Genomic DNA, 72,089 nt, shown 5'->3' on the forward strand with positions numbered 1-72,089 from the left:
TCTGAGTTGTTTCTTGGGTTCTGTTCAGCACTTCCTTCCCGTAATTGCACTGGTAATTAAGTTATTAAAAGGCAACATAATTAGCTGTAATAATATATTCTCTATCCCATTTACCCTTTTGCTTTGATTTTCATGGAAACTGGTAGTGATGAAAGTGCATGAAGGAAGTGATGATAGCAGATACAGAAAATTTTAGAACTTGAGGATGTATTAAGCAGTCCATAATTCATCAAATATAATCAGTTGGTCTAGCTGTGGTGATTGCTTTCTAGTTCTTTGTTGTCGTTCAACCACTCACTCATGTCTGACTCCTTGCTACACCATGGGCTGCAGCATGCCAGGCTTCCCTTTCCTTTGCTATCTCTGGGAGTTTGCTCAAACTCGTGTCTATTGAATCAATCTAACCATCTCATCCTCTGTTGTCCTCTTTGCCTCCTGCCTTCAATATTTCCCAGCATTAGGGTCTTTTCCAATGAGTCAGCTCTTTGCATCAGGTGGCCAAAGTATTGGAGCTTCAGCTTCAGCATCAGTCCTTGCAATGAATACTCAGGGTTGATTTCCTTTAGAAATGACAGGTTTGATCTCCTTGCTGTCCAATGAACTCTAATATATTGTTCACCTACTTACCTAAAGGCTCTCAACTTATTACTAGAGTACATTATCTACAACCTTTCTTGACCTGGGAAGCTCAATCCACATTTACATTATGAGTCTACATGTCACTTATTCAGGAAGAATGCAATGATACTACCATCTTCCTACCATTGTATTGGTTAATTCATTCATACATTTATAAGGAAAATACAATTATATCTGTATACATTTCTCATTGATGCTTTTGCAGATTACCACAAACAGTCGCTTCAAATAGCACTAATTTCACATTTCCGTGTCAGAAGTCTGATACAGCTATCAACCCAGGGCTAAAATCAAGGTGTGTGCAGGACTATGCTTCCCTCTGGAGGCTCTAGAGTGAGAACGGTTCCCTTGCCCTTTCAAGTGTGGGACAGAATTCGGCTTCTTGTGGTCACAGAACTTAAACCCTTGTGTTCTTGATGGCTGTCAGGTGATGACAGTTTCCAGCTTCCAGAGATGACCTGCTCCCTGGCTTTTGTCTTCCTTCCTCCACAATCCATTGTGAAAGTCAGCAACACTAAGGCCGGTTTCTCTTATGCTTCAAATATCTCCTTTTTTCTCCCTTCTACTTTAATTTCTCACCCCCCAGAAAAGAGTCTTAGTTTTAGAGACACAAGCGATTAGAATAGGCCAACCTAGACAATCCAGGATTCCCTCTTCTTCATGATGCCCATAACCTAAATTATATCTGCAAAGTCTCTTTTATTATAAAGTAATATTCTCACAGGTTCTTAGGACCTGTGATGTCTCACAGAACATAACAGGACATGCATTAATCTGGTTACTATGGTTAAAAATAAAGATTAATATCTTTTCAATAGAATGCTGTATAATTTGGGGACTTTCTAAACCTATAGGTATATGTTATTTCCACCAACATTATAATTTATAACAATCTAGTTCAGATTAATCAAAGAAGGCAATGGCACCCCACTCCAGTACTTTTGCCTAGAAAATCCCATGGACAGAGGAGCCTGGTAGGCTGCAGTCCATGGGGTCGCTAAGAGTTGGACACGACTGAGTGACTTCACTTTCACTTTTCACTTTCATGCATTGGAGAAGGAAATGGCAACCCACTCCAGTGTTCTTGCCTGGAGAATCCCAGGGTGGGAAGCCTGGTGGGCTGCCGTCTATGGGGTCGCACAGAGTCGGACACGAGTGAAGCGACTTAGCAGCAATTCAGATTAATAGCAATATAATTTTAATACTACTTAAAATATTAAAAGGAAAGAACATTTGGGTTAAAATTCAATACCCAACCAGCCAATCAAACATAAGATGTTAAGTGAACACAACCTAAAAGTTATTACCACTCATATAGTCTTTCTCAAAATACTAACATGAAAGCAACCAGTTAAGGAAGGCATGGGATAAAGGAAAAAGGAAATAGAACACTCTATTCTGGTGGGAGGTTACTAAAAGAATGAAATTACCGAAATGAAAGTAATTAACAAGACCTAGGTAGCCACATTTCCAGATTAGAGTTGATAAAATTGTTTGTTCATGTACTAAAAATTGATAGAAGGACTTCCCTAGCAGTTCTGTGGTTAAGACACTATGCTTCCACTTCAGGTGCATGGGTTTGATCCCTGATTGGGGAACTAAGACTCCTGAATGCTCTGCAGCATGGTAAAAAAAAAAAAAAAAAAAGTTATTTCATACAAACTAGCTTTACAAAAGTTGATGCTATTGGTATGTAAATTGAAAGCCTTTGTCTCCGAGAAGGGAGAAATGGATGAATTAAGGAAAAGGAGCCACTGTTTTTGTAACAAACATATTGAAGAATTTGACTCTTTAAATAATATGCATATATATTATGAAAAAATAAAATTAAACAAACAAAAAAAAAACCCAGCATAAAGTCCTAAAATAAAAAAGTGTTAGTATGTCCTTTTTTAGTTGAATAAATTAAATTTATAATTGCTAAGTAAGCATATTAATATTGCAAAAAAAACCTGAAGTACTTAAGCAAACTGTTCTTATGGTTAAGTAAAATGTTGGACTGACAATGCATCTAAAATTTAAGTACATTACGGATAGAGAGATCTTCTTAACTGCATGTACAGTATTTTATATTTTTGAGATGAAATATTAATACATGATCCTTATGTCAACTTGACATAGAAAACTGAACTGAATGTTGTCAGGTTCATTATACTACAATTCCATAAAAATTACCAAAAAATATATATTCAGACAATATTTGGGTAATAATTTTTAGACATTGGGGTAAAATAGGCAGGCTCATTTTTCTTTGAATTTGGAAAAGTGAACTACTAGATGTCTTGTAATCAGAAGAATGGGCTGAAATAACATGTGCTTTGTTTAGCTGTTCAAATTTTGATTTATGCATAGTACTAGCAACCTGAAAAAATATGCACAACTTCAAGGTTGAGAGTTATGTTTTATTTGGTAGAAATTTTTAGGACTTCAAGCCCAGGAGGCGGCATCTCAAGAAACCCTGAGAGAACTGCTCAGAGGAGGTGTGGCAGGGAGGCAGGTTATATAGAAGTTTTGCAAAAGAGTAAGTAATCCAAGTGTCAAAATGTTATTATTGATAAAGGAAAACCAGATATCTTGTTAAGGAATTTAGAGCTTTTCTATGTATGGGAAAATACAAGAATCTGAGCTCACTGAAATCATTCCTTTATTATGCACCTCAGCTGTGTGGGGCCAGTATCCAGTGTTTTCACATCCCGAACTTCCTCAGGGCTCACCATGGGAAGTGGTTGCAGGCTGATAGCTGCTAGATGGCAGGCATTCTTCCTGAGTTCTCTCACCAGTGGGAGCTACAATTGCTGATGACTCTGACTTATTTTCTTTACTGATATGACATGTAATATTCCATTTATCAGTAAGTATACTTCAGTAAGTATACTATTTACTTTCTAAAATTTTTTTCATCTAAAAATATCCCCTTAACTAGCTTATGGAATCTTAAATCATATTAATTATTTGGTAAATATTGAAAACAATTTTCTTACATCAAGATGTTATTTCTTTTCTGTATAGTGTTATATCTCTCTGTTAGCTTAAAGACATCCTTGGAAAAATATTTCTAGAAACCTCTGTTAATTTTCTATTAAAGAGTTAAACAGTAAAATGCTAGCTTTCATTGCAGCTAAACTTCTCCTGTTGCCCAATGAAGTTTCCACATTTTCCCTTTCGTAGCTGTTGATCCACAATGAATCTGTTTTAACCATCTACTTCTGGAGAATAATGCATAAGACTATCTTATCAAAACTAGTATTTTGGGGCATTTTCTATCTGCAAGTAGAAAATTTTTAGAGTTTATCACAAGTTTTAATACTATCTGCTAAAATATCAGTGTGGTTAGTTGCTGTTTTTAATTCTATTTGTTGTTCAGTTGCTAAGTGTGTCCAACTCTTTGTGACCCCATGAACTGCAGCATGCCCAGTTCCCTGTCCTTCACAATCTCCCAGAGTATGCTCAAAATTATGTCTATTGAATTAGTGATGCCATCCAACCATCTAACCCTTTGTCGTCCCATTCTCTTTTTGCCCCCAATCTTTTCCAGCATCAGGATCTTTTCCAGTGAGTCAGGTCTTTGTATCAGGTAGCCAAAGTATTGGAGATTCAGCATCAGCATCAGTCCTTCCAATGAATATTCAGGGTTGATATCCTTTAGGATTGACTGGCTTGATCTCCTCGCTCTCCAAGGGATGCTCGATAGTCTATTTGCCCATATTATTTATGCTATGAATTTTAATTTAATTGAAAAAATTAATCAGCTCTATGAATCTTTTATTATCATCAATAAATAAGTACATTTATATATTTTCTCATATAAAATAAACTAATATACAGCATTACCCTTCGGTTGTTTTTGGCAGTAAAACATGCTCAAAAAGCAGTTTTTAAGGAACCCATTAAAATTTTTGGATCACATTAAATTTCTTTGAAATTTATGAAACAAATTAATGTAGACATTGACCAAGCTTTTGGAGATTTGGGGGAAATGAGTTCTTCAGACTATTATATGCTATGCTTTCCATTCCAAGAAATTAATAACCAGCTTCCCAATTTTTCACTATTTGAAATATTTTAAGCTCAACTATTACTATGCATTTAGTTTTGAAATTACAGTGAGTTTCCAAAATGTTTCTCAATTTATATACTTATTTGTTATTGTCACAACAGTTGTCTATCTATATACTGGGGAATGTGCTTCTCACTTGACATAAATCTCAATTTTGATAGGCAGATTGCTCTGGTATCATCCAAAAAAATTATTTTATTGATTTCTCTATATGAGATGTTGGCAAATATTTTCTTAAAGAGCCAGATAGTAAATATTTTAGACTGTGGTGTTGGAGAAGACTCTTGAGAGTCCCTTGGACTGCAAGGAGATCCAACCAGTCCATTCTGAAGGAGATCAGCCCTGGGATTTCTTTGGAAGGAATGATGCTAAAGCTGAAACTCCAGTACTTTGGCCACCTTGTGCAAAGAGTTGACTCATTGGAAAAGACTCTGATGCTGGGAGGGATTGGGGGCAGGAGGAGAAGGGGACGCCAGAGGATGAGATGGCTAGATGGCATCACTGACTCGATGGACGTGAGTCTGAGTGAACTCTGGGAGTTGGTGATGGACAGAGAGGCCTGGCATGCTGCAATTCATGGGGTCACAAAGAGTTGGACATGACTGAGAGACTGATCTGATCTGATACAAGAGAAAATTTTTAAAATATGATCTAGGAATGTATATGATAATTTATAATTAATTTTAAAATTATTTTAAAGGCATTCTTATTTGTTCAAGGCTGTACAAAAAAAAGTATTAGGTCAGATTTGGCCATAAGGTCATCACTTGTTGAACCTCATTTAGATGAGGGACTTCCCAGGAGATGCTAGTGGTAAAGAACCCACCTGCCAATGCAGGTGAAATAAGACATGTGGGTTCCATCCCTGGGTTGAGAAGATTCTGTGGAGTAGGACATGGCAATCCACTCTGATATTCTTGCTGGATTAGAATTCTGGAGTGAAAAGAGGAGCCAGGCAGGCTACAGTCCATAGGGTCACATAGAGTCAAACACGACTGAAGTACTTAGGACTAGATTCATTTGTTCGATGAGAATGAGTCACTTATGGTTACCCAGTCTGCATAAGCTCAGAATCCATTCTGAAGGGAAGAAATTTTGCAAATCAGAAAATGCTAAATGTTATAAATACAGTCTGTGCCTCTGAATTATTTTCTTCTCCTTTTACTTTATTCTCCAATTATATTATTTCAGTCAATTATCAAATCTCTAGGATTGGTCTTGTGGAAATTTATGGGAAATGTAAAGTGAAGAGGAACTAAAAAGCCTCTCGATGAAAGTAAAAGTGGAGAGTGAAAAAGTTGGCTTAAAGCTCAACATTCAGAAAACGAAGATCATGGCATCCGGTCCCATCACTTCATGGGAAATAGATGGGGAAACAGTGTCAGACATTATTTTTCTGGTCTCCAAAATCACTGCAGATGGTGACTGCAGCCATGGAATTAAAAGACACTTACTCCTTGGAAGGAAAATTATGACCAACCTAGATAGCATATTCAAAAGCAGAGACATTACTTTGCCAACAAAGGTCCATCTAGTCAAGGCTATGGTTTTTCCTGTGGTCATGTATGGATGTGAGAGTTGGACTGTGAAGAAGGCTGAGCACTGAAGAATTGATGCTTTTGAACTGTGGTGTTGGAGAAGACTCTTGAGGGTCCCTTGGACTGCAAGGAGATCCAAGCAGTCCATTGTGAAGGAGATCAACCCTGGGATTTCTTTGGAAGGAATGATGCTAAAGCTGAAACTCCAGTGCTTTGGCCACCTCATGCGAAGAGTTGACTCATTGGAAAAGACTCTGATGCTGGGAGGGATTGGGGGCAGGAGGAGAAGGATGACAGAAGATGAGACGGCTGGATGGCATCACTGACTCGATGGACGTAAGTCTGTATGAGCTACGGGAGTTGGTGATGGACAGGGAGGCCTGGTGTGCTTCAATTCATGGGGTCGCAAAGAGTAGGACATGACTGAGCGACTGTACTGAACTGAATTGACATTTTCCAAAAGCATATGTTGATTTTTTACTGTATTTAAAAAAAATTGTTTTGAAATAATTATAGATTAATGTGGAGTTAAAAATAAAAGATATAGAGATGTTTCATGAAATTTTGACTTAGCTCCTCCCAAAGGTAACATCTTGCATAACATTGTACACTATCAAAACCAGTTAACTGTCTATGTGCAATACACAGAATTTATATTCAGATTTCAACAGTTTTACAATCACTGTGTGTGTGCTTATAGTTCTATGCAATTCTATACTCCTATGTAATTTTATAGAATGTGTGTCTTTGTGTAACCACTATCATATTCAAGATGCAGAACTGGTCCATCACTGCAGGTTTCTGCTGCCATTTTATAACCACAGTCAATACCACTGTCCCATCATCAACTCCTGACAGACACTAACATGTCTCCATTGTGTAATATTATTTCATAAATGCTGTGTAAAAGTGTTCACATTATATGTAAACTTTTGAAATGCTTTTTTTTTTTTTTTCTTCACTTAGCATAATTAGCTTGATATTATCCAAGTTGTTGGAGATGGGATAATGGGTCTGCAGTGGACTGCTGCAGGGTTAGGGCACTGAGTGTAGCAGTGCATTCATAGGACCTTTTGAAGGAAGTCACTGTTATCTTCATTACTTCCACCATAGTTTGGCATCAGGTCAAATAACAGAGAGGGAACACAAGCCTGTCCCTCAACAAAAAATTGGATTAAAGATTTACTGAGCATGGCCCTGCCCAACAGAAAAAGACCCAGTTTCTCCTTCAGTAAGTCTCTCCCATCAGGAAGCTTCCATAAGCTTCTAGTCCTTCTCCATCAGAGAGCAGACAGACTGAAAATCATAATCACAGAATACTAACCAATCTGATCACATGGACCACAGCCTTCTTTAACTCAATGAAACTATGAGAGCTATGTAGGGCCACTCAAGACGAACAGATCATGGTGGAGAGTTCTGACAAAATATGGTCCACTGGAGAAGGAAATGGCAAACCACTTCAGTATTCTTGCCTTGAGAACCCCACGAACAGTATGAAAAGGCAAAAAGACAGGACACTGAAAGATGAACTCCCCAGGTCGGTAAGTGCCTGATATACTACTGGAGATCAGTGGAGACATAACTCCAGAAAGAATGAAGAAACAGAGTCAAAGCAAAAACAACTACCAGTCATGGATGTGACTGGTGATGGAAGTGAAGTCCAATGCTGTAAAGAACAATATTGCATAGGAACCTGGAATGTTAGGTCCATGAATCAAGGCAAATTGAAAGTGGTCAAAAGAGATGGCAAGAGTGAATGCCAACATTCTAGGAATCAGCAAACTAAAATGGACTGGAATGGGTGAGTTTAATTCTGATGACCATTATATACACTACTGTGGCCAGGAATCCCTCAAAAGAAATGGAGTAGCCATCATAGTGAACAAGAGAATCCAAAATGCAGTACTTGTGTGCAATCTCAAAAATGACAGAATGATCTGTCTTCATTTCCAAGGCAAACCATTCAATTTCATTGTAATCCAAGTCTATGCCCAACCAATAATGCTGAAGAAGCTGAAGCTGAACTGTTCTAAGACCTACAAGACCTTCTAGAACTAACACCCAAAAAATACGTACTTTTCATTATAGGGGACTGGAATGCAAAAGTAGAAAGTCAAAAAATACCTGGAGGAATAGGCACATTTGGACTTAGAGTACAAAATGAAGGAGGTCAAAGGCTCATAGAGTTTTGCTGAGAAAACACACTGGTCATAGCAAACACCTTCTTCCAAGTACACAAGAGAAGACTTTAGACATGGACATCACCAGCTGGTCAACACCAAAATCAGTTTGATTATATTCTTTGCAGCCAAAAATGGAGAAGTTGTATACAGTCAGCAAAAGCAAGACCAGGAGCTGACTGGGCTCAGATCATGAACTCCTTATTGCCAAATACAGACTGAAATTTAAGAAAGTGGGGGAAACCACTAGACCATTCAGGTATGACCTAAATCAAATCCCTTATGATTATACAGTGGAAGTGAGAAATAGATTTAAGGGACTAGATCTGATAGACAGATTGTCTGATGAATTATGGATGGAGGTTTGTGACATTGTTCAGAAGGCAGTCATCAAGACCATCCCAAGAAAAAGAAATGCAAAAAGGTAAAATAGTTGTCTGAGGAGGCCTTACAGACAGCTTTGAAAAGAAGAAAAGTGAAAAGCAAAGGAGAAAAGAAAAGATATTTCCATTTGAATGCAGAGTTCCAAAGAATAGCAAGGAGAGATAAGAAAGCCTTCCTTAGTGATCAATGCAAAGCAATAGAGGAAAACAATAGAATGGGAAATACTAGAGATCCCTTCAAGAAAATTAGTGATACCATGGGAACATTTCATGTGAAGATGGGCACAATAATGGACAGAGATGGTATGGACTTAACAGAAGCAGAACATATTAAGAAGAGGTGGCAAGAATACACAGAAGAACTATGCAAAAAATATCTTCATGACCCAGATAATCACAATGGTGTGATCACTCACCTAGTGCTGGGAATCCTGGAATGTGAAATTAAGTGGGCCTTAGGAAGCATCACTACAAACAATGCTAGAGGAGATGATGGAATTCCAGTTGAGCTATTTCAAATCCTAAAAGATGATGCTGTGAAAGTGCTGCACTCAATATGCCAGCAAATTTGAAAAACTCAGCAGTGGCCACAGGACTGGAAAAGGTCAGTTTTCATTCCAATCCCAAAGAAAGGCAATGCCAAAGAATGCTCAAACTACTGCACAATTGCACTCATCTCACAAGGTAGCAAAGTAATGCTGAAAATTCTCCCACCCAAGCTTCAACAGTACATGAACCATGAACTTGCAGATGTTCAACCTGGATTTAGAAAAAGTGGAAAAACCAGAGATCAGATTGCCAATATCTTCTGGGTCATCAAAAATCCAAGAGAGGTCCAGAAAAGCATCCACTTCTGCTTTATTGACTATGCCAAAGCCTTTGACTGTGTGCATCACAACATTGGGAAATTATGAAAGAGATGGGAATACCAGACCACCTGACCTTCTTCCTGAGAAATCTGTATACAGGTCAAGAAGCAACAATTAGAACTGGACATGGAACAGCAGACTGGTTCCAAATCAGGAGAGGCGTACATCAGGTTCTATATTGTGACCCTGCTTATTTAACTTATATGCAGAGTACATCAAGAGAAATGCCTAACTGGATGAAGCACAAGCTGGAATCAAGATTGCTGGCAGAAATATCAATAACCTCAAATATGCAAATTACACCACCTTTATGGCAGAAAGCTAAGAACTAAAAAGTCTCTTGATTTAAGTGAAAGAGGAGAGTGAAAAAGTTGGCTTAAAACTCAACATTCATAAAACTAAGATCATGGCATCTGATCCCAACACTTCATGGCAAATAGATGGGAAAACAGTGGAAACAGTGACAGACTATTTTGGGGGGCTTCAAAATCACTGCAGATGGTGAATGCAGCCATGAAATTAAAAGATGTTTTCTCCTTGTAAGAAAAGCTATGAACAACCTAGACAGCTTATTAAAAAGCATAGACATAACTTGGCTAACAAAGGTCTGTCTAATCAAAGCTATGGTTTTTCCAGTCATTATGAATGGATTTGAGAGTTAGACTATAAGGAAAACTAAGTGTCGAAGAATTAATGCTTTTGAACTGCGGTGTTGGAGAAGACTCTTGAGAGCCCCTTGGACAGAATGGATATCCAGCCAGTCCTTCCTAAAGGAAATCAGTCCTGAGTATTCATTAGAAGCACCGATGCTGAAGCTGAAACTCCAATACTCTGGCTACCTTATGTGAAGAATTGACTCATTTGAAAAGACCCTGATGCTGGGAATGATTGAAGGCAAGAAGAGAAGGGGACGACAGAGTATGAGATGGTTGCATGGCATCACTGATGCCATGGACATGAGTTTGAGTAAACTCCGGGAGTTGGTGTTGGACAGGGAGGCCTATTGTGATGCAGTCCATTGGGCTGCAAAGAGCTGGACACAACCAAATGACTGAACTGACTGAACTATCCAGATTGTTATGTGTATTAGTAGATTATTCCTTTTTTTGTGGGTGGGTAGCACACCAAGGCTTGGATACTTAGCTAGTTGTTTTACCTCTCTCCTTCTGAAAGACTCTGGGTCTGTTCCAGAGGTTAGCTATAATGTACAGTGTTACTATGAACAACTCTACATACATTTTTGTTCTAACATAAGTTTTATTTGTCTAAAATAAATGCCCAGAAGTGGTGGACTATCATATTTATGATATCAAAGAATTTCCTTTGTTTTCTTATTGTGTCCATTTTCCAGCCTTTTTTTTTTTTTTTTTTCACTTATACTTCTTTTTTTACTTTTTTCTTCTTAGGACATAGATAATATAATTTTAAGAGTCATTTTCTACTACAACTTCTTTTCAAGTTGCTTTTATCCATTCACTTGTTTGACCTCTATCTTTCATGATTGCAGTTTTCCAACGATATCTGCTGATTCTTGTTTTCTGTTAGTATTCATAACTGGTTTTCTGAAAAAGTTAATAGAATTCTCTGAACCCATAATTTTGGCATTCTCAGTTATTTACTGTAATTCATCCTCAGTGACATTTCACTGGGGGATACCAGATGTTAATAGCTTGAGTTATTTCCTGTTAAACTTGAGATTCCCAAGAGTATTTTCTTCTAATTATTTGTATATAGAACTTATAGAACTGACTGTTAACAGGTATGGACATTAAGTATGCAAAGACAGCTAGATGACTCATTGTTCAGTTCAGTTCAGTTGCTCAGTCATGTCTGACTGTTTGTGAACCCATGGACTGCAGCAGGCCAGGCCTCCCTGTCCATCACCAACTGCAGGAGTTTACTCACACTCGTGTCCATTGAGTCAGTGATGCCATCCAACCATCTCATCCTCTCTCGTCCCCTTCTCCAGCCTTCAATCTTTCCCAGCCTCAGGGTCTTTTCAAATGAGCTCTTCACATCAGGTGGCCAAAGTATTGGAGCTTCAGCTTCAACATCAGTACTTCCAATGAACATTCAGGACAGATTTCCTTTAGGATGGACTGGTTTGATCTCCTTGCAGTCCAAGGGACTCTCAAGAGTCTTCTCCAACACTACAGTTCAAAAAGATCAATTCTTCAGTGCTCAGCTTTCTTTATAATCCAACTCTCACATCCATACATGACTACTGGAAAAACCATAGCCTTGACTAGATGGACCTTTGTTGCCAAAGTAACGTCTTTGCTTTTTAATATGCTGTCTAGGTTGGTCATAACATTTCTTCCAAGGAGTAAGCATCTTTTTATTTCATGGCTGCAGTCACCCTCTGCAGTGATTTTGGATTTTGGAGACTCATCATTAAGTATGTAAATATTTACTACATTCAATTTTTTTCAGTTTATTTTTTTAACTCAAAATATGCAAAATTTTCTCAGTTCAGAGAATGCTCTTATTTGGCATGATGTTGCCAGAGGTTTGCCATTTTATTGGTTTTTATAAAGCTTTAATTTTAGCTTTGCTTTGTTAATTTTCATTGTTTTACTTTGACTCTGTATTTTTGACACAAAAAGCGTACAATGATCTCTGTTCTGTAATGCAGTTATACTGTACTGTTTTGATGCAGCCATCTATAGAGTAGCAGAAACCTGAAATATTACTTTTCAGTATTTAGCAATTATCATCAAAGAAAAGGCTGCGTAGCAAACCAAAATATATATTCAAGTTTGTGTGTAAATAATGATTGTGCTACTCATTGGGTCCAGGGCTTCATATTACTTCTTTTTTATAAGACAAAGATAAATAAGACATGTAATTTGAGTGGCTAATATGAACATTAATGAATGAATATTCAGTGAATTCATTAGAATGTTATGTCATGCAGGTGTCAACTAATAATTAAAAAAATAAATGTATTAGTACTCTAATTATATTACTTTAATGTCTCTATATTAATCACAGCTCCTAAAAATAAATTATTTTCTATTAAGCTTAAAAATCTTAATTTTTAGATATATCTTGAAAATAATCTCAAGTTTTGTGTTAGATACTCTCTAAAAGGTAAAAATGCAAAATGGTTCTTCATAGATAATAAATTTAATCCATAGAAATTCAACCCAAAAGGATATCATTGTTATTACTAAAAAAATAATTATTTATATATTAGATACGAACTGCCATGACATATCATTAGATTGAATACATATCAGAAAAAGTTGGCTTAATTCACTAAATTAACAGTACCATTTTCAGATTTTAAAAATTTATTTTAACAGTATATATTAAATTCTTAACATATATTCAAGAATGCAACCACATGGCAAGTTAGTGTTTTGAGCTTTAAAAATCAAAGCATATTAAAAAAAGAAACATTTGATGATATAAAAAAAAAAGTAGCCACGTTTATGGTCAGAGATTTTGTCAAAAGTAGACCCCGAAGGCGATGGCACCCCACTCCAGTACTTTTGCCTGGAAAATCCTGTGGACAGAGGAGCCTGGTATGCTGCAGTCCATGGGGTCGCTAGAGTCGGACACGAGTGAGTGACTTCACTTTCACTTTTCACTTTCATGCATTGGAGAAGGAAATGGCAACCCACTCCAGTGTTCTTGCCTGGAGAATCCCAGGGACGGGGAAGCCTGGTGGGCTGCCATCTATGGGGTCGCACAGAGTCGGACACGACTGAAGCGACTTAGCAGCAGTGTTAAATGCTATTTTGTTGGCTTAAATATTCACTTTTATGAAATACAGAAGTCAATATGTTCAGAATTAATACAGGCTCTGTCTGAGAATATTAATTAGTTTCTTAGAGCATTTCAGTGCAACTTTGCTGAATATAATCAAACTGCCTAGAGACTGAATAATAAAAGAGTAGAATTGAAATTGTTAGTATAACCAAGTAGCTCATTTCTTATTGTGTTTATGAGGCAATGTTTTCATATAATAAGATTTTAGCATAGCTATTTAGATAACCTTTTTATAAATCAGTTAGCTCTTGACTTTTAAATTACTGAAATGCACATAGAAGTCACTTGTTTGTCTTAAAATCATGATAATCACATGTCCAGATTTTATATCTAAAAAAGTTGATTTTGAAAATGTTAATTTTTTAGCTTTATGCTTTTCAAGTCAAGATGGATTGTTTTTACATATAAATTATAATAGCATAACAAGTTATAAAATATACTTGTGACTATTTGATAATATTTGGATTAGAAACCATTTCTGGTGTAATCCTTGTACTTCCTTCCACTGCTTTTATTCCTATCTGTCTTTAAGAACTAGGGTGCCAGAGATCTTGAATGCTTTACTGATGTCCGTATAAGCTCAGTTTGTGGGTCTTACATAGCACCTGAAAATAATAGACACAAACATTTGTTAAATAAACAAATAATCCCCAATACACATATGTTCTCTCTCTTCCTCAACTGAGAGGTCAAATATTCAAATGTAGATGGTGATAATTTTTTTCTCACCTGGGCAACTAAGCCTTAGGACCTTTAATAAAAATACTATAAAAGCATTAGTATACTGTACTGGTCTTTTCTTTCTGGCTTACTTTACTCTGTATAATAGGCTCCAGTTTCATCCACCTCATTAGAATGAGGAGGGAGGAGGGAGAGGGGTTTGGGATGGGGAACACATGTATACCTGTGGCAGATTCATGTTGATGTATGGCAAAACTAATACAATATTGTAAAGTAATTAAGTTCCAATTAAAATAAATAAATTTATATTAAAAATACTATAAAATATAAAATAAAAAAACTATAAAATATAAAAAAATACTATAAAAGCAGAAATAAAGGACAAGTCTTTCTCCATGATTTTGTCTCTATAACTCAACAATTTTATTATTTGTTTATCTATTTAATTAGTAAAGGGAATCATACTATGGTTCTTAAGCAACTCACAAAATTCAATGACTTTATTCAGTTTATCTATATTTACAAATGCATACTTAGTGTGTATCATTGGCATAATGTCCAATTGCATTTCTGTGATTAGACAGAAAAATACTAGGGCAAAAGCTGTTAAAACATTGCACCTAGTAAGAAAGATAAAAAAGGTTTGTCAGCAAAAGCTTCAGAGAAGTGTCCATCTTTTCATATGATGTATTGTTTTAAGTTCTATTCCTAGCTTAATGATTTTTTTTTCCCTATATACATTTGGACAGAATTAATTCTATTACATCAAAGAGAACCCACTTATAGCATTTCAACAAGCACTTAGAGAATATATGAAATAATAGTCCTATTTTTCAGATAGTAACATGTAATGAAGGGCACCTGGTAAAGAATTGTGTTTTGTTTTTTTTTTGTTGTTTTTTTTTTAGCAATTTTTATTTGTTTTGAACTTTGTATTTCCATCAGGAATAATAAAATAATAAATTAAAAAGGAATGTGTATATGTGAAGCATATAATTTTAATATTGTTGATGAGCCCAATGATACAGTGAAGTATAGATTTTGGGGGGACATTAAAAAAAAAAAGATATCAATTGTGTCTGACTCTTTGTGACCCCATGGACTGTCACCCACCAGGCTCCTCTGTTCATGGAATTCTCCAAGCAAGAATACTGAAGTGGATTGCCATTTCCTTCTCCAGGGGATCTTCCCCACCCAGGGATCAAACTTAGGCCTCTCACATTACCAACTGAACCATCAGGGAAGCCCTGATATGATATATACTGGAATCACATCCCAGTTTCCAGTGTGGTCTTGGAATAAAGTTCCAGGTTATTAATTGCTCATTACATGTAATAAACTTAATAATAACAACATTATATGATTGATATACTTAGTATAACTTGAATATCAGATGAGCTCTTAATGTCTAAATACTTATGAGGGTTAAGGATGTCCCTCACAAAGTTTTAAATCACATATTACCTACTGATGCTTCTTTTTTCCTCCTTGGTTTCTATCAGGATATGTGGTTAATTTTGATTAAATTAAATTTTTACATTCATCCCCTTCACTAATTCCATAAGGGGTTTACTTCCATAAAATATAGTGTGATGGTTGTGAAAACATGTTCAAATGTAAGGACAAATTCCAGTTTCATTTCATTTATGAGATCTGATGTATCCCATATTACTGTGTGGTAAAAAATATGACAAAGTTTAATCACAAAATTGGAAAACAAAGTTAGCAGTAGAAAATGGGTGATAAACTACATAAATTTAAGTAAAGCAAAAGCAGAATCAGAAAAGGGAAGGAAAGGGGAAGAAAAAAGGAAGAAAAATAAACATCATCTTCCAATGCCAGAAATCAATGACATGTATTGGTCTCTGGTCTCTGAGGGAAAAAAAAAAAAAAAAAAAAAAAGCCAAAACAACAACATTTGGGTACTATGTAGTATTTATATATTTATAAAATATTTTTTGAACCAATCAATGAGTTCAGACAATCAATTTAATAAATTATCTGTCTTTTAAAAGATTCCACCAGTTACACAAATCAAAATGATAGAACCATTTTGGCATAAAAATATCAAGGAACAAGGAGATCATCATTGTATAATGACTAACTAAATGTATGCCGAAGGCTTTGACTGTGTAGATCACAATAAACTGTGGAAAATTCTGAAAGAGATGGGAATACCAGACCACCTGATCTGCCTCTTGAGAAACTTGTATGCAGGTCAGGAAGCAACAGTTAGAACTGGACATGGAACAACAGACTGGTTCCAAATAGAAAAAGGAGTACATCAAGGCTGTATATTGTCACCCTGCTTATTTAAATTATATGCAGAATACATCATGAGAAACACTGGCCTGGATGAAGCACAAGTTGGAATCAAGATTGCCAGGAGAAATATCAATAACCTCAGATATGCAGATGACACCACCCTTAAGGCAGAAAGTGAAGAACTAAAGAGCCTCTCGATAAAATTGAAAGAGGAGAGTGAAAAAGTTGGCTTAAAGCTCAACATTCAGAAAACTAAGATCATGGCATCCAGTCCCATCACTTCAAGGGAAATAGATGGAGAAACAATGGACACAGTGTCTGACTTTATTTTTCTGGGCTCCAAAATCACTGCAGATGGCGATTGCAGCCATGAAATTAAAAGACACTTACGGATCATGGCATCTGGTCCCATCACTTCAAGGGAAATAGATGGGGAAACAGTGAAAACAGTGTCAGACTTTATTTTCTGGGGCTCCAAAATCACTGCAGATGGTGATTGCAGCCATGAAATTAAAAGACGCTTACTCCTTGAAAGGAAAGTTATGACCAACCTAGACAGCATATTGAAAAGCAGAGACATTAATTTGACAACAAAGGTTCGTCTAGTCAAGGCTATGGTTTTTCCAGTGGTCATGTATGGATGTGAGAGTTGAACTGTAAAGAAGGCTGAGAACCGAAGAATTGATGCTTTTGAACTGTGGTGTTGGAGAAGACTCTTGAGAGTCCCTTGGACTGCAAGGAGATCCAACCAGTCCATTCTGAAGGAGATCAGCCCTGGGATTTCTTTGGAGGGAATGATGCTAAAGCTGAAACTCCAGTACTTTGGCCACATCATGCGAAGAGTTGACTTATTGGAAAAGACTCTGATGCTGGGAGGGATTGGGGGCAGGAGGAGAAGGGGATGACAGAGGATGAGATGGCTGGATGGCATCACTGACTTGATGGATGTGAGTCTGAGGGAACTCCGGGAGTTGGTGATGGACAGGGAGGCCTGGCGTGCTGCGATTCATGGGGTCGCCAAGAGTCGGACACGACTGAGCAACTGAACTGAGCTGTTGGAAGGAAAGTTATGTATAATCTAGACGGTATATTAAAACACAGACATTACATTGTCAACAAAGGCCCATCTAGTCAAGGCTACAGTTTTTCCAGTGGCCATGCATGGATGTGAGAGTTGGACTGTAAAGAAAACTGAGCGCCAAAGAATTGATTTTTTGAACTGTGGTGTCGGAGAAGACTCTTCACCAACATGAAGGAGATCATGCAAGGAGATCCAACCAATTCATCCTAAAGGAGAGCTATCCTGGTTGTTCATTGGAAGGACTGATGCTGAAGCTGAAACTCCAATACTTTGGTATCCTGATGCGAAGAGCTGACTCATCTGAAAAGACCCTGATGCTGGGAAAGATTGAGGGCAGGAGGAAAAGGGGATGACAGAGGATGAGATGGTTGGATGGCATCACCGCCTAAATGGACATGGGTTTGGGTGTACTCCGGGAGTTTGTGATGGAGCGGGAGGCCTGGAGTGCTGCGATTCATTGAGTCACAAAGAGCTGGGCAGGACTGAGCGACTGAGCTGAACTGAAATGTCTGCAATTATTTATATTCAGTGTTATTCATTTCGCTTGAGTATTTTTATTCATTTTTGTAAATCTGTTTATCATGTTAAAAGATATTTTCCTGTTTAGCCTTTGTCTGGTTTCAGTTGAAATTAGAAAGTCTAGAGGACTACTTTTTAGTAGAGACATGGGGTAGATAATTCTTTAGACTGAGGGTAATTCATTTTTGTTTTATCTTTATGACTTTTTTTGTAATCAAGGATCTCATTAGTATAAAAGTTTCATCTGATAAAGTCCTTTTTTTGTAGCAGCAGTAGTAGTTTCTTGTTCTTTTTTGTCTTCTCAAAAAATGTGAGAAGACAATGTGTAACCTTAAGAACGACACCAAATTTTGTAGGCAATTTATTTAATGAATTAATGTTGAAACTGTAAGTGAATAATATTTCACATATTACTATCAGAGATGTCCAAATTATTCTAATTAACTATGGATTGTTAATATGTTGCTGATGTAATTAATGCCTCCTGGAAATGTGGTCACTGGATATTTCTTCCAGCTATTAAGATAGCTGACAGGAGAATGTTTAATCACTTCTTCCGTGGCATAGCTAACTTTCATGCTGTGGTTCCTTGTTCATATTTGTATAAAACTTCCAGTCCCAATTATATTTCTTAGATGATCACAAATCTAAACCATAATCCCTGATGGAAAGCTATCCTGGCCATGAAAAAAAAATAATAATAATAATAACAAGGGAATATACAGTTGACCTTTAAACAACATGGGTTTGGACTTAACAATACACTTGTGTGTGGATCTTTTGCAATGAATGCTATTATAGTACTACATGATCTGTGGTTGGCTGAGTCTTTGAATGTGGAGCAATAGACCCATCAGACAAACTACAAAGTTACAGTAGGAATTTCGACAGGATGAGGGCAGGCAGAGCCAGTGTCCTTAACCCCTGTGTTGTTCAAGGATCAACTGTAATTATCTCAGTACTGCAGAGAGGGTATTATTCAGTTAAGTCCAACAAATGTTTCAAAAGGAAGCAACATTATTTTGTATAACACTATATATTTTTACCTAAACCTTTTGAAAGAAGCTCTGCTGGTGATGAACTGTGTACTTTCAGAATAAACTTGAACAGAGATTTATTTCAAAACATTTAAGCTTATGTAGTTTTGCACTTTAATATTACTCCTCTTTATGGAGTTAGAAGATTTCTAAGAAGATAGGAAAAAATTATGGAAAAGATTCATTCCTACTAACTACAGTATACACAAGTCTTAATTTATTTGAAGCATTAGAGAGATAGCACTTCATAGATTGAAAGAGTTAAAAATATTTTCCCTTGTATGGTGTTTCTACTTACTTCCTAGACTATACCCAGTATAATAGTCATAGGTAAAGAAAAAATTACATTCACAAAATAAGGATATCATCTCCTTAATTAGAGATGTGTCCTTAACATTGTAGTCATTTAAAATTAAAACAGACATTAGCAATTCCCACAGATGAACTAAACACAGAAGGAATCCCTTGGTCTTAAAGCAGTAACAAAGTAGATGTCTATACTGCTCAAGTTTCCATAAGATTCAGTACCTCCCATAATTATGCTTGCCCTTAATGAAATAATTATCAAACACTTAATAGTGAATATTGATTATGGTTTAAGTCAGTAGACAGAGTGTATTAAGTGATGAATAACGAAGAAAAAAGTCACTGAAAGTTTAATGGGAACTATTTGAATATAGAATGTTCAATGTATTTAAAACTTCAACTGTAGGTACATATCGTTTTCCAATAGATTTTTCATATGTAAAATATGTGCATTGTACAGTATATAAGTTATACATCCATAAAGCTAATTTTAAAAAACTTGAATCACATTGAACATACTACTTTTTCACTTGACAGGAATCTAAAAAGATAGCAATAAATATTTTCTGTTTCAATATTTATATATCCATGACATAGTTTATAATGGTTTCAAAATATTCCATATAGTGCCTATGCCAATTAATTTTTATTTTTATAAGAAATGTTTAATTTGTATTATACTTAATGTATTATATAAGTTACAAATGTAAAATATAGTGAGTCACAATTTTTAAAAGTTTTACTCCCTTTATAGTTATTATAAAATATTTGCTATATTTCCCATTTTGTACAACATATCCTTGTAGTTTATTTTCTACCTAACAGTATATAGTTCTTAATCCCATACTCTTTTATTGTCCCTTCCTCCTCCCTCTTCCCACTGGTAACCACTAGTTTGCTCTCTATATCTGTGTCGGCTTCTTTCTTGATATATTTGCTAGTTTGTTGTATTTTCTTCATTCCACATATAAAAGATACCATACAGTATTTGTCTTTCAATGTCTAACATACTTCAGTTAGCATAATGCCTTTCCATACATATGTGTTGCTGCAAATGGCAAAATTTCATTATTTGTATGGCTGAGTAATATTTCATTGTGTGCATGTGTGTATATATATATATATATATATATATATATATCTTTAAAATCCATTCATCTGTTGATGGATACTTAGGTTAATTCCATAGCAGCAATTATAAAAATGCTGCCATGAAAATTGAGGTGGATGTATCTTTTCAACTTAGTGTTTTTCTTTATTTTAAATATAAATTCAGGAGTTTCTAGGGCATTTGATAGTTTTATTTCTAGTTTTTTCAGAAACGTCCATACTGTTTTCCACAGTGGCTGTAGCAGTTCACATTCCCAGTGGTGAAAGCAGGTTCTCTTTTCCTCGCAATCTTACCAGCATTTGTTATTTTGTCTTGTGTGTGTTTGTTTTGATGATAGCCATTCTGACAGGTATGAGATGGTATCTCACTGTGGTTTGATTAGCATTTACCTGATCATTAACAACGCTGAGCACCTTTTCATGACTGTTGGCTATCTTCATTTCCTCTTTGGAAATATGTTTATTCAGTTCTTCTGTCCATTTTTTATATGAGTTGTTTGGTTTGGGATTTTTTTATGTTGAGCTTTGTGAGCTGTTTATATATATTCAATCCATACCATTTTAAAATATTTTATCCCATTTAGTAGATTGTCTTCTTATTTTGTCAATGGTTTCCTTTGCTGTGCAAAAGTCTTTGCTTAAATTAGGTTACATTTGTTCATTTTTGCTTTTATTTACTCTGTTTTAGGTGACAGGTCCAGAAAACATAGCTCCAGTGTATGTCAAAGAGTGCTTTGCCTATACTTTCTTCTGGGAGTTTTATGGTACATTTTAGGTCTTTAATCCTTTAGAGATAACTTTTACAGACAGTATTAGAGAATGTTCTAATTTCATTATTTTACATGTAGCAGTCTAGTTTTCCCAGCACAATTTATTGAAGAGACTGTCCTTTTTCCATTTTATCTTCTTGCCTCACTTGCCTTAGATTGACCATAACGTGTGTGGGTTTATTTCTGGGCTCTCTACTCTGCTTCATTGACCCATGTGTTTCTTTCACTGCAGTGCCATACTATTTTGATTACAATTGCTTTGCGTTGATAGTATAGTCTGAAGTTAAAGAGTTTGATTACTGTTTTTCTTTATCAAGATTGTTTGGTTTTGGGGGCATTTGTATCTTCCTACACATTTTAAATTTATTTGTTCTAGTTCTGTGAAAACTGCCATTGGTATATTAATAGGAATTGCATTGAATCTGTAGATTGCCTTGGGTAGTTTTGCGATATTAACAATATGGATGCTTCAAACTCAAGAACCCAGTATATCTTTCCATCTGTTTATATTGTCTTAAAACTTTTTTTTAGTGTCTTACAGTTGATATTCAATACATTGTCCAATATCTGAAGCCAGGTAACTTTCAGTGGAGCCATTACTGTATTTCAACAAAAAACACAATGGACAATATTCTGGAGTCATAGATTTAGTGATACAATGTTTTCAAGTTTTCTATTATTTATTTGTTAAATGATAAAATAGAATGCTTGGGATTGTGTCAATTTGATATTGGCTAAATGTGGACTCTTCTTTTTTTTTTTTTAATATTATTTACTCTGAAGAATAGAAATTAGTTGTATCAGTTGAGTGGGATTTTGATAGGATGTTGCAGTGGTATGCCCCAAACTGCTAATACCCCATGTATCCATATTCTTAGTTATACCCACACTGACCAGGCTGGAATACACTTGCCTAGTCCATTGGTACAGTAGCAAACATGGCACCATTAGAAACTAGAGAAAAGTGATAGGACATTGGAGTTATCTTCCTCTTGCTGTTTTAGGGACCTCTAGCATTATTTCCCAGAGAAGGCAATGGCACCCCACTCCAGTGTTCTTGCCTGGAGAATCCCATGGATGGAGAAGCCTGGTGGGTTGCAGTCCATGGGGTCGCACAGTCAAACACGACTGAAGCGACTTGGCAGGCAGCAAACATGTCTTCATAATATTTCCTGAGTATTATTGGGCTTTCCAGGTGGTGCCAGTGGTAGAGAATCTTCCTACCAATGCAGGGGACATAAAAGAAGCATATTTGATCCCTGGGTTGGGAAGGTCCCCTAGAGGAGGGCACAGCAACCCCCTCCAGTATACTTGCCTGTAGAATCCCATGGGCAGAGGAGCCTGGTGGGCTACAGTCCATGGGATCACAAAGAGTCAGACAAAACTGAAGTGACTTAACATACACACATAAATAAATTTGTAATATTTTTTAAAGATATACTTCTGTAATGTATAGTTATCTTAAAACATTTTTTTATAATATCAACTTAAAATGATAAAATACTTTAAAGAAATTTAAAAGAGTATGTGTTATTGGAAAAATGTTACTAACTCAAATATATTGAAGAGCCCAAAAGACATGTATTTTATATTACCTTGGCACTAAGCGCAGCGGCGGTGGCCACTGCGGCTGTGACCAGCGCACTAAGCACGGCCAAGAGGAGCTACGCCACGTCCGAGGTCAGGGGCAGCAGCCGGAAGGACCCCATACCCAAAGGGTGGCGTCCAAGAGAAGTTACCCCACGTCCGAGGTCAGGGGCAGCAGCCGACAGTGCCAGGCTGTGATGGCGCAAGAACAGCCAAGAAGAGCTACCCAACGTCTGAGGTCAAGGGTGGCAGACGAGAGGAGCTACTCTGCATCCGAGGTCAGGGGTGGCGGCTGAGAGGAGATACCCCGTGAACGAGGTCAGGGGCGGTGGCAGGGAGGAGCTACCCCACAGCCCCACGCCCGAGGCCAGGGGCAGCGGCCAGGAGGACCAACCCCATGTCCAAGGAGCAGTGGCTGCGTGGGCACAGGAGGGTCTAAACAAGCTATCCCATGTTAGAGATCAGGGAGGGCGGTGGTGAGGAGATACCCCTCGTCCAAAGTAAGGAACAGCAGCTACGCTTTGCTGGAGCAGCTGTGAAGAGATACCCCATGCCCAAGGTATGAGAAACCCAAGTAAGATGGTAGGTGTTGCAAGAGGGCATCAGAGGGCAGACACACTGAAACCATACTCACAGAAAGCTAGTCAATCTAATTACACTAGGAGCACAGCCTTGTCTAACTCAATGAAACTAAGCCATGCCTGTGGGGCAACCCAAGACGGGCGGATCATGGTGGAGAGATCTGACAGAATGTGGTCCACTGGAGAAGGGAATGGCAAACCACTTCAGTATTCTTGCCTTGAGAACCCCATGAACAGTATGAAAAGGCAAAATGATATGATGCTGAAAGGGAGTAGGGGCCCAATATGCTACTGGAGATCAGTGGAGAAATAACTCCAGAAAGAATAAAGAGATGGAGCCAAAGCAAAAACAATACCCAGCTGTGGATGTGACTGGTGATAGAAGCAAGGTCCGATGCTGTAAAGAGCAATATTGCATAGGAACCTGGAATGTAAGTTCCATGAATCAAGACAAATTGGAAGTGGTCAAACAAGAGATGGCAAGAGTGAATGTCGACATTCTAGGAATCAGAGAACTAAAATGGACTGGAATGGGTGAATTTAACTCAGAAGACCATTATATCTACTACTGTGGGCAGGAATCCCTCAGAAGAAATGGAGTAGCCATCGTGGTCAACAAAAGAGTCCGAAATGCAGTACTTGGATGCAATCTCAAAAATGACAGAATGATTTCTGTTCATTTCCAAGGCAAACCATTCAATATCACAGTAATCCAAGTCTATGCCCCAACCAGTAATGCTGAAGAAGCTGAAGTTGAATGGTTCTATGAAGACCTACAAGACCTTTTAGAACTAACACCCCAAAAAGAGGTCCTTTTCATTATAGGGGACTGGAATGCAAAAGTAGGAAGTCAAGAAACACCTAGAGTAACAGGCAAATTTGGCCTTGGAATATGGAATGAAGCAGGACAAAGACTAATAGATTTCAGCCAAGAAAATGCACTGGTCATAGCAAACACCCTCTTCCCACAACACAACAGAAGACTCTACACATGGATATCACTAGATGGTCAACACCGAATTCAGATTGATTATATTCTTTGCAGCCAAAGATGGAGAAGCTCTATACAGTCAACAGAAACCAGACCAGGAGCAGACTGTGGCTCAGATCATGAACTCCTTATTCCCAATTCAGACTTAAATTGAAAAAAGTAGGGAAAACCACTAGACCATTCAGGTATGACCTAAATCAAATCCCTTATGATTATACAGTGGAAGTGAGAAATAGATTTAAGGGACTAGATGTGATAGATAGAGTGCCTGATGAACTATGGACTGAGGTTCGTGACACTGTACAGTAGACAGGGATCAAGACCATCCCCATGGAAAGAAATGCAAAAAAGCAAAATGGCTGTTTGGGGAGGCCTTACAAATAGCTGTGAAAAGAAGAGAAGCAAAAAGCAAAGGAGAAAAGGAAAGATATAAGCATCTGAATACAGAGTTCCAAACAATAGCAAGAAGAGATAAGAAAGCCTTCCTCAGTGATAAATGCAAAAAAATAGAGGAAAACAACAGAATGGGAAAGACAAGAGATCTCTTCAAGAAAATTAGAGCTACCAAGGGGACATTTCAAGCAAAGGTTGGCTCGATAAAGGACAGAAATGATTTGGACCTAACAGAAGCAGAAGATATTAAGAAAAGGTGGCAAGAATACACAGAAGAACTGTACAAAAAATATTTTCATGACCCTGATAATCACGATGGTGTGATCACTGACCTAGAGCCAGACATCCTGAAATGTGAAGTCAAGTGGGCCTTAGAAAGCATCACTACGAACAAAGCCAGTGGAGGTGATGGAATTCCAGTTGAGCTATTTCAAATCCTGAAAGAGGATGTTGTGAAAGTGCTGCACTCAATATGCTAGCACATTTGGAAAACTCAGCAGTGGCCTCAGGACTGGAAAAGGTCAGTTTTCATTCCAATCCCAAAGAAAGGCAATGCCAAAGAATGCTCAAACTACTGCACCATTGCACTCATCTCACTTGCTAGTAAAGTAATGCTCAAAATTCTCCAAGCCAGGCTTCAGCAATACGTGAACTGGGAACTTCCAGATGTTCAAACTGGTTTTAGAAAAGGCAGGGGGACCAGAGATCAAATTGCCAATATCTGCTGGATCATGGAAAAAGCAAGAGAGTTCCAGAAAAGCATCTATTTCTGCTTTATGGACTATGCCAAAGCCTTTGACTGTGTGGATCACCAGAAACTGTGGAAAATTCTGAAAGAGATGGGAATACCAGACCACCTGACCTGCCTCTTGAGAAATTTGTATGCAGGTCAGGAAGCAACAGTTAGAACTGGACATGGAACAAGAGACTGGTTCCAAATAGGAAAAGGAGTACGTCAAGGCTGTATATTATCACCCTGCTTATTTAACTTATATGCAGAGTACATTATGAGAAACGCTGGACTGGAAGAAACACAAGCTGGAATCAAGATTGCCGGGAGAAATATCAATAACCTCAGATATGCAGATGACACCACCCTTATGGCAGAAAGTGAAGAGGAACTAAAAAGCCTCTTGATGAAAGTAAAAGTGGAGAGTGAAAAAGTTGGCTTAAAGCTCAACATTCAGAAAACAGAATCATGGCATCCAGTCCCATCACTTCATGGGAAATAGATGGGGAAACAGTGGAAACAGTGTCAGACTATATTTTTTTGGCCTCCCAAATCTCTGCAATGGTGATTGCAGCCATGAAATTAAAAGACACTTACTCCTTGGAAGGAATGTTATGACCAACCTAGGTAGCATATTCAAAAGCAGAGACATTACTTTGCCAACATAGGTCCGTCTAGTCAAGGCTATGTTTTTTCCAGTGGTCATATATGGATGTGAGAGTTGGACTGTGAAGAAGGCTGAGCACTGAAGAATTGATGCTTTTTGAACTGTGGTGTTGGAGAAGACTCTTGAGAGTCCTTTGGACTGCAAGGAGATCCAACCAGTCCATTCTGAAGGATATCAGCCCTGGGATTTCTTTGGAGGGAATGATGCTGAAGCTGAAACTCCAGTACTTTGGCCACCTCAGGCGAAGAGTTGACTCATTGGAAAAGACTCTGATGCTGGGAGGGATTGGGGGCAGGAGGAGAAGGGGACGACAGAGGATGAGATGGCTGGATGGCATCACTGACTCGATGAAGGTGAGTTTGCGTGAACTCCGGGAGTTGGTGATGGACAGGCAGGCCTGGCGTGCTGTGATTCATGGGGTCGCAAAGAGTCGGACACGACTGAGCGACTGAACTGAACTGAACTTAACTTGCATTTAGAATTCCTTTATTTCTTTGTTCATCTTAAAATGTCAGATGGTGGAAGTTGATTTTCAGTGTGTACTTAAACATCTAAAATTTAATGACTTTAAATAGCTTTAAGGTATTTGCATTTAGTCATATGATAAATAAAATATACCATTGAAAACTAAGACACTTATAATGGTTTTCCCAACAAAATCCATTAAAATTGCATGACTGTTGTTAATGTTCTTATTTTTTTCTTTCTAGATATGAAAGGATTCATAACTGATAATGTATTACTTCTTTTATATATAATCAATTCTAATATGACAGAAAAATCTATTCTTCAGGGCACTAAAATTAATTCTACTTTCTTAGCATTATATTTCTTATATTTTTATGAGACAGCTTATGATTATCTTAAGCATGTTAGAATATTTAAAATGAAATATTGTAAGTAAATACATATATATAGTTTATGGAAAACAAGTACATTCAAACAACTGCCAAACATTATTTTATGGTTGGTAAATAACTTTGTAAAGCAAATTAACAGAAAAATAATATAAAGGGAGAGATAATTATTTTCAATTATGTCATTTTTAATTAACCATGATAATATGAGAGCTATTTACCTTCATCACTGTAGTACCCTCCCACCCATATACTCCTACATAGACACACATACACATAAAGCCAAGTTGAGCAATAAGAATAATTAGCAAATTCTAAAATAGTTTAATTAACTTGCAGATGTCTCAGCACCGTTCTGAAAGTTAATCAGTAGATGCATCCATGGTGTAATTTGTTACTCCATGTTTTCTTTACAGGAGCAAAGCCACAGAAGTCAGCTTACCTTCTTTTCTACTCTATAGAGTAGAAAATAAAATATATCTTATTAATTTGGCTGTGCAACAAGTGTATCCCCATCTTCTCTGCAGAAATATGCTTTTAAATGATCTATATTTAGTTAACCTGAATATTTCCTGTCCCTGTTCACTTAAAAAGTCCAAGTGGAAATAAATCCTAGACAATCCTACACTCTGTATTAATTTATTTCTATTTTATAGACAAGAACCTATGATCCTAGAGAAGGTCACCCTGCTTAGATAAGATCCATGGTTTTCTAGCTTAGAATTGACAGGATTTGATCTGTTTATGACTTTCTGAATCAGTCTGTGTTGCCCCTTTACTCTGTGTGATGGAAAATATATATATATAGGACATTGGCCTACTGAGGTAAACAAGCAGAATTTTCAAGCTAGAAACATGCATATGTAATAGTGCATCAGTTTGAAGTATTTCCTGCTTTTCTTATCTGTAGTGAGTTTATCTAGTACTACCTTTTATTTCACACTCAAACACAAGTGTTTCATTTGTAGAAAACTTAACTTATAAAATAATTTCCACAACTCATTTCTTCATTCACTATAGAATAACTGGCACTTGTGATGTGCTAACACAAAGATGTAATCACTGATAGTGCTAATTGTAAAAGGGCAGTTCAGTTCAGTTCAGCCACTCAGTCGTGTCTGACTCTTTGTGTCCCCATGGACTGCAGCACGCCAGGCCTCCCAGACCAACACCAACTCCCAGAGCCTACCCAAACTTATGTCCATTGAGTCAGTGATGCCATCCAACCTCTGTCATGCCCTTCTCCTCCTGCCCTCCATCTTTCCCAGCATCAGGGTCTTTTCAAATGAGTCAGCTCTTCGCATCAGGTGGCCAAAGTATTGGAGTTTCATCTTCAGCATCAGTTCTTCCAACGAATATTCAGGACTGATTTCCTTTAGAACTGACTGGTTGGATCTGCTTGCAGTCCAAGGGACTAGAGTCAAGAATCTTCTCCAACACCATAGTTCAAAAGCATCAATTCTTTGGCACTCAGCTTTCTTTACAATCCAACTCTCACATCCATACATGACCACTGGAAAAACCATAGCCTTGACTAGACAGACCTTTGTTGACAAAGTAATATCTCTGTTTTTTAATATGTTTTTAATATGTTTTTTAATATGTTTAATATGTTGATCATAACTTTCCTTCTAAGAAGTAAGTGTCTTTTAACTTCATGGCTGCAATCACCATCTGCAGTGATTTTGGAGCCCCAAAAAATAAAGTCTGACACTGTTTCCACTGTTTCCCCATCTATTTGCCATGAAGTGATGGGACCAGATGCCAGGATCTTAGTTTTCTGAATGTTGAGCTTTGAAGCCAACTTTTTCATTCTCCTCTTTCACTTTCATCAAGAAGCTCTTTAGTTCCTACTCACTTTCTGCCATAAGGGTGGTGTCATCTGCATATCTGAGGTTATTGATATTTCTCCCAGTCATGAATTTTATGAAACTTTTCAAATTATACTACAGAGTACTACTATTTATTTAGGGCATATGTGAAGATTTACTTTTCATAATTTCCAATTTAAAGTACTTTAAACAATTCCAAGGAAAACAAATATAACCATTCCCAGTGATTTTTGTGAAAAATTTTTGACTGCTGATTTTATTTGTTTGACCAAAATGTCATTCAGGTTTTTCTGTATGATGTATGGGAAATCCTAATTAACTTTTTTGGCCAATCCAATAAATTTCAAATAAATTTCTCTATAAAAGACTCCATAACCAGATCTCTATCCATGTAATAACAGTTATCATTAATTTATAACTTACTGTGTCCCTGGCATTAAATAAAATAGTGATGAGACATTACCTACTGCCTTCCAAATATCCATTCTCTCCTTCCTCTTTTTCTAATTTGTTTTAGACTCATCTAAAATTATTCACATGCCTGGCCCCATTGTAGGTAATGGTGCATTTGCTATATGCAGAGATCTGATCAAGGAGTGCTGCATGGTCTCTGAGACCGCTTTTGCCTTCCTGATATAGGCAATTTTTTCTTGTTCTTCATTCTTTCAGAAACATGTAGATGCTATAGACATCCTAAAATCATGAGTTAATGATCAAGAGTATGAAACTTAACATATAAAGATGAAAAATGAAACTAAAGAGCAATTTGATAGTTTATATGACTTCACTGTTTCTATAAAGTTTTCTGTTATTGTGGCTAAATAATAGAGCTGGAGATTTTTTATCACATTTGTCCTCACAAAAACAGCATGATCTTGAAATTTTAGCAGTTGTTTGCATATTAAAGAAGGAATAAAGCCAAAAAAAAGTTATTAATCATTCAACTTGCCCCTGAAAGTGAAGTAGAATTTATATATAAATATAAAACATTTACATATAAAATTATATAGATTTTTGCACACACGTGTGTATGCATGTTCAGTTCTTTCAGTAGTGCCTGACTCTTTGCAACCCAATGGACTGTAACCTTCCAGGCTCCCCTGTCCATGGAATTCTCCAGACAAGAATACTGGAGTGAGAAGCCATCCCTCCTCCAGGGAATCTTTCTTACCCAAGGATTGAACACTCATCTCCTGCATTGCAGACGGATTCTTTATGGCTGAAACACTGGAGAAGCCCATGTATAGACAAAAACAAATATATAACATTATGATTCTTAGAAAAAGTTGACTGACTTCTCTATAGTTTTTCTCCATTCATCTTTCAAGTGGGGGGAAAGAGTTTTGTGGTTTTTAATGAAAAGAGTATCTGAAAGCAAATGTTAGGATTATAGAAATATATAACTATGTAACTGGCAAATACAAACGTTAACAGGGTCAAATAATATATACTAAAAAGATCAAACAAACATCCAAAAAGTCTGCCATGAGAAGGTTCAAGTGTCACTGCACTTACTCAACCAACCCACAAGCTGGAAACTGTGCAGTGTAGTTTGGACCATGGGCCCAGAAGTTAGACTGGTTTTGTTTTAATTCCATCTCTTTAGTGTACCCTCCCTGAATCAACTTTTAGGTTAACAGTACTTAATGACATTTGCTCTCAGATTCCTCGTATGCAAAATGAAGTTAATTAGGATATCCATCACATGGCTATTGGGAAAAGTAAAATGAACTCACATGTGTAAAAAGGACTTATTAAAACCTGTGAAATTATTGTGTATTGAAAATTTTCACTTATTTATATATTTCACAATACAGTCTATAAAAACCTAGCATTTAGTTCAGTTCAGTTGCTCAATCATATCTGACTCTTTGTGACACCACAGACTGCAGCACGCCAGGCTTCACTGTCTATCACCAACTCCCAGAGCTTACTCAAACTCATGTCCATCAGGTCGGTGATGTCATACAACCATCTCATCCTCTGTCATCCCCTTTTCCTCTTGCCTTCAATCTTTCCCAGCATCAGGGTCTTTTCCAATGAGTCAGTTCCTCACAACAGGTGGCTGAAATATTGGAGCTTCAGCTTCAGCATCAGTCCTTCCAATGTATATTCAGGACTGATTTCCTTTAGAATTGACTGGTTGGATCTCCTTGCAGTCCAAGGGACACTCAAGAGTCTTCTCCAACACCACAGATCAAAAGCACCAATTCTTTGATGCTCAGCTCTTTATAGTCCAACTCTCACATTCATACTTGACTACTAGAAAAAACATACCTTGGACTACTATGTAGAATATTAACTAATGCTTTAACAGAAACTAAAAAGGTTCTGGGGCAAAATGACCATGAGAAATGCAAGGTTAAACAATGTTAAATATATGTAGTTTATGGGCATTACCCCAAGTTTGAGTGCACATTGGTTTTTATCCTGTAACAGACATACCCGTGTTTCTTCAAGAGATAAAGTTTCATTCAATAAGAGAATATGGTAAAAAGCACACTAAGGAATATTCCCAACTATGCCACAGCTTATATGTTGATTAAATTATTATTTCCAAGATCCCCTTTCTAAGGAAGATATAGTACTTTTCTACAATGCTCCTAAAAATACTTAAGAATGGAACTTTCTGCTTTGTAAGAACTGGAATTTGTGTTAATAGTGTAGGAAATATTTGATTTATCTTCATATAACTTGCTTTAAGTCCTTTTTAAACACTAGTTGTGAAATCATGTTTTAATTGATTGGATAGCAATTTCAAAATGAATGCTTCAGTTACCAAAATAAACCATTCAGGCATGTTATTTTAATAAACATAGCTTTAAAAACAACCAAGTTGAGGGCAAGAGGATTATTTTAATCATTTTATCAAGTCAGGTATTGTCTCAGAGGAGGAGTCAAATGCGCTGATCTTGACACACATAAAATTAAGTTTATGAATGTATTCTGCATCACTTATGAGACAAAATAAGTATATATTCAGGTTATACTCATTTACTAGTTGTGTAAGAATGGAAATTATAATTGTCATAAGCAACAAAAGGTGATAACAGCTACATAAACTCATAGAATGTAAGGATTCCATAATCTCAATACCTAAAATGGGTATTCAGAATCTTAAAGATCCATAAATATAGCAACATTTCATACTAATTTTAATATTTCTGCCTTAAAATAATAGAATGAAGGTATTTATTAAATGGAACTTCTGAGTAGTTTGTGATTATTGGTGCAATTATACAAAAATTTAAACCAAAAGCACATAAAAACACACTTACAGTTTCACTGTCCCAATCCACTGGAAAATAATAAGTGCATCTTTTTTTTTTTTATTTAAAAATAAAATGTGTGTTTATTTCATGTCTTAAAGGATGGGTTGAGCATTTAGTGTCCATCACTATTATGAGATTTTATAAATTCAGAAAATAACTATATTTAAAAATTGCTTTTTGGGAAAAGAGGTAATTCTATTGTTTTCCCTAAGAGGACAGGCTATGTATTAGCAATATCTAAAAGCTTAAATTTCAACAGTTACAAAAAAAAAAAAAACAAAAAACCTTACCTGTGACATTTTCTGTGAGTCAGGGTTTTTTTTTAGCTGTAAAACAATTATCTGTCAGTATTGTGACAGTGAAAATGGTTTTTACCCTAGGGGAAAGAGTCAAGAAATTGTTATCTTTCTGAAAGCCTTAAGACTAACCTTAAAGATATTCTTGTTACCTCAGAACACACCATTGAGTGAAATCTAAATAATATGAAAGTCACATTTGATTGGTGTGGCTTCCTTTTAATAAAAAAGTTAGTATGAAATATTAATTCTATATGTCAATACCATCCCAGTTGACCGTGAGTTAAACTTTTGGGTTTACTTGATTATCATATAAAAGCCAAATACCATCAGAAATACACTTGTAATGAAAAGTAATTACATTATTGAGCTTGGTAGGGCAAAAGAATGCTCTGTGGAAGAACTCTGGGCAATTCTAAGGGGTTTAGTAGGAGTAGATTCATTATCTTTAAACTAGAGAAGTTTGCTGTAAGGCCATATTGATAGTGGTTTTATTTGAAACACATGGGTTTGAAAGAGCTGATGCGGGAGGGGTTGTTAATTCTTTGTATTTTGTTTTTTTATTGTTTCTATTGAAGTATGTGTGCATGTGTTCATGCTCAGTCATGTCTTGACTCTTTGCGACCCTATAAACTGTAGCCTGCCAGACTTCTCTGTTCATGGGATTTCCCAGGCAAGAATACTAGAGTAAGTTTCAATTTTCTTCTCTAGAGGATCTTCCTGACCCAGTTTCTATCCTGCATCTCTTCCAGGGACTTCCCTGGTGGATCAGATGGTAAAGTGTCTGCCTACAATGTGGGAGACCCAGGTTCAATCCCTGGGTCAGGAAGATCTCCTGGAGAAGGAAATGGCAACCCACTCCAGTATTCTTGCCTGGAAAATCCCATGGACTGAAGAGCCTGGTAGGCTACAGTCCATGGGGTCACAAACAGTCCAGACTCGACTGAGTGACTTCACTTTCTTTCACTTTCTCTTCCATGGACAGGCAAATTCTTTACCCCTGAGCCCCCTAGAAATTATGGAAGTATGAAAGTGAAAATGAAGCAACTCAGTCGTGTCCAACTCTTTGCGACTCCATGGACTGTAGCCCACCAGGTTCCTCCATTCATGGAATTTTCCAGGAAAGAGTACTGGAGTCGGTTGCCATTTCCTTCTCCAGAGGATCTTCCCCACCCAGGTATCGAACACAGGTCTCCCACATTGCAAGCAGATGCTATTACCATCTGAGCCACCAGGGAAGGTCATATGGAAGTATGCTGCTGCTGCTGCTAAGTCACTTCAGTCGTGTCTGACTCTGTGCGACCCCATAGATGGCAGCCCACCAGGCTCCCCTGTCCCTGGGATTCTCCAGGCAAGAATACTGGAGTGGGTTGCCATTTCCTTCTCCAATGTGTGAAAGTGAAAAGTGAAAGTGAAGTCACTCAGTCCTGTCTGACTCTTAGCGACCCCATGGATCGCAACCTACGAGGCTCCTCAGTCCATGGGATTTTCCAGGCAAGAGTACTGGAGTGAGGTGCCATTGCCTTCTCCGTGTTGGGTGCATAGATATTTACAATTACTATGTCTTCCTCTTGGATTGATCCTTGGTCATCATGTAGTGCTGGCTTCTAGTGTACATCTTAGTGAATCAGTAATTTTACAAATCATATTCCATTATAGGTTATTACAAGATCTGATTTTAAGAGTTCAGTCTTAGTATATAATCAATATCATGAATTCATTTGTTATGGTTTATCTGTTTTGAGAGTCACAATGTGCAAACTGTGTTTTTTTTCATTCAATCTTCACCTGCTTTGCAACAGTCCTGTTGCCAGTAGATCCACTTATTACTTTTTCCTTCTGTTGTCTTTTATAATACTTTAACCTAAGCATGTGAAGCCAAGTGGGCCTAAGAAAGCATCACTATGAAGAAAGCTAGTGGAGGTGATGGAATTCCAGTTGAGCTATTTCAAATCCTGAAAGATGATGCTATGAAAGTGCTGCACTCAATATGCCAGCTAATTTGGAAAACTCAGCAGTGGCCACAGGATTGGAAAAGGTCAGTTTTATTCCAATCCCAAAGAAAAGCAATGCCAAAGAATGCTCAAACTACCACACAATTGCACTGATCTCACATGCTAGTAAAGTAATGCTCAAAATTCTCCAAGCCAGGCTTCAGCAATATGTGAACTCTGAACTTCCAGATGTTCAAGCTGGTTTTAGAAAAGGCAGGGAAACCAGAGACCAAATTGCCAACATCTGCTGGATCATGGAAAAAGCAAGACAGTTCAAAAAAAAACATCTATTTCTGCTTTATTGACTATGCCAAAGCCTTTGACTGTGTGGATCACCAGAAACTGTGGAAAATTCTGAAAGAGATGGGAATACCAGACCACCTGACCTGCCTCTTGAAAAATTTGTATGCAGGTCAGGAAGCAACAGTTAGAACTGGACATGGAACAAAAGACTGGTTCCTAATAGGAAAAAGAGTACGTCAAGGCTGTATATTGTCACCCTGCTTATTTAACTTATATGCAGGGTACATCATGAGAAATGCTGCTCTGGAAGAAGCACAAGCTGGAATCAAGATTGCCGGGAGAAATATCAATAACCTCAGATATGCAGATGACACCACCCTTACGGCAGAAAGTGAAGAGGAACTAAAAAGCCTCTTGATGAAAGTGAAAGTGGAGAGTTAAAAAGTTGGCTTAAAACTCAACATTCAGAAAACGAAGATCATGGCATCTGGTCACATCACTTCATGGGAAATAGATGGGGAAACTGTGGAAACAGTGGCTGACTTTATTTTTTGGGGCTGAAAATCACTGCAGATGGTGACTGCAGCCATGAAATTAAAAGTCGCTTACTCCTTAGAAGGCAAGTTATGACCAACCTAGATAGCATATTGAAAAGCAAAGACATTACTTTGCCAACAAATGTTCGTCTAGTCAAGGCTATGGTTTTTCCAGTGGTCATGTATGGATGTGAGAGTTGGACTGTGAAGAAGGCTGAGCACCGAAGAATTGATGCTTTTGAACTGTGGTGTTGGAAAAGACTCTTGAGAGTCCCTTGGACTGCCAGGAGATCCAACCAGTCCATTCTGAAGGAGATCAGCCCTGGGATTTCTTTGGAAGGAATGATGCTAAAGCTGAAACTCTAGTACTTTGGCCACCTCAGGCGAAGAGTTGACTCATTGGAAAAGACTCTGATGCTGGGAGGGATTGAGGGCAGGAGGAGAAGGGGACGACAGAGGATGAGATGGCTGCATGGCAACACTGACTCAAAGGACCTGAGTCCGAGTGAACTCCGGGAGTTGGTGATGGACAGGGAGACCTGGCATGCTGCAATTCATGGGGTCGCAAAGAGTTGGACATGACTGAGCAAATAAACTGAACTGAACTGAAGCTAGCCTTTCTCTTCTCCAGGGGATCTTCCCAACCCATGGATGGAACCCAGGTCTCCCACATTGCAGGCAGATTCTTTACCAGCTGAGCCACAGGGATAAAGCTCAGGAATCATTTTATTTTGAACAATTAAAAAATCCAGATCTATGCTACAGTTCAAAGCTCTTAATCATGTTTCATGTTATTAATAGGTTTTGTTTTGATATTTATCAGTGCCTGGACTTATTTTTATTTGTGTTAGAGGATCATATTTTGAATCATCTGGTTTGATAGCATTTGCTTGTGACTAAAGCAAGGATCATTATTTATGTTTCAAAAAATGGCCAATATGGTCTATAAAGTCCCAGTCTACTGAATATCAACTATGTATGAATATTTTGGAAGTCCTATCAATAAAGGACAGGGTGTTGACTATTAATAATACTGCAGAACATTGACCTTTAATCAAGGGAAATGGTGTAGAGGTCAAAAAAAGAAAAAGAGAATGATACCATCAGAGGAATCTTTTCACAGTGAACTTGGGTAAAGCAGTCTACCTCTTGCACTTTCCCCCCCACTAAAGACCTAGGGTTATTGGGCCCTAATATAGGGTACAGTATTCATAATATTTCCAATTTTATTTGGAGAATGGATATTATCTTAATATAGAGACATATATCAGAGAAGTCAATGGCACCCCACTCTAGTACACTTGCCTGGAAAATGCCATGGGCGGAGGAGCCTGGTAGGCTGCTGTCCATGGGGTTGCCAAGAGTCGGACACGACTGAGCGATTTCACTTTCACTTTTCACTTTCCATGCATTGGAGAAGGAAATGGCAACCCACTCAGTGTTCTTGCCTGGAAAATCCCAGGGATGGGAGCCTGGTGGGCTGCCATCTCTGGGAACACACAGAGTCGGACAAGACTGAAGCGACTTAGCATCAGCAGCAGGAGCAGAGGCATATATATTCAAGGATCAGTTCCTTAGAGCTTTACTATTCAACTGTTAGCATCACCTGATAATTTTCTCTCCACTGAATTTCAGGTTAATTTTGTCTTTAAAGTTATTTGCAAATTACCCAATAGCCAAGCCTAATATCATAAATGAGTTGATTAGGCTTATGAGGGAAGGTGATCCATTTCTCTTGATAAGTAGTAAGTATGAGCAGCTTTAGGTGTTTTATAGTTTTGTCAGAATGGAGGAGATTAGAGTCCTCTATTGAATTATTAGGCAATTTATAAGATTAAATTGGTAGATATTTAATCTATGAAATAAACTAGATTATGCATTTTCCATAAGTACAAGCATGTTCAATAGCAAGCAGTTTTTAGATAGCATTGAACCTGTCTTTGCATATAAAATTTCACTTACATTTCATTTAGTCAAAGGATGCATTTTAACTAAAGGACATAATCATTTCAACACAGTTATTTTAATATATCTTACATATATAATATAATTAATTTAGAATTTATTTCAGTGTGTCCAGGTTTATTCCTCTCTTTTTATCATAATTCAGTAAACAAAGAAACCCTCAAAATACTTGGAGTTTTTTAGATAATTAAAATTTGAAGAAAGCTCAGTATATTTAACTATTCTTAACGCAATTCCTTTTATGAATTGAAGTAACAGAACTTTGTTTTGCCTAATATCTATTCAGGAAACCCAAAGATTTTTAGGTGTGAAAAATGTGCTGACACTTTTATTATATAATTGTGCATTCAGGGCTTTAATTTGGGCAAAGACAAAATGAAGATAAAAAAGACAAATTGTGGTCAGAGGAGACAGATGCTCTTAAGGCAATGTTATATTTTTAAAACACAGCAGTGAAGGACAATGATTATTAGAAAATGAAACTTTAAAGAATGAACTTTTATATGCAATTATTTTAAAATATTTAAAAAACAGAAATTTTTTTTTTTGGCAATTAAAAGTACAGCAGCTCTAGGTGTACAGTAGACTTGTTCATTTTTACCAGAAAAAAAAATCCTTAGTTTTACATATTTTCATTATCATCCATGTTAGCAATTTGTAATCATTATAAAGCTTTTTTCTTACTCATAATAATTAATTATTTTAAATTTAACTCACTCCTGTAGTTGTTTCTCACAAACTCACCATATGTAAGCATAACAAAGCTAAGCAGCATTTGTAAACATAACAAAGCTAAGCAAGTTAGACACTTCCATTCAGATATTATACCTTAATACCATACTTTCCAATATATCTTTTAAAGTCTTCTTTCATAGTCTAGAACAATGAAGACATTTTTTACTTCAAGAAATCATTTTTCACTTTATTAATAAAAAAAACTAATAAATTTTCAGAATTCTCTTACCATAATGTTTATTTTTACATTATTTTAAATAAGAACATATGTATTAATATACCCTAAATTTATATATATATATATATATATATACATCTATTTGATATAATGTATTAAATAAGAGTGTAGGTTTATAGAAGCTATCAAGAAATCTAAAAGGAAACTGTCAATTAACATTAATATCATTTAATATTTAAGATTTTAGAGTTAATTATCATGAAATTGCTATTTAAAGTGATATACTTGTTTGTAGTAAAATAAGAATTTCTTCTTTTAAAATTTTTTATTTTTTTATTTTTTTTTTACTTTACAATATTGCATTAGCAGATGAATGGATAAGAAAGCTGTGGTACATATACACAAAAGAGTATTACTCAGCCATTAAAAAGAATACATTTGAATCAGTTCTAATGAGGTGGATGAAACTGGAGCCTATTATACAGAGTGAAGTAAGCCAGAAAGAAAAACACCAAAACAGTATATCAACACATATATATGGAATTTAGAAAGATGGTAACGACAATCCTGTATGTGAGACAGCAAAAGAGAATTTCTTTTTAAAAATGTTGCTATTCTAAGTCATTTGGGTTTCCTTGTGGCTCAGTCAGTAAAGAATCTGCCTACAATGCAGAGACCACCTGCAACAAAGGAGACCTGGGTATGATCCCTGGGTTGGGAAGATCCCCTGGCAAAGGAAATGGCAGCCCACTCTATTATTCATGCCTGGGAAATCCCATGGACAGAGGAGCCTCACAGGTTACAATCCATGGGGTTGCAAGAGTTGGAAATGACTTAGATACTAAACCATGACATACTTTTAGCAACCACCTTGCCAAGTTCCAGAACTTCTACTGGAATTTTAATTGAGATGCATTAAATATTTTGGTCTATTTGGAAGCATATGACAAAGGATATGAGTCTTCTAATCTTAAAGCTAAATTGCTTCAGTCATGCCCAACTCTTGTTAAGCCGGGCATATCCCTACATATTTGCTATTCTATAATTTCTTTAGCATTGCTTTGCAATTTTTAGTGTACAGGTCTTACATCTATTTTACTAAATTCATCTGAAGATAGTTCATGCTTTTGGAGATTCTATTTTAAATGTAGTTGAATTATGTTTTTAAATTGCTTATTGCTACTATATATAAATACAATCAATTTATATATATGTGTGTATTCAGTCACTTGCTTAATTCATTCATTAGTTCTGGTATCTTATCTAATTAGATTTTTTAGGATTTTATATAAGCAATAGTATTCTTTGGAGATAAAAGCAGTTTTGCTTAAACCTTTCTAGCAGTTTTGCCTTTTTTGCACCGGTAAAACAGTCCAAGGGGTCACAGAGTTGGACTTGACTGAGTGACTTAGCACAGCGCAACACTGTCTGCTTTTAATATAATGTGTACACTGTTTATGTGTCTATGCTTAGTCTCTAAGTCATGCCTGGCTCTTTGCAACTCCATGGACTGTAGTCTGTCAGGCTCTTCTGTCCATGGGATTTTCCAGGCAAGAATATTGGAGTGGGTTGCTATGTCCTCCTCCAGGAGACATTCCCGACCCAGGGATCAAACCCACATCTCCTGCATTGTCTGGGGGATTCTTTACCACTTGAGCAACCTGGGAAACCCTATACCATGTACATTTATTGAAATTAGTGATGTGGTATTTTTATCATGTGACTATTTGCTTTCATTTTATTTATTTTTTGTTTGATGGCTCATGTGCTTATTTCTACTGTCCCCTTTATTGCTTGAATATTTTATTAGTATTCTAGTTGGCTTTATCCCTTGGCTTTATTTTAACTCATTGTTTAGTTGTTCTAAAGTTATAGATTTAATCCTAATGTGAAGAAATAGTTAGTATAATATTTAATGATATACATACTATACTTTTGAAAAGACCCTGATGCTTGGAAAGATCGAGGGCAGGAGGAGAAAGGGACGACAGAGGATGAAATGGTTGGATGGCATCACCGACTAGATGGACTTGGGTTTGGGTGGACTCCAGGAGTTGGTGATGGACAGTGAGGCCTGGAGAACTGTGGTTCATGGAGTCGCAAAGAGTCAGACACGACTGAGCAACTGAACTGAACTGAACTGAACTATACTTTTATGTCCTGTTTAAAATGAGAAATTTGATAATTAATAATTCCATTTATAAACTACCTGTGTCTTTATGTATACTTATTCCACAAATGTTATAAACCCCACAACAAGCTGTCATAGATTTTGTGTTAGAGTTATATGACTTTTAAAGAATTTTTGAAAAGCAGATACTTTTTTGTAAATATGCATACTCTTATATTACCCACTTATTTACTGCTACATTTGCTCTTCAGTCTTTCATTCTTATAGATTTGTGGTGCCAACCAGTGTCATTTCCCTTACGTCTGAATAATTTTTATCATTTCTTATAGGCCAGAAATGTTTGCTTCAGAATCTTTCAACTTTGGTTTACCTGAAAATTCCAAAATTTTTTTTTTTTGTTTCTTATGGATACTTTTACTGGGTACAGATTTCTTGGTTCAGCTTGCTTTTCTGACCTCTCTTGTTACTTTTTTCTCTGCCATTTCCAAACTGCTGTTGAGATAATCTAGTGTTGTTTTTTTTTTCCCCAATACTATTAGTATATATTTTAACTAGAGTGATTCTATTATTTATGTTTTATTTTTCTTTGTTCACATTGCTTATTGTAACTTATTAAGACTAGTTTCCTTCCATTCTTTTAATACATATTCCTTCATTTTGTGAAAATGTTTTAATAACTGCTTTGGTGTTTTATCTATGAAATCAAACATCTGGTTCTGCTCAGATGCAGTTTCCACTGTTAACATTTTTTTTCCCTGAATCAGTTCAATTCAGTTCAGTCGCTCAGTCATGTCTGACTCTTTGTTATCCCTTGGACTGCAGCAGGCCAGGCCTCCCTGTCCATTACCAACTTCCAGAGCTTACTCAAACTCATGCCCATCGAGTCAGTGATGCCATCCAACCATCCTATTTTCTGTTGTCCCCTTCTCCTCCTGCCTTCAATCTTTCCTAGCATCAAGGTCTTTTCCAATTAGTCAGTTCTTTGCATCAGGTGGCCAAAATGTTGGAGTTTCAGATTTAGCATTTCAGTCCTTCCAATGAATATTCAGGAATGATTTCCTTTAGGATTGTCTGGTTTGATCTCCTTGCAGTCCAAGCAACTCTTAAGAGTTTTCTCCAACAACACAGTTCATGTTTCCTTGTTGCCTAGTAATATTTCATTGAAAATTGGCCTTTGTGATTAATATATTGCTGAAGGTCTGGTTTACATATGTTCTTACAACTTCCAGAGGCAAATATACCTTTTTAGACTGCATCCTTTTTTCTCTATATATGTGTATAGTTTGGCTATCGGTAAAGGATTTGGGAAAAGTATGTTTTCAGTAAATTCCTCACTACTTTCTTAGTAACTCCCTTACTTCTGGAGAGTGCACCAAGAATTCTCAGGTGCTTTCACATTATCAGAATCTGTCTTCTGGTACACTAGCTGAGCCAGGTCTCTGCTTTGGGTCACCTGAGGTTAACACTGATTGGGAAATTTGTTGTTGCTGTTGTTGATCAGTTGCCAAGTTGTGTCTGACTCTGCAACCCCATGGACTGCAGTACTCCAGGACTCCCTCTCCTTCACCATCTCCAAGAGTTTGCCCAAGTTCATGTCCATTGAATTGTTAATGCTGTTCAACCATCTCTTCCTCTGTCACCCTCTTCTCCTTCTGTCTTTAATCTTCCCCAGTATCAGGGTCTTTCAGCTGTTTACATCAGGTAGCCAAAATATTGGAGCTTCAGATTCAGCATCAGTCCTTTCAATGAGTATTCAGGGTTTATTCCCTTTAGAATTGATTAGTTTGATCTCCTTGTTGCCCAAGGGACTGTCAACAGTCTTCACCAGCATCACAATTTGAAAGCATCAATTCTTTGGTGCTCTGCCTTCTTTATGGTCCAACTCACATCTGTACATGACCACCAAGAAGATTATAGCCTTGACTATATGGATCTTTATCAGAAAACTGATATCTTTGCTTTTTAATACACTGTCCAGTTTTCTCATAACTTTCCTTCCAAGAAGCAACTGTCTTCTAATTTTATGGCTGGAATCACCAGGGGAATCTACTCAGCTACAAATCAAAAGAGAGTCTCACAAATATTACCTGGTACTACTGTGCCTGTCAGTGGCAATTTCTTGTTTGGTCCTTTCCTGTTTTTTGGCCTGAGCTTCTGGCAAGCGCTCTATGAATGCATCCTTTAATGGACACATCTGTATCTAGGCAAAGTTTAGATTCTAATTGTGGATATCATGGCTTTTGAAGGTGTCTCATTTTTAAGATGCTTATATCATTTTACATTGTTGAGCTATGTTCTCTGGAAACTTTAGCCAGTCAGGTCATAGTTTTTTGTTTGTTTATTTTTTTGTTTTTTAATTTCTAACTCATCACTGTGGACTGGAAGTTCCTTAAATCAAGGAAACCACAGACAGACTATTTCTGCTGTGGTTTTTCAAGAGAAACTCTTATGTTTTGTCTGCTTTGGGATATTTATTTATTAACACTTTCAAATTTTTATATTTTCAGATTTAATAAATATTAGCTGCAGTTGGTAAATGTAACAACTTAATTCTGTTATATTTCACTCTGACATTGACTCTACCTAATATTTGAAATTAGGAAACTTTTATTAAATTAGCTCAACATTTCTCTAGTATGAACTCTTCTTATTTTAATAAGTCAAACAAAAACTAAGAAGCAATATTCGGCTTATGTCTTATGTAAAAATATAGTGATTCTTTATAAATCGGCCTTTTCTAATTCTCTGTTTTTCCCCCTCAGTACCTTATTTTAATTTAAAGTAATAGTAGATTAGTAATATTATATTGACGACTCAGTTAGTTCAGTCACTCAGTCGTGTCCTACTTTTTGTGACTGCATGGACTACAGCATGCCAGGCTTCCCTGTCCATCACCAACTCCCAGAGCTTGCTCAAACTCATGTCCATCAGGTCGGTGATCCCATCCAACCATCTCATCCTCTGTCGTCCCCTTCTCCTCCCACCTTAAGTCTTTCTCAGCATCAGGGTCTTTTCTAAGGAGTCAGTTCTTCACATCAGTTGGCCAAAATATTGAAGCTTCGGCTTCAGCACCAGTCCTTTGTATTTTTTAGTTCTCTGTGAAAATTTTCTTCTAATTTATTCTTTCCTCAAACATAGTTAGCATTCTTCTTCCTCCTGCTTTGAATTGGTGATCTGGTAATTTTTATTTTTCTGTTTCATTAGGGTGTTTTTTTTTTTTTTTTTTTCCCCAGGTTTTCTCTTCTTCTTTTGTCTGGAATACATTTCTTTAACTTCTCATTTTAACTGTTTGTCTCTATAAAATTAGGTTAAACAGTTACCTATCCCAGTCTTGAGGGGTGTCCTTGTGTGGGGATGTCCTTCTGCAGTTTGTCTGTGCCCAGTGGTGGGGGGTCTGGACCTGAAGTTTCAACTTCTTGCTCCAAACCTCACTTGACTTATTTTGATTTAATGCTTTGATTCCTGAATTTTATTTATGCCATTTATTTTTAACACAAGCTTTTAAAAATTTATTAATGCATGTTGTTCAAGAATTAATTTTTCTCCCTCATTATCCTTACACTATACACCAGGGATTGAGATAACTGAGGGTCTCTGTCCTGGGCCATTAGCTAGATAAGTCAGTCATCAATAGGAAGTAGACAGTATTCCATCCATATTACCCATGAATATGGGAAATGAGTCATTTTGCCTGATCCATCATACAGATTTATACATTGATTTCTAGTATATCTATATCTTCCACATGTTCTGATTTCTTGACTCAGAAAAATTTTAGGCTTAGAAAATAAACAACAAAAAAAGACTTTTCAAGCACCTTCTTGTGACTTCATTGTTTTTTCTTCCTCATATTGCTATTTTCTAGAAAATCATGATTGAAATTTTCTTTCCAAGCCATGTCACCCATGTAGACTTCAGATTCAGTGGTCAGCTGAATGTCAAAGATTGCTTGGAATATTTTTAAAACAAAGCAAAACAAAACCAATTATTGATTCATACAGGAACATCTTTATTTAGTGTGTAATGTGAAGTGCAGAACCTAAATAAAACTTGAGTTCCAGGAACATAAAATTGCTTGTTCTACATCACAAAATATTTTAATTTATTTAGTGGAAGATTCAGAGATAGACTTTGATATCTGTAAGCACTATATCAAGTTGTTGGATTGTATTTTTTCATTGCTACATTTTTTCTCATTATGGACCACTCAACAATTTTTACCTTGCTTTTTAAATAACAATAGCAACAAAATATATGGACATTTCTGACCAGTAAAATATTTTAGGTACTAGAATTGGCTTTTGAGATGTGTAGTTGAAATAGTTCAGCTTTATCTAAAATCCTATGGGCAGAGGAGACTGCCTGGCTATAGTCCATGGGGTCACAAAAGAGTCAGACCTGACTTAGTGACTATGCAACAACAGCAGTTTCTTAAAATAATAATAATAATAATATTTTACATAACCAGATGAAAGAAGTCAGATATAATGCCTAGTCTACAGTTAACGGCACCAGACAGCCTGAAATTAAAGAAATAGTGAATGGATGTTACCAAGTTATACAACTAAGAATAATAAAAATAAAAAGTTGTACTAATGAAATAGAGTAGTTTATTCTCTGATAAGACACAAGATAAATTTTGATTCAAAAGCTAGAGAATAGTGTATGCAGTTTGCTTAACACTTGTGCCCTTTCTATAACACTATGCTATGCTGAGTCACTTCAGTTGTGTCTGACTCTGTGCGACCCCATAGACGGCAGCCCACCAGGCTCCCCCTTCCCTGGGATTCTCCAGGCAAGAACACTGGAGTGGGCTGCCATTTCCTTCTCCAATGCATGAAAGTGAAAAGTGAAAGTGAAGTCACTCAGTCGTGTCCGACTCTTAGCGACCCCATGGATTGCAGCCTAACAGGCTCCTCCGTCCATGGGATTTTCCAGGCAAAAGTACTGGAGTGGAGTGCCATTGCCTTCTCCATTCTATAACACTAACTGATCATAAAATAATGATATTCAAATATTAATACTTCAGTTTATATTTTAACTCATTTTATATGAATTGTCATATTTAATGACTTTTTTTCATGAAGAGTTTACTCTAAATTAAGGGTCTAAATTTATTCTAAATACTTAGTTTGAAAATTAAGACTTTATATGGTCTTAAATTACCTTATAAAACCTATATTGGCAACTTACAAGTGATACCTTATTTAATAGAAATGAACCAGTGACATACTATTTTCTATACTATTCATTTTCTAGGGTGATTTACTTCTAATATATAACCACAGATATTATTTCTCATAGAATTACAGAGGGACTCTCAAGATACATTAACTTAAAGTGAACTAATCAAGCTTTACCATCTCTAATTTATATGAAGCAGTTCATCTTCTTGAATATTTTACAGTTGCTGCTGTTCAGTATTCATTATTTAATAGTGTCTATGAGATGCAGAAATGGATAAAGCATGAACTGAAGATGGAAATCATGTATTATACTAATTGTAATCTAATTTTTTAAACTGTAACAAAACCAGATATCTTCACTTAGGAATGTCTGATTTAAACTTTTTGTTGAACATGCTATATACTTTAAATAATGAACATAACTGATTTGGGTAATATAATTTAAAGGCCTTGGGGTCATTACTAAAAGAAGCCATATCATTTAGAATAATTTTCAGCATGAAAAAACATTTCTGGAACCAAAAATTTTGAAAGAAATATATCAGATTTAAATTATCCTGAAATAGTAAAGCTGTAATTTTGTGTGTTCACATCTTTTATTCTTCTCCAGCTCTGACAGAGTAATCTCCTGATAATATTTTAATAGATAGATTTCTAAGCCAGTACTGAGCAGAAAGTCAAAATCCATTTTGTGATTCAGGTGCATTATAGTTTAAACCCCTGGAGCCTTTAATTATCATTCTATTTTTTCTAAAAATCTGCATTTTTCCTTTGTGTTTGCATTTCATTATGATATTGAAAGGGCAACTCTGGGTAAGCTAATGTTTTTATAAATACTAACTTAACTAGGAAGAATTTTCACATTTAAATACAATTGATTAGGTTTTCTTGGAAAACAACAAAAATCTGTTTTACTGGGTATAGTTTAAATATCATTCCAGGGTGATAATTTTCAACATGTTCTAAAATTTTGATTCTGAAAAACTGTTAGTTGCTCAGTCATGTCCAACTCTTTGTGACCCCATGGAAAGTAGCTGCCCAGGCTCCTCTGTCCATAGAATTCTCCAGGCAAGAGTATTGGAGTGGGTTGCCATTTCTTTCTCCAGAGAATCTTCCCATCCCAGGGATCATACCTGGGTCTTCCACATGGCAGGCAGATTCTTTACTGTCTGAGCCACCAAGGACTCACTAATTAACAATAATTTAACTAATTTAAACATTCTGATATTTAATTCTCATATGTGTTTTCATGTCATTCACTCCTACAATGTTTTGTAATTTCATATACATTTTTTAACCTATATTTCTAGTCAAACAAATTATATAATGCAACATAGAACTTGAAGTATGGTGAGAGAGGAATGTTATTTCATGTAATGAGGGACATTTTGTACTTCTGTTAACTTTCCCATTTTTGTCAATGGCTCCTGTAACTTGAGGATTATTTTTTAAGTCTTTCTACTTATTTATTTCTGAATCAAACTGGCTACCAAATCTTGCTTATCTCAGGCATTTAATAACTAAGAAATCCAGAATCTCCTTTACATTTCCACTGTCATTGCAGTGATACTAATACTCAACACTTCTAACCTGGATGAAGACAGTCTTCCAGTCTTGTTGCTGTCCATTAAAATTTTCACATTGCTGCCAAGAGTAATCCCTAAATGCACCTAAGGTCATCTCAGCTCACTGATATCATATGGAGTTAGTTCCCTCTTATATTCAGGTCAAAAGTCCAAAATCCTTTGCCTATGATACAAAGACCATTCTATTTTATCCTGTACCTGTTTAGATAGCCTTGTCTTCTGTCAAGTTCTCAGATTTACTCAATATGGTAGTGTATCAATAATTTATCTTGTTTCTTATTTGCTGTAAAGAACTGAGAATCCTCTGTTTATATAGTATATGCACAAAAATATTAAAAAAATATTGTCCTTATCAACATGCTTAACCAAAATTATCCTTTGAAATAAGTGTGTTCAGTGTTTTTACACTGACTATAATCTTCTGTCCTATGTTTTCCTTTAGTAAAGAATTGGGTATTCATATTAGGCCTCCTTGATGACTTAGACAGTAAAGAATCTGCCTGAAATGCAGGAGGCCTGGGTTTATTCTCTGGGTCAGGAAGATCACCTGGAGAAGGAAATGGCTACTCAATCCAGTATTCTTGCCTGGAGAATTCCATGGACAGAAGACCATAGTGGGTTATAGTCCATGGAGTCTCAAATAGTCAGACAAAACTGAATGACTGGCACACACACAGAATGTGAACTTATGTCTTATGTTTCCTTTACTTTACTGTAGTAAAAAATTGAATATTCATAATTCTTTCACTGAAACATTGATGTAACATGAGCCATGAATCCAAATGGATTGGAAGCATGCATGAGTAGAAATTCAGTAACACAAGACAGAGAACAGGATTCAAAACAAGGGAAGTAGCCTGGTAGAAGTAAACACAGCATTAAGTCAATCCAAGAACAGAGAGAAAGGAAACAAATTCAAAGAAATAACTTACTGTATCTATGAGATATAGCAAATATATCAGCACATGTATTACTGTGCTTCTCCAAGGGATTATAGATATCCAAGGAATCCATATCCCTTCCCACTTGAACATCCCTCTCACCTTCCTCCCCATTCCACCCCACTAGTTTGTTATTGAGCCCCAGTTTGACTTCCCTGAGTGATACAGCAAATTTCCATTGGCTATCTATTTTACATATTGTAATGTATGTTTACATGTTACTCTCTCCATACCTCCCACCCTCTCCTTTCCCTCCTAACTGTATCCATAAGTTTGTTTCCAATGTCTGTGTCTCCACTGATGCTCTGCAAATACCATCAGTACCATCTTCCTAGGTTCAATATATATGTGTTGAAAGTGAAAGTGAAGTCATTCAGTCGTGTCCGACTCTTTGTGACCCCATAGATTGTAGCCCACCAAGCTCCTCTGTCCATGGGATTCTCCAGGCAAGAATACTGGAGTGGGTTGTCATTTCCTTCTCCAGGGGATCTTCCCAACCCAGGGATCGAATCTGGGTCTCCCATATTGCAGGCAGACGCTTTATCCTCTGAGCCTATACAATAATTGTGTTCCTTTTTCTGACTTACTTCACTCAGTATAATAGGCTCTAGGTTCATCCACCTCATTAGGACTGACTTAAATGCATTCCTTTTCATGGCTGAGTAATATTCCATTGTGTATATGTACCACAATTTCTGTTGATGCTTTGGAAAATAGTCAGTGTTATTTCTGTTGTGTATTTAACACCAGGTAATTATGTTTAATAAGGCAATAATTATTCAAATAATAATGTTCCTGTGTTCAGGACATTGAGAAATCTAAAATAATGAAACATAATTAATTGAAGAGATACACATTATGATGTTCATGCATGATGAAACAATTTTCACTTAGGAAAGTAATTCAGACTCATTTACAATGTACATTCCCTCCTGGTATATGTATGTGTGTGTATATATATATATATATATATACACATACACAGGGAATTTGACATACACATACCTTATTATTAACTTGTTAAATAAAAACACAGTTCTACTACTACAAATTTATCCCTTAGGGGTTCACATAATATTTTTTACTGTAAATCAATTTTTAATTATAAGTAATCACTAAATAATTTAAGTACTCTTTAGATTTAACATATCAGATAATATTCAATGCATTTATCATTCTTGTTAGACTATTGATGAGATAAGATATTATAATGTTAATGACAGCAATAATTTTCACAGGAGACATAAGCTGTTTTTACACAGCATAGTCTATTTTATTTGTGTAATTATGGATTTATATTTTACAAAGGTTAAATGTATTGTCTGATATAACAATTGCCTTATATGTTCTGACTCTTCTGCGTCTTTGTGGTTAGAGTTGAAAATTATGCAATTTACTTCAAACACTGCAAATGTGATGGCACAGATGGATGTTTTACTTTCCTAAGTTGTAATAATTAATCAAGATTTTTCTAATTATATTGCTGAGTGGTTAACATAAATATTGTTGAATTCTTTTCTAAATCTTAATCACTATTCTTCTGGCCAATACACACATGGCATACAGAAAAATTTGCATCACAAATATAGTGAATAGCTAATAAACAGAATTTGTAAGTTAGTAATCATAATGCTGAGGAAATTTGGTCTTGATTTTCATTTTGTGTGTTTTGTCTTAATTCTGTTTCTTTCATAAGATAATACTGTCATATTAAAACACTAAAATGTCTCTGTCTTATTTTAGGAATTATGTGATATTAATAATTTATATTGCAGATCTGTTTTATATAGTTGTTTTTATTCTTGCTGTTGTGGAGAATAATGGTTAATATCAATAGATAGACATTAAAACAACTATAGCAACAGAACATGCTTTAATACTCAGCTCCTTTATAGATTACTCTATATTGTATTTTGGAACAAGCTATATAGTATCTTTCGCCCCCCACCCCCCCACCTCCACCTTTTATTTTCCATGTGCAGTATTACTCAACTTGTAGCATCGCTATCAGTTCAGTTCAGTCAATCAGTCGTGTCCAACTCTTTGCAACCCCATGAATCGCAGCTCACCAGGCCTCACTGTCCATCACCAACTCCTGGAGTTCATTCAAACTCATGTCCATCTAGTCACTGATGCCATCCAGCCACATCATTCTCTGTCGTTGCTATATTGACATTTAAAAAAGGGTAAGAATTTAAATAAATGATCATATTGCCAGGAAAATGCTATATGCTTTGTTGTTGTTTAGCCACTTAGTCTTGTCTGACTCACTGTGACCCCATGGATTGCAGCACACCCAGTTTCCCTGTCCTTCACTATCTCCTAGAGTTTGCTCAGACTCAGGTCCATTGAGTCAATGATGCCATCCAACCATCTCATCCTCCATTGCCTCCTTCTCCTTCTTCCCTCAATTTTACCCAACATCAGGGTATTTTCCAGTGGGTGGGCTCTTCACATCAGGTGGCCAAAATATCTGAGCTTCAGCTTCAGCACTAGTTTACCAATGAATATTCAGGGGTCATTTCCTTTAAGATTGGTTTGATTTCCTTGCTGTTTGTTTTCCAAATCAAAAACTTTTTTTTTCCTCAATAAAATCTAAACATCTCTGTTAGTTTTCCTCACCTATATACCCTGCACATCTATGCCATAGCTATTATCTTTTGGGGTTTATCCTTTGGAGTTTTCTCTTAAAGGCAAATGGTATATATAGATGTTTGGATCTGCTTTCTTATATAACCACAAAAACACATGTACACATTTTTTTCTAATGCATCATTGAAAACATTTGTTGTCAACGAATGAAGATATCACTCTATCATTTAGAAGTCACATAATATCTCTGGCATGGTTAAACATAAATTTCTAATCATTATTCTACTACTGGACACTTTTAGAATATTTTAAATTTGAGTTTTTTAAATATAATAATTTTGCCATTTTCTATTTTTGCCTAATTTTCTTAGATCTTCAAAAATACTTGTTTTATGTAGTATATGGCTATTATTCTTGCTATGACTTGAAAGTTTCCAGATATCTTTCTGGAACTACATTTGCTTTTCAATACACATAGTTTACTACATTACTTGATGATATATTTAGCTAAATCTATACTTATCATCCTTCATTTTTAGTTAAAATATATTTATTCCAAAATTATATATAAAATATACTTTGTTTCTTCCTTTTTATTAATGATTTATTGTTTTTCCTTTTCCATTAGGTGGGCCTTAGGAATATGCCTATGACTGTCATACACTGGTGCTATGGACTGAATATTTCTGTCTCTCCAAAATTTATTTGAGGGAACCCTATTCTCCAGTCTGATGGTATTAGGAAATGGGGCTTTGTGGAGATAATTAGGATGAGGGTATAGTCCTCATGATGACATTGGTGCCCTTACAAGAAGAGACAGAGAATGATGATCTCTGTTGCTGCCATGAAATATGACTCTTCTGGACCTTTTATCTATTTTAATTTTAAACTTACATTTAATGCTTAGTCGCTCAGTTGTATCCAACTCTTTGCAGCACCATGGACTGTAACCCGCTAGGCTTCTTTGCCCATGGAATTTTCTAAGCAAGAATACTGGGATGGGGTGCCATTTCCTACTCCAGGGGCTCTTCCCAACCCAGGGATCAAACCCGTGTCTCTTGAGTCTCCTACTTTCACAGGCGGATTCTTTACCACTAGTGCCACTTGGGAAGCTCTTGGTTGATCTTAATTTGTACTTTTCTCCTGGTGAGGGTTTCTTGCTGAAAATCACTTTAACCTAAGTACTTGGATTGGGATTGTCCAGAATCCATAGATAGCATAAATCCAAACCCCCAAATATGCATAGAAGTACAGCTATTGTTACAGATTCTCATGAGAGATATTTTTCAACCTTTAGGATAAGAACAAGAAAGATATCTTTCTTTGATTATTATCTTTAAGGAGGGGATTTTTTTTAATTAATTTATTTTTTAATTGAAGGATGATTGCTTTACAGAACTTTGTTGGTTTCTGCCTAACATCAACATGAATCAGCCATAGGTATATATATGCCCCCTCCCTTTTGAACCTCCCTCCCATCTCCCTCCCCATCCACCCCTCTAGGTTGTTACAGAGCCTGAGTTTGAGTTCCCTGAGTCATACAGCAAATTCCCTTTGGCTATCTATTTTTCATATGGTAATGTAAGTTTCCATGTTACTCTTTCCATACATTCATCCTCTCCCTCTGCCCCCTCCCCATGTCCATAAGTCTGTTCTCTATATCTGTATTAATTAGTGGATTTTTAAAAATCTATCCTTTTACCCTGTGTAAAAGAATTTAAGTTTCTCCACTGCTCCTTCATAATGTGCCTTGTTTTACTCCCATGACTACGGGAACACATGTTTTTTCCTTATTTTCTGGGCTTTCAAAACTCCAATGTTGTTAAATCCCTTTCATTTTCACCATTTTTTTTTAGCTCATCACGTGCCCTTCATTGTATTTGGTCTTATAAATTTATTTCTTTAAACTTAGCTTAACTATATATTTAATAGGTCATTTATTGCATTTTGTACAACATGCTAAAGATTTTAAGAAGAATGTTCTTTCAGAATGTATAAATTCCCATAATGCCAAAGAAGAAGTCCTTTTCTTTTTCTTAAAATTATCTCATTTGTTTCCCTTTTATTTATTTATTTATTTATTTTACTTTACAATATTGTATTGGTTTTGTCATACATCAACATGAAACCGCCAAGGGTGTTTCTCTTTTAAATTACTCTTTAATTGAGTTTTGAATTTTAAGTAATGATGTGTTTGAACTATTATAACATTTGTGTGAATCATACAAATGATTAAAATTTGATTTGCTGATCCAATATGTTTTTCCAATTCAAATAATTGTGCTGTATATGTGTTAATTATGGATTTTATGTTATATAGAATATTGATTACTAGACTTTTTAAGATGAGGCTGTTTCTCCATTTTATTTATTTATTTATTTATTTTTGGCTGCACTGCCTGAGTATGTGGGATCTTAGTTCACTGACCAGGAATCAAACCCATGCCCCCTGCCTGAAAGGGCAGATTCTTAACAACTGGAACACCAGTGGAAGTCCATATATTATATATGTGCTATACAGGGCTTCCCAAGTGGCTTTAGTAGTAAAGAATCTGCCTGCCAGTTCAGGAGATGCAAGAGATATGGGTTTGATTCCTGGGTTGGGAAGACTCCCTGGAGAAAGAAAGCAACATACTTCATTATTCTTGCCTAGGAAATCCCATGGACAGAGCAGCCTGATGGGCTGTAGTCTGTGGGGTTTCAAACAGTAAGACACAACTGAGCACACACACACACACACACACGAGCTATGTAACATCAATTATGTAATGCTAATATGCTATATATTTATATGTGTAAAGATATATGTGTTTATTTATATGTGTGTGTTTGTGTGTTTGCCTTAAAGCATCAGAGATTATAATGACTTACTGATAATCACAATCAGGGTTCTTCTAATGCTACATAAGAGTACTGAAATGTATTAATTTGCTATTCCAACCATGCTAAGACTGGTACTATATCATTGTAAAAAACCAAATGAATTTGAAATAAAATTCTCAATTTGACCCTATTTTATCATTTAGGTTGTAATTCAAAACCTATTAATTCCAAGTATTAATAATAATTCACACTGCTTAAATATTTTTGTACAGGGAATTGATGACTTTATGAATAACTGTAATATTTTATGCATGGAATGTTACATTTATGTATTTTTGTTCAAAAATTGTATTACTTAGTGGAATTTTAGGGATTGTACAATATTATAATTAACAAAATAGTTTTTATATTGTTGTGGTAATCATTGCAAAGATAAGCAATTGAAGAAGTGTTATCCAGAGGAAGGAATTTTGACTCAGGAATTAATGTCAAGCATGATTAGTAAGTCTGAGAAATAGAACTCAATCTGGGTCTCTTACTCTATCCCAATATTATTTTAGTTCTGATTTTTATTTTTAATGAGACTGAAGTATATAAAGGACTCTATTTTTAGTAGATGCTTTCTGATATTTTTGCATCATATGTTCTGATCAAACAGACATTAGTCAAGGCACTGTACTTCTTTATCTTTAACAGTATAACCTAATTCACAAAAGTGTGACTCCTTTCTGAGAGGGAATATTTCTTCAAAAGAATACTGCTCTCAATTTCAATGTGCTTTGCTTGTGAAGGTTTTAGCTGCAGTTTATCTATTCTATAGACATGTAGTTGTTACAAAAATAAATTATTTGTAACATAAATAAGATTTCTGAGGGCTTGATATTTATTTTGTCCTCTTTAAGTATATCGTGTTTCCATAACACAGTAGAAAAGATTTATTGGAAAACAGCTTCTGTTTAGTTTTAAGGTTTTCCTATTTGTTTGCTTTTCTTATAAAGGAATTATAGGCATCCAGTAACAATGTAACTACTTCTAACAATGACACACCAGCAAAATCTACTAGGAGAAAATTTTCAAAAAGAATATCTCCCCTATTTTAAAGAGATACCAGTGGAATTGAGCCAGATTCTTGAGTCTAACCCCTCAAAGATCATGGACATCAGCTTTCATTCTTGATACTGCATATTCACTTGCTTGAGACATCCAACTATTTAAAATGGCAATCTAGGAAAAATCTGTGCAATATTTGTTAATAGCACAGCAGGTGGTGCTAGTGGTAAAGAACCAGCCTGCCAGTTCAGGAGACTTAAGAGAGGGGGGTTGATCCCTGGGCCAGGAAGATTCCATGAAGGGCATGGCAACCCACTCCAGTATTATTAGCTGTTACTGTAATTTCATTTGTTTGTCTAAAAATGTTTTTATTTGCTCTTATTTTTGAAAGGCTTTTTTCACAGCTAAATAGAGGGTTATTTTCATTCAGTACATAGAAATAACAGATCCATTGACTTTCACTGATTACATTGAGAACTCAGTCACTGGAAGACTTATCCCTCACTGAAGCTAATACACCTTTCTCTCTATCCCACCTTTGATTTTTTTTTTTTTTAAAGTAATTTCTCTGTCTGATTTACTGCAGTTTTATTATTAAGTTTCTAGGTTCACTTATTTTTCTTCATGCCGTGGTGCTTTTGTGAGCTTCTTGAATTGGTTGGTTACCCCATTGCTTAGTTGGAGAAAATAAAATCTTCTCAAAAATGAATGTGGGAATAAAAAAAGTGAATGAATGAAAATTTCTATGAAATAGAGAATGTTATACTTTATTTTTAAATGTCTAATATCAACTATTGACTATACATGACTTTGAAACTTACTATTATGGAAAATGAGAATTAATAACTTGAAATATGAGCTAACTTTTTATATAAATAATTAAGAACTTCAAATATAGGATCTAAATTTGTATATAATCTGAATCATTGATTTAAATTATATGATATAAATTATTCTATAATGGGTATGAGCTTCTATTTTAGTCTTATTTATGTAAAATTGGTAATGGATAAGGGATACAGGGGAAAAAAATCTGTATGTCACATAGACATATCCAGAAAAACAATGTTAAGACCAATGTCAGGGAGTACATTGTTTTAGGTTTTCCTCTAGGAACTTCTTGGTTTCAGTTGTTACATTTAAGTCTTTAATATATTCTGAGTTTATTTTTGTATGTGGTATAAGAAAGTGGTCCAGTTTATATATGTCACATGTTGAAGTTCTGTTTTCCCAACATCACTTATCAAAGAGACCTTCTTTTTTCCATTTTATATTTTTGGCTCCATTGTCATAGATATATTAACTGTAGAAATGTAAGTTCTGGGCACTTTACTTTTTCACTGATCTACATGTCTATTCTTGTGCCATTACCATACTATTTGAACTTTTAGAGCTTGACAGAATAGTTAGAAATAAAGGTGCATGATACTTCCAGCTTTGCTCTTTATTCTCAGAATTTCTTTGGCTATATTGGGGTCTTTAGCAGTTCTATGCAAATTTTAGGATTATTTTTTCTAGACCATAAAAAATGACATGATTTGGTATTATGATAGGGATTGTTTTGTATCTGTAGATTTCTTTGCATAATATGAACATTTTAACAATACCGACTCTTCCAGTCCTTGAGAACAGTATATCTTTCCATTTACTTGCATTGTTTTCATTTTGTTTCATCAATGTCTTATAGTCTTCAGAGAAAAGATCTTTCACTTCCTTGGAAGAAAAATTATAACAGACCTAGACACCATATTAAAAAGTGGAGACATCACTTTGCTGACAAAGCTCTGTATAGCCAAAGCAAAGGTTTTTCCAGTAGTCAAACACAAACATGAGAGTTGGACCATAAAGAAGGCTGAGTGCTGAAGAATTGATACTTTCAAACTGTGGTGCTGGAGAAGATTCTAGAGAGTCCCTTGAACTCCAATATCAAACCAGTCAATCCTAAAAGAAATCAACCCTGAAATTCATTGGAAGGTCTTGATGCTGAGGCTGAAACTCCAGTACTTTGGGCACCTGATATGAAAAGCCTATTCATTGGAAAAGAGACTGATCCTGGCAGAGTTTGAGGACAAAAGGAAAAGGGGGAGACAGAGGATAAGATGGGATGGCATTGCTGACTCAATGGACATGAGTTTGAGTAAACTCCAGGAGATAGTGAAGGACAGGGAAGCCTGATGTCTTCAGTAAGTGTTTCAAAGAAAGAGTCTTATTTAATATCTCCTATCTGGCTGATAAGATGCCACAGCTTCAGGCAGCAGCTTTTAAAATATATTGCCATCAGAATCCTATGGTTCTAGAGTCATAATTCCTGCTGGACTCCAGAACAGGAGATCTGGAATTCTCCCCAGGTGACACTAACAAAAAGCAATTTCCTTATAGTTGTATAACTACTTTCTGGGAAGTCTTGTCCAACATTAGAGAGGCCAAGGGAGAGAGCAGGGGTGGTGACTCTCTGCTTACTTTGCCTGGGAGTGTCTTAACTGCTCAATGTCTGTAAAACTTGAATCTTGTCTTTCAGGTGAGCTTTCAGTTCAGTTTAGTCCATAAGTCCTGTCCGACTCTTTGCAACCCCATGAATTGCAGCACTCCAGGCCTCCCTGTCTATCACCAACTCTGGGAGTTCACTCAAACTCATGTCCATCGAGTTAGTGATGCCATCCAGTGATCTCATCCTCTGCTGTCCCCTTCTCCTCCTGCCCCCAACCCATCCCAGCATCAGAGTCTTTTACAATGTGTCAACTATTTACAAGAGGTGGCCAATGTGTTGGAGTTTCAGCTTTAGCATCATTCCTTCCAAAGAACACCCAGGACTGATCTCTTTAGGATGGACTGGTTGGATCTTCTTGCAGTCCAAGGGACTCTCAAGAGTCTTCTCCAACACCACAGTTCAAAAGCATCAATTCTTCAGTGCTCAGCTTTCTTCACAGTCCAACTCTCATATCCATACATGACTACTGGAAAAACCAAAGCCTTGACTAGATGGACCTTTGTTGGCAAATAATATCTCTGCTTTTTAATATGTTATCTAGGTTGGTCATAATGTTCCTTCCAAGGAGTAAGGGTCTTTTAATTTCATGGCTGCAATCACCATCTGCAGTGATTTTGGAGCCACAAAGAATAAAGTCTGACACTGTTTTCCCATCTCTTTCCCATGTAGTGATGGGACCAGATGTCATGATCTTAGTTTTCTGAATGTTGAGCTTTGAGCCAAATTTTTCACTCTCCTCTTTCACTTTCATCAGGAAGCTTTGTAGTTCCTCTTAACTTTATGCCATAAGGGTGGTGTCATCTGCATATCTGAGGTTATTGATATTTCTCCCGGCAATCTTAATTCCACCTTGTGCTTCTTCCAGCCCAGCGTTTCTCATGATGTACTCTGCATATAAGTTAAATAAACAGGGTGACAGTGTACAGCGTTGACGTACTCCTTTTCTTATTTGGAACCAATCTGTTGTTCCATGTTCAGTTCTAACTGTTGCTTCCTGACCTGCATACAGATTTCTCAAGAGGCAGGTCAGGTGGTCTGGTATTCTCATCTCTTTCAGAATTTTCCACAGTTTATTGTGATCCACACAGTCAAAGGCTTTGGTATAGTCAATAAAGCAGAAATAGATGTTTTTCTGGAACTCTCTTGCTTTTTCGGTGATCCAGCAGATGCTGGCAATTTGGTCTCTGGTTCCTCTACCTTTTCAAAATCCAGCTTGAACATCTGAAAGTTCACGGTTTATGTATTGCTGAAGACTGGCTTGAAGAATTTTGAGCATTAATTTACTAGCGTCTGAGATGAGTGCAATTGTACGGAAGTTTGAGCATTCATTGGCATTGCCTTTCTTTGGGATTGGAATGAAAACTGACCTTTTCCAGTCCTGTGGCCACTGCTGAGTCTTCCAAATTTGCTGGCATATTGAGTACAGCACTTTCACAGCATCATCATTCAGGATTTGAAATAGCTCAACTGTAATCTCATCACCTCCACTAGCTTTGTTTGTAGTGATGCTTTCTAAGGCCCATTTGACTTCACATTCCAGGAGGTCTGGCTCGAGGTGACTGATCACACCATCGTGATTATCTTGGTCATGAAGATCTTTTTTGTACAGTTCTTCTGTGTATTCTTGCCACCTCTTCTTAATCTATTCTGCTTCTGTTAGGTCCATACCATTTCTGTCCTTTATCAAGCCCATCTTTGCATGAAGTGTGCCTTCAGTATCCCTAATTTTCTTGAAGAGATCTCTAGTCCTTCCCATTCTGTTGTTTTACCCTATTTCTTTGCATTGATTGCTGAGGAAGGCTTTCTTATCTCTCCTTGCTATTCTTTGGAACTCTGCATTCAGATGCTTATATCTTTCCTTTTCTCCTTTGCTTTTTGCTTCTCTTATTTTCACAGCTATTTGTAAGGCCTCCCCAGACAGCCATTTTCCTTTTTTGCATTTCTTTTCCATGGAAATGGTCTTGATCCCTGTCTCCTGTACAATGTCATGAACCTCAGTCCATAGTTCATCAGGCACTCTATCAGATCTAGTCCCTTAAATCTATTTCTCACTTTCACTGTATAACCATGAGGGATTTGATTTAGGTCATACCTGAATGGTCTAGTGTTTTTCCCTACTTTCTTCAATTTAAGTCTGAATTTGGCAATAAGGAGTTCATGACCTGAGCCACAGTCAGCTTCCGGTCTTGTTTTTGCTGATTGTATAGAGCTGCTCCATTTTGGCTGCAAAGAATGTAATCAGTCTGATTTCAGTGTTGACCATCTGGTGATGTCCATGTGTAGAGTCTTCTCTTGTGTTGTTGGAAGAGGGTGTTTGCTAGGCCAGTGCAATCTCTTGGCAAAACTCTATTACACTTTGCTCTGCTTCATTCTGTATTCCAAGGCCAAATTTGCCTGTTACTCCAGGTCTTTCCTGACTTCTTACTTTTGCATTCCAATCCCCTATAATAAAAAGGACATCTTTTTTGAGTGTTAGTTCTAAAAGGTCTTGTAGGTCTTCATAAAACCATTCAACTTCAGCTTCTTCAGCATTACTGGTTGGGGCATAGACTTGGATTACTGTGATATTGAATGGTTTGCCTTGGAAATGAACAGAGATCATTCTGTCATTTTTGAGATAGCATCCAAGTACTGCAGTTCAGAGTCTTTTGTTGACCCTGATGGCTACTCCATTACTTCTATGGGATTCCTGATCACAGTAGTCGATATAATGATCATCTGAGTTAAATTCACCCATTCCAGTCCAGTTTAGCTTGCTGATTCCTAGAATGTCGACATTCACCCTTGCCATCTCCTGTTTGACCACTTCCAATTTGCCTTGACTCATGGACTTGACATTCCACGTTCTTATGCAATATTTCTCTTTACAGCATCAGACCTTGCTTCTATCACCAGTCACATCCACAACTGGGTATTGTTTTTGCTTTGACTCCTTCCCTCATTCTTTCTGGTTTTTCCACTGATCTCCAGTAACAATTTGGGCACCTACTGACCTGGGGAGTTCCTCTTTCAGTATCCTATCCTTTTGCGTTTTCATACTGTTCATGGGGTCTCAAGGCAAGAATACTGAAGTGGTTTGCCATTCCCTTCTCCAGTGGACCACATTCTGTCAGACCTCTCCACCATGATGCGCCCGTCTTGGGTGGTCCCACAGGGCATGGCTCAGTTTCATTGAGTTAGACAAGGCTTTCGCCCGTGTGATCAGATTGACTAGTGTTCTGTGATTATGGTTTCAGTGTGTCTGCCCTCTAATGCCCTTTCGCAACACTTACCATCTTACTCAGGTTTCTCTTACCTTAGTTGTGGGGTATCTCTTCACAGTTGCTCCAGCAAAGTGCACCCGCTGCTCCTTACCTTGGAGGAGGGGTATCTCCTCACCACTGCCCCTCCGGACCTTAAACGTGGAGTAGCTCCTCTCGGTCCTCCTGTGCCCTGCACAGCCACCGCTCCTTGGACATGGGTTAGCTCCTCCAGGCCGCTACCCCTGACCTCAGTTGTGTGGTAGTTCCTCTTGGCCGCTCCTGCGGCCGCTCACTAAAGGTGAGCTTTAAGCTAAGTAAATAGGTTTTATCACAGAAAGACTAGGATTGTGTTTCAGTCTGCTGTCTGTGGTGCCCTGGAGGTGATGGGCTGCAAGAACTGTCTTTTTAATTGTTACAGTACCATGGAGCTCTGGAATGAGAATCCACTTGGCCATCAGGGCCAGGGAAATAACTGATGTTTCCGATGTGGATTGCACATGCCCCTGGCTTGACCTGTGTAGCTGGAGAGTGCATGGGGCACAAGTTTGTCCCCCGATTCAGGAATGTAGCAGGGCATATAATTGTACTGTGCATTCCCAGCAGGTTCAGCAGTGCCGCATGAGCGTGCCTTGTCTCCTACAGGCCTGGCTTTAGGACTGCTTATGCTCTGCAGCCCCAGCTAGGAGGAGGGAGTTGTAGTTAACCACACCCTCAGATTTTAGCTAGGGAGCTGGATAAATTTGAGGCCATTCACAGCTGCCTGTCCCAACCTGAAGTTGATGGAGTGCTGCATCCACTGGAGCTCTTCAGTTTCAACAATGTTGGAGTGTGCTGCTTTCAATCACCCACTGTGCCAGTAGGTTAGGTGCGGAACAGAACAGTGGTGTCTGCCAATGCCTCTGTATCAGGAAGCATTTCCACCGTTCCCTGCCCAACCAGCCCCCCTCAGCTGATGCTTTTAGATTTGCCAATGATAATCCTTCACATGAAGCTTCTGCACATTTAAAACTTCTATTTCATGGGTATCAGGGTGAACAATACTACATGTAAGACATTTAGAAGGGGCTTAAAGTTTATATGGGGCTTCCCTGGTGTCTCAGATGGTAAAGAATCTGCCTGCAATGCAGGATACCTGGGTTTAATCTCTGGGTTGGGAAGATCCCCTGGAGAAGGAAATGGAAACTCACTCCAGTGTGCTTGTCTGGAAAATACCATTGAGATTGGTTATCAGTGGTAAACAAACAAACAAACAAAAAAAGCTATGCATTTTCCATTTGCAAGCATTTTTCGAACTCACAAGGAATATAAATCAATAAGAGGAATTACAAGTCCGTGTATTGACATAAGAGTGTTGACAAGGAAATTGTCATAAGAGTGCTGACAAAGAAATGTAAGACTTCATTAGAGTTGATTATTTTGATATGGGAAACTCACACAAGAATGCATATACAATGCTGAAATATAGGATGTTATTGTCAAAGAAAGATAGAACTGATTAATGTTCTAGAATAAAGAACAGAAAGAAGACATGGGTGAATAATGCCTACATGTACACATGATGTGCAAGACATAGTGTGTCATTTAAAAGTGTAGCTGGGGCAAAATGTAGAAGGAGACCAAATGGTGGGGATAAAGGCATTTGGATTTGATTCAGTAGAATGCAGAAAAACTACTGAAGGTTTGTCATCAAGTGAGTAAACCAATCATACTTTCAGTCTAAAAGGTTTATCCTGTAGATAGATGGAAAGAGAAAGAGCCTGGAGGCAAAGGAATTAGTTAAGAGGTGTATTTAATAGCTTAAGGAAGAGGTAACATGTATTTCAACCACATTTATACTAGAGAACATCTTGCATGTAGATGATTAGGTTAAACCAAGAGCAGACTCGAGGTAAACATTAGCCTTACGTGCTCTTTTTACATATAACCATTTATTTACTGACAAATGTGGTGAAGGCTAATAAACTAAAATTTTTAAAAAGTTGCTGTGAGTTATTTCCTATTTAAAGAAGGGGTCAAATGCAAAGTCAAATAAACAGAACACAGCCTGCGGATGTTTTGTTTGGCTGTGTACTGCCAAAATAAATAAATAAATGAATAAATTTGAATGTTTTTAGAATAAAAATGGTCTCTATAGTTCATTAGTTCATCAGTTCATCAGTTTCCTATTGTTCTGTTGTGTCCAACTTAAGATATTTACTCAGTGACTTTTATTCTGATTACTCTAATTAAGAGTGCAATCATTCCCAACTCTGTTCTTTCAACACTACATACCTTGTTATACATTGTATATGTTTTATTATTTTTAACTTTTTAGTTTTGAATAATTTCTGTCTCAAAAGAAATTACAAAAATAGCATAAAGAGATCCAGATATAATTTAAGTGAAGTCGCTCAGTCATGTCCAACTCTTTGCAACCCCATGGACTGTACAGTCCATGGAATTCTCCAGTCCAGAATACTGGAGTTAGTAACCTTTCCCTTATCCAGGGGCTCTTCCAAACCCAGAGATCAAACCCAGGTCTCCCACATTACAGGCAGATTCTTTACCAGCTGAGCCACCAGGAAGCCCAAGTATACTGGAGACGGTAGCCTATCCCTTCTCCAGAGGATCTTCCTGACCCAGAAATCAAACTGGGGTCTCCTAAATTGCGGGCGGATTCTTACTGAGCTATCAGGGAAACCCTCTTAACTTGCTTAATCTTAATTTAGTTTTTCTTAGCACTTATACGGAGAAAGAAATTGCAACCCACTCCAGCGTTCTTGCCTGGAGAATCCCAGGGATGACGGAGCCTGGTGGACTGCTGTCTATGGGGTCACACAGAGTCGGACACGACTTAGCAGCCACAGCAGCAGCAGCACTTATACAATGAGAAATTTGATGTAGTTATTTAATATATGATTGTATTCTCTTTCTCCAACACATCCCACTAGAAAAACTTCACAATAGGAAGAATTTTTATTTTGTTCACTGACACATAATGTTGAAAAATTTGTCAACCACAGAGGAACTTCAATAATTTGTCACTGAATGGCAGTAATATAGTAATGATACCTAATGCCAAAGAAGTATTTTTTTCATTTATAATTCAATACCATGTGTATATTGACCTACACCATAAGAACCAAGTTTTGAAGACAGTACTAGCAATATCCTCACAATTATTTTGGGATCTGGGTTCAGAGTCAACTGAATTTTGTATCTCTGATTAAAATGATCATTATATTTGCTGTTTTGAATTTGGTACAAAGTACTATAAAGGCTAATGGTACTTTGTAGGCAGTGTAAGACATTCAAGTTTTGGTTGGCCTAATATCCTCTGTAAACCTACAGTCAAATATCAAGTGTAATAGGTGGATGGAAGACGTACAGTTTTTCTTTCATATTATTTTGACTACAGTTAATATATTCTGTACTAATTCATATCAACTATTAATGACATATACTGTATACTGATAGATATGACAGAAATGAGATAATTTCCGTGTTTATTAGATATGTAATACATATTTAACAAATAGAAAAAGAGCAACTATAATACAGAGCAAAATTGGGGAAAAGAAAAAGAGTAATATGTTATATAATTAAAAGAATTAAATACACACACATACACATTCTATATTTCCAGTTGCCATGTGGATGTTTGGTCTTCCCTTGTGGCTCAGCTGTAAAGAATCTGCCTGTAATGTGGGAGACTTGGGTTTGATCCCTGGGTTGGGAAGATCCCCTGGAGAAGGGAAAGGTTACCCACTCCAGTATTCTGGCCTAGAGAATTCCACGGACTGTATAGTCCATGGGAATATGAAGAGTTGGATATGACTGAGCGACTTTCACTTGTTATATCTGGATCACTTAAGTTATATAGATGTTTTATTATCATTAAAATAAATTTAAAGAGTATGCAAAGATATACATGAATTACTTAGCTTCTTTTTTTTTTTTTCCTTCTGTTTGAGTCAATCTTTTCTGTATATTTATTCAGGAAGAAACTATGTCAATTTATGTACCCTCTTTAGACTAGATTTTGGCAGCTTATTCATAAAAATATCAAAGATAAAAATACTAATTTCAATCCCATCATTTGCAAGAGGCTATATGAAATATTTTAAGATCATTCTAACCACTGGTACTATGAATGCTTCTGGAAAAAATTAAGCCCAAGCTAATATTTTCTTTTTTGACTTGTATGTACATCTAATTTATTATCCAAAGAAGGAAATCTTGAGAGTAAAAGGGACATAAATTTAATCTGGACTTCATGTATGGACTATGTAGTTTTGATGAGTGATTATTATACTTATAAGTTCCATTTTGTAACATAGGAAAAGGCACAAATAATTTTCTCTTTATTTTCAATATCCCATGTAAAGTTAATACACTTTTCATTTTTACAACTTGTTGTTTGCTGGAGTCCAGCTCCAGCAGCCAGGGATTCAACCTGAAGAGATGGACGGTGTTGGCAATGATGAAGTAGCCTCCGACTTATAGTACGGAGCTACATCAGCGGACAATGATGTAGTCTCTGATTCATAGTACGGGACTACATGTTTATTTCAAGCTTCAGGTTCTCTTTTATACTTTGACAAAAACATTAGGTCAGAGGTTTGACGTTTTTAGTTTCCCCCACCCAGATTTACTGTACTTAACTTGTGATTACATTGTAACTTATGCTACATTCCTCAGTTTATTTCTTATCTTTGTGAATCCTGTTTGCCCCTAGCATCTTAAGATCATTATCTCCTAAAAAGGCTTCTAGCTATTCTTCACTTCAGTTCAGTTCAGTTGCTCAGTCGTTTCCTATCTTTGCAACCCCATGAATCGCAGCACGCCAGGCCTCCCTGTCCATCACCAACTCCCAGAGTTCCCTCAGACTCATGTCCATCGAGTCAGTGATGCCATCCAGCCATCTCATCCTCTGTCGTCCCCTTCTCCTCCTGCCCCCAATCCCTCCCAGCATCAGAGTCTTTTCCAATGAGTCAACTCTTCGCATGAGGTGGCCAAAGTACTGGAGTTTCAGCTTTAGCATAATTCCTTCCAAAGAACTCCCAGGGCTGATCTCCTTCAGAATGGACTGGTTGGATCTCCTTGCAGTCCAAGGGACTCTCAAGAGTCTTCTCCAACACCACAGTTCAAAGGCATCAATTCTTCGGGGCTCAGCTTTATTCACAGTCCAACTCTCACATCCATACATGACCACTGGAAAAACCATAGCCTTGACTAGATGGACCTTTGTGGACAAAGTAATGTATCTACATTATAATATGCTGTCTAGGTTGGTCATAACTTGCCTTCTAAAGAGTAAGCGTCTTTTAATTTCATGGCTGCAGTCACCATCTGCAGTGATTTTGGAGCCCCCCAAAATAAAGTCTGACAATGTTTCCACTGTTTCCCTATCTATTTCCCATGAAGTGATGGGACCAGATGCCATGATCTTCGTTTTCTGAATGTTGAGCTTTAAGCCAACTTTTTCACTCTCCTCTTTCACCTTCATCAAGAGGCCTTTTAGCTCCTCTTCACTTTCTGCCGTAAGGGTGGTGTCATCTGCATATATGAGGTTGTTGATATTTCTCCCTGCAATCTTGATTCCAGCTTGTGCTTCTTGCAGCCCAGCATTTCTCATGCATGATGTACTCTGCATATAGTTTAAATAAGCAGGGTGACAATATACAGCCTTGACGTACTCCTTTTCCTATTTGGAACCAGTCTATTTTTGCATGTCCAGTTCTAACTGTTGCTTCCTGATGTGCATACAGATTTCTCAAGAGGCCGGTCAGGTGGTCTGGTATTTCCATCTCTTTCAGAATTTTCCAGTTTATTGTGATCCACACAGTCAAAGGCTTTGGCATAGTCAATAAAGCAGAAATAGATGTTTTTCTGGAACTCTCTTGCTTTTTCTATGATCCAGTGAATGTTGGCAATTTGGTCTCTGGTTCCTCTGCCTTTTCTAAAACCAGCTTGAACATCAGGAAGTTTACAGTTCACATATTGCTGAAGCCTGGCTTGTAGAATTTTGAGCATTACTTTACTAGTGTGTGAGATGAGTGCAATTGTGCGGTAGTTTGAGCATTCTTTAGCATTGCCTTTCTTTAGGATTGGAATAAAAACTGACCTTTTCCAGTCCTGTGGCCCCTGCTGAGTTTTCCAAATCTGCTGGCAAATTGAGTGCAGCACTTTCACAGCATCATCTTTCAGGATTTGAAATAGCTCAACTGTAGTCTCATCACCTCCACTAGCTTTGTTCGTAGTGATGCTTTCTAAGCCCACTTGACTTCACATTCCAGGATGTCTGGCTCTAGGTTAGTGATCACACCATCGTGATTATCTGGGTTGTGAAGCTCTTTTTTGTACAGTTCTTTTATGTATTCTTGCCACCTCTTCTTAATATCTTCTGCTTCTGTTAGGTCCATACCATTTCTGTGCTTTATCGAGCCCGTCTTTGCATGAAATATTCCCTTGGTATGTCTAATTTTCTTAAAGAGATCTCTAGTCTTTCCCATTCTATTGTTTTCCTCTATTTCTTTGCATTGATCGCTGAGGAAGGCTTTCTTATCTCTTCTTGCTATTCTTTGGAACTCTGCATTCAGATGTTTACATCTTTCCTTTCCTCCTTTGCTTTTCACTTCTTTTCTTTTCACAGCTATTTGTAAGGCCTCCCCAGACAGCCATTTTGCTTTTTTGCATTTCTTTTCCATGGGGATGGTCTTTATCCCTGTCTCCTGTACAGTGTCATGAACCTCAGTCCATAGTTCATCAGGCACTCTATCTATCAGATCTAGGCCCTTAAATCTATTTCTCACTTCCACTGTATAATCATAAGGGATTTGATTTAGGTCATACCTGAATGGTCTAGTGGTTTTCCCTACTGTCTTCAATTTAAGTTTGAATTTGGCAATAAGGAATTCATGATCTGAGCCACTGTCAGCTCCTAGTCTTTTTTTGTTGTTGTTGACAGTATAGAGCTTCTCCATCTTTGGCTGCCAAGAATATAACCAATCTGATTTCGGTGTTGACCATCTGGTGATGTCCATGTGTAGAGTCTTCTCTTGTGTTGTTGGAAGAGCGTGCAAACACCCTCAAATGCAATGACCAGTGCATTTTCTTAGCAAAACTCTAGCTATTCTTAATTACTCCTAAACCCTAAACTCAGCAAACTTCTTTTCCCATAAACATTCTCCTCACAAAAAGGTGTCAGATAATACTCCTTCCCATGGCCTCAAGTTGTGGCCTACAGGCTCATCTGGGGACATTCTTTGTAAAGATCCTTGAACAAATGTCAACGGTTATTTTATAGATTATTTTCTGGGCACAACTGTAGAAGGCTTTGTGCTTTTTCATGCTTCTCTCAAGCACCTTAACATTCTTTCCAGCCAACTCAACCAAAGAAAGGAAAGAACAAGTCAGAATCACAAGGCCTAACTCCTTCATCCTGGGGCTCTGACTGTGAGATGAAGAGAGGGGGCTGGGGCTGTGCCTCCATTTTGTCAGTAATGCCTAATGCAGCTCCTGACTGCATTTAAAGCATAAGTATTAAAGCATAAGTATGAAACTCAGTAGATAAAGCAGAGACACTTCGGTTGAGTATTCTGAAAAGGCACGGCGCTATTACACAAATCAAAATGAACAGGCATAAGCACATGGCCGCATTAATCATTATTGTAAAAAAGGATCCATGGGAAAGATATCCCTCCAGATTTTTAAAAAGGGAATTAGAAAGCCATTGAGAGGAAAAGTTAGACTCCGCCTGTTTCATAATCTCAATATCCTGATGTAACTTAGAAATATCAATACTAAAATCTGAATGATTCCAGATGCCTAAAATATGATTCCTAATGCATTCCCAAGAATGTATGGAATCATTCACTTGTAGAGGGGTAACACACATCCTTTTAAATTCAGCATGGCACCTAAAAGACAACTTAATTTTTAAATTTGTAATTTCTTGCCATATAAACAGGACTGCTTCTTCTAAAGCATTGACCTTATTTTCTATTTTCCTATGTATAATTTCCTGTGTAGTAAGAGCTACGGAGACATTTCTGGACAGCTGATTGACAAACAAGGCAGTATGCAATTCTTTTGACAGGGCAACAGCAGAAACCATAACTGAAGCAATTATGGCAATCAAGGCAGTTATTCCCACAATAAGAGCTTCAGTGAATCTCTTAGGTTGAGAAATCAAGCCATTAAATTCATACAAAATTTTCAATTCATAATCATCAAACCATTGTCCCTCTAATTTTACAGAAACCATCAAATGTGTTGGTTGTTTTACAATCATCACAGCCTTATAATTAATATAATCATTCCCATCAACACAGTTTGATATAAAACAATTCACACATTCAACATTATAAACAGTTTCTCCTTAAAAAAACTTCCAAATCACTCTGATTTCTGGCCAACAAAAAGGCATAGGGAGAATGTACACAAGCCCGTACAATATATCTTTGTTCATATAAAGGTCTATGTAAAATCACAGGTGCTATAGCAGCCAATGCTCTCCATAATTCAGGCTGCATGGGACCTATTCCATCGAAACTCACCAAAGGAGGAACCCATCCATTAACATGCCACCTAGTAATTGGTAAAGGATAAGGGATGAATGAATCATTCCATATGGATCTATAAGGTTCTTGAAAAATCAAGTTCAATCATTGATTTGAAAGATAGAGTCACCCCCATTAGGTCAGAAAATGTCTGGTGGCAACAATGGGAATAGATAACTTTATGGTGTACATGCATTCTTTCCAATGAAGAAACACAGAAATTCTGCTTATGCTTTCCCAGGCCTGTAGTCCTTGTTCATCAGAATCCAGAGGGGGAGTGCACAGCTCAGAAAGTCCTTTAAACGAGCGGCTGCCTGTTTTATTTCATAATATTGTCTTTCTTGTGCCCCTGGCATCAGCAGCTGTAAGGACCAAAAGTCTCTCTTGCCCCTTCCAAAGGTTGAATAGAAAATTTCTTTGGAAAAATCACTGGATGTGTTTTCCAAAAATGCAAAAGGGGGCTTGAGGGCAAATGAAACAAAATTTGCCCCCTGAAATCTATCAGGGCAACTTGCCAATCATCACTACGTTGTAAAAAAAATTGCAATTGATCCTTGTTGAATGGAATCACTATATTTGCTACTTCTTTTCCAAAAAGTTCCACACTTCTTTTCTACCTTTTTTGATTAATTGTGCCACCAAGCTGGGATAAGACAAAACTATTTTTCTTGGGGTCACTGGTAGATGGAGCCATTTCAATGGGCTTTCTTGCCACAAGCATCCTGTAGGTGTATGCCTTTTCCAGTCCTGTGGCCACTGCTGAGTCTTCCAAATTTGCTGGCATATTGAGTGCAGCACTTTCACAGCATCATCTTTTCAGGATTTGGAATAGCCCAACTGGAAATCAATCACCTCCACTAGCTTTGTTCATAGTGAGGAGGGGATTTAATTATTCTCTGACAGTGTGGTCCATTGGAGAGGGAATGGCAAACCACTTCAGTGTTCTTGCCTTGAGAACCCCATGAAGAGTATTAAAAAGCAAAATGATAGGATACTGAAAGAGGAAAACCCAGGTCAGTAGGTGCCCAATATGCTACTGGAGATCAGTGGAGAAATAATTCCAGAAAGAATGAAGGGATGGAGCCAAAGCAAAAACAATACCCAGCTGTGGATGTGACTGGTGATAGAAGCAAGGTCCGATGCTGTAAAGAGCAATATTGCATAGGAACCTGGAATGTCAGGTCCATGAATCAAGGCAAATTGGAAGTGGTCAAACAAGAGATGGCAAGAGTAAATGTCGACATTCTAGGAATCAGCAAAGTCAAATGGACTGGAATGGGTGAATTTAACTCAGATGATCATTATATCTACTACTGCTGGCAGGAATCCCTCAGAAGAAATGGAGTGGTCATCATGGTCAACAAAAGAGTCTGAAATGCAGTACTTGGATGCAATCTTTTTTTTTTTTTCATAGATGCAATCTTAAAAATGACAAAATGATCTCTGTTTGTTTCCAAGGCAAACCATTCAATATCACAGTAATCCAAGTCTATGCCCCAACCAGTATGAACGGTTCTATGAAGACCTACAAGACTTTCTAGAACTAACACCCATAAAAGATGTCCTTTTCATTATAAGGGATTGGAATGCAAAAGTAGCAAGTCAAGAAACACCTGGGGTAACAGGCATATTTGGCCTTGGAATACGGAATGAAGCAGGGCAAAGACTAATAGACTTTTGCCAAGAAAATTCACTGGTCATAAAAAACACCCTCTTCAAACAACACAAGAGAAGACTCTATACATGGACATCACTAGATGGTCAACACCGAAATCAGATTGATTATATTCTTTGCAGCGAAAGATGGAGAAGCTCTATACAGCCAACAAAAACAAGACTAGGAGCTGACTGTGGCTCAGACCATGAACTCCTTATTACCAAATTCAGACTTAAACTGAAGAAAGTAGGGAAAACCACTAGACCATTCAGGTATGACCTAAATCAAATCCCATATGATTATACAGTGGAAGTGAGAAATAGATTTAAGGGCCTAGATCTGATAGATAGAGTGCCTGATGAACTATGGACTGAGGTTCATGACACTGTACAGGAGACAGGGATAAAGACCATCCCCATGGAAAAGAAATGCAAAAAAGCAAAATGTCTGTCTGAGGAGGGCTTACAAATAGCTGTGAAAATAAAAGAAGCAAAAAGCAAAGGAGAAAAGGAAAGATATAAGCATCTGAATGCAGAGTTCCAAAGAATAGCAAGAAGAGTTAAGAAAGCCTTCCTCAGCAATCAATGCAAAGAAATAGAGGAAAACAACAGAATGGGAAAGACTAGGGATCTCGTCAAGAAAATCAGAAATACCAAAGGAACATTTCAGGCAAAGAGGGACTCGATAAAGGACATAAATGGTATGGACCTAACAGAAGCAGAAGATATTAAGAAGAGATGGCAAGAATACACAGGAGAACTGTACAAAAAAAGATCTTCAGGACCCAGATAGTCATTACGGTGTGATCACTGACCAAGAGCCAGACATCCTGGAATGTGAAGTCAAGTGAGCCTTATAAAGCATCACTATGAACAAAGCTAGTGGAGGTGATGGAATTCCAGTTGGGCTATTCCAAATCCTGAAAGATGATGCTGTGAAAGTGCTGCACTCAATATGCCAGCAAATTTGGAAGACTCAGCAGTGGCCACAGGACTGGAAAAGGTCAGTTTTCATTCCAATCCCAAAGAAAGGCAATGCCAAAGAATGCTCAAACTACCGCACAATTGCACTCATCTCACATGCTAGTAAAGTAATGCTCAAATTCTCCAAGCCAGGCTTTAGCAATATGTGAACCATGAACTTCCTGATGTTCAAACTGGTTTTAGAAAAGGCAGAGGAACCAGAGATCAAAAGGCCAACATCTGCTGGATCATGGAAAAAGCAAGAGAGTTCCAGAAAAACATCTATTTCTGCTGTATTGACTATGCCAAAGCCTTTGACTGTGTGGATCACAGTAAACTGTGGAAAATTCTGAAAGAGATGGGAATACCAGACCACCTGACCGGCCTCTTGAGAAATTCGTATGCAGGTCAGGAAGCAACAGTTAGAACTGGACATGGAACAACAGACTGGTTCCAAATAGGAAAAGGAGTTCGTCAAGGCTGTATACTGTCACCCTGTTTATTTAACTTCCATGCAGAGTATATCATTAGAAATGCTGGAGTGGAAGAAACACAAGCAGGTTCAAGATTGCAGGGAGAAATATCAATAACCTCAGATATGCAGATGACACCACCCTTATGGAAGAAAGTGAAGAGGAACTAAAAAGCCTCTTAATGAAAGTGAAAGTGGAGAGAGAAAAAGTTGGCTTAAAGATCAACATTCAGAAAACGAAGATCATGGCATCCATTCCCATCACTCATGGGAAATAGATGGGGAAACAGTGTCAGACTTTATTTTTCTGGGCTCCAAAATCACTACAGATGTTGACTGCAGCC

Source organism: Bubalus bubalis, chromosome 1 (genome assembly GCF_019923935.1).
Source record: "Bubalus bubalis isolate 160015118507 breed Murrah chromosome 1, NDDB_SH_1, whole genome shotgun sequence".
NCBI classification, from domain to species: Eukaryota; Metazoa; Chordata; class Mammalia; order Artiodactyla; family Bovidae; genus Bubalus; species Bubalus bubalis.